A 68,836-nucleotide genomic window follows, 5' to 3' on the forward strand; every position below is an offset into this window, starting at 1 on the left:
AAATTTTGCAAGATGCAGATGTTACAAGATTTTTCAATATGCTGCAAGATGAGATGCCGATGTTGCAAGATGCTGCTGATGTTGAATGCGACAAAATGCAGATGTTGCAAAAAGTTACAAGCTGTGTATGTTGCAAGAAGCTGAAATTGCAGAATGTCGCAAGCTGATGTTGAATTTTGCAAGATTATGTTGCAAGATATTAAAGCTACAATACAAGATACCGATGTTGCAGAATGTTGCAAGATGCCGATGTTACAGAATGTTGCAATATGCCGATGTGGCAGAATGTTGCAAGACGCCGATGTTGCAGAATGTTGCAAGACGCCGATGTTGCAGAATGTTGCAAGATGTCGATGTTGCAGAATGTTGCAAGACGCCGATGTTGCAGAATGTTGCAAGACGCCGATGTTGCAGAATGTTGCAAGATGCCGATGTTAATGGTCATTGCAAGACGGCTGAGGTTGCACGATGCTGATATTGCTGAATGCTGCAAGAGTTGTCAAATGCTGAGAAAATGCTGATGTTGCAAAATGTTGGAAGATGCTGATGTTGCAGAATGTTGCAAGAGAATGTTGCAACATGTTGATGCAAGATGCCGATGTAAGATGTTGCAGAATGTTGCAATATGTTGATGTTGTAGAATATTGCAAGATGTGGATGGTGCAGAATGCTATGAATCGGATGTTACATCATGTTTCAAGATGCTGATGTTTCAGATTTGTTGCAAGACGCTGATGTTGCATGTTGGAGAATGTTGCAAGCCACTGATTTTGCAGAATGTTGCCAGCTGCTGTAGAATGTTCCAAGACAATGTTGCAGAATATTGCAAGATGATGTTACAGAATGTTCCAAGACACTGATGGTGCTGAATGTTACGAGATGCTGAATCTTACAAGCTGCAGTTTTTGCAGAATGTTGCAAGATGCTGCCATTGAAAGATGTTGCATGATGCTGATGTTGCAGAATGTGACAAGCTGCAGATGGTGCAAAATGTTGCAAGATGATGATGTTACAAGATGTTGCAAGATTCTGATGTTGCAAAATGGTGCAAGATGCTGATGTTGCAGAATATTACAAGCTGCAAATGGTGCAGAATGCTAAGAGGTGCGGATGCATTGGCATGTTGCCGAATTTTGCAAGATGCAGATGTTACAAGATTTTTCAAGATGCTGCAAAATGAGATGCCGATGTTGCAAGATGCTGCTGATGTTGAATGCTACAAGATGCGGATGTTGGAGAAAGTTAGAAGCTGTGGATGTTGCAAGAGGATGAAATTGCAGAATGTTGCTAGAAGCTGATGTTGAATTTTGCAGGATTATGTTGCAAGATATTAAAGAAGCTACAAGACAAGATACCAATGTTGCAGAATGTTGCAAGATTCAGGATGCGCCAATGTTGCAAGATACTGATGTTACAAGATTTTTGAAGAAGCTACAAGACAAGATATCAATGTTGCAAGACGCTTATGTTGCAGAATGTTGTAAGATGCCGATGTTGCAAAATGTTGGAAGGTGCTGAAGTTAATGGTCATTACAAGACGGCTGAGGTTGCAAGACGCTGATGTTGCAGAATGCTGCAAGAGTTGTCAAATGTAGCAAAATGATGATGTTGCAAAATGTTGGAAGATGCTGATGTTGCAGAATGTTGCAAGAGAATGTTGCAACATGTTGATGCAAGATGCCAATTTATGATGTTGCAGAATGTTGCAAGATGCTAATGGTGCAGAATAATGCAATATGCTGATGTTGTAGAATATTGCAAGATGTGGATGGTGCAGAATGTTAGGAATCGGATGTTACATCATGTTTCAAGATGCTGATGTTGCAGATTGTTGCAAGATGCTGATGTTGCATGTTGCATGTTGGAGAATGTTGTAAGCCACAGATGTTGCAAGATACTGATGTTGCATGTTGGAGAATGTTGCAAGCCACTGATGTTGCAGAATGTTTCAAGCTGCTGTAGAATGTTTCAAGACGATGGTGCTGAATGTGTCAGGATATGGAGGGTGCTGAATTTCACAAGCTGCAGTTGTTGCAGAATGTTGCAAGATGCTGCCATTGCAAGATGCTGCCATTGCAAGATGTTGCATGATGCTGATGTTGCAGAATGTGACCAGCTGCAGATGGTGCAAAATGTTGCAAGATGCTGATCTTACAAGATTTTTCAAGATTTTGCAAGACAAGATACCGATGTTGCAAGATGTTGATGTTGCAGAATGTTGCAAGATGCTGATGTTGCAGAATATTACAAGCTGCAAATGGTGCAGAATGTTAAGATCTGCGGATGTATTGACATGTTGCAGAATGTTGCAAGATGCAGATGTTACAAGATTTTTCGAGCTGCTGCAAGTTAAGATGCCAATGTTGCAAGATGCTGTTGACGTTGAATGTTACAAGATGTGGATGTTGCAGAAAGTCTGTGAATGTTGCAAGAGGCTGAAATTGCAGAATGTTACAAGAAGCTGTGGAATTTGGCAAGATTATGTTGCAAGATATTAAAGAAGCTACAAGACAAGATACCAATGTTGCAGAATGTTGCAAGATGCTGTAGAAGGATGCTCTTGCACAGAATGTTGCAAGATGCTAATGTTGCAAGATGCTGCCGTTGGAAGATGTTGCACGATATTGATGTTGCAAGATGCTGATGTTGCAGAATATTACAAGCTGCAAATGGTGCAGAATGTTAAGAGCTGTGGATGTATTGGCAAGTTGCTGAATGTTGCAAGATGCAGATGTTACAAGATTTTTCAAGATACTGCAAGATAAGATGCCAATGTTGCAAGATGCTGCTGATGTTGAATGTTACAAGATGCAGATGTTGCAGAAAGTTACAAGCTGTGGATGTTGCAAGAGGCTGAAATTGCAGAATGTTGCAAGAAGCTGATGTTAAATTTTGCAAGATTATGTTGCAAGATATTAAAGAAGCTACAAGACAAGATACCAATGTTGCAGAATGTTGCAAGCTGCTGCTTCAGGATGCTTTTGCAGTATGTTGCAAGATGCTGATGTTACAACATTTTCAAGCTACAAGAAAAGATACCAATGTTGGGGAATGTTACAAAATGCTGTTGCAGAATGTTGCAAGACTCAGATGTTGCAAAGTGCTGATAATGATCGTTGCAAGACGCCTGAGATTGCAAGACGCTGATGTTGCAGAATGCTGCAAGGGTTTTCAAATGTTGAATGATGCTGATGTTGCAGAATGTTGCAAGGTGCTGATGGTGCAGAATGTTACAAGCTGCAGCTGCGAATGTTGCAAAATGTTACAAGCTGCAGATTGTGCTGAATGTCACAAGCTGCAGATGTATCCACATGTTGCCAAATGTTGCAAGTTACTGATGTTGCATAAAGTTGCAAGACGATGTTGCAGAATGTTGCAAGAGTTGTCAAATGTTGCAAAATGCTGATGTTGCAGAATATTGGAAGATGCTGATGTTGCAGTATGTTGGAAAATGCTGATGTTGCAGAATGTTGGAAGATAATGTTGCAAAATGTTGCAACATGAGGCATGATGCTGCCGTTGCAAGATTATGATGTAAGATGATGTTTCAAGATGCTGATATGTCAGATTTTTTGCAAGATGCTGGTGTTGCATCTTGGAGAATGTTGGAAGCCACTGATATTGCAGAATGTTGGAAGCTGTTGCAGAATGTTTAAAGACGATGTTGCAGAATATTGCAAGATGATGTTGCAGAATGTTGCAAGACACTTATGGTGCTATATGTTGCAAGATGGTGCTGGATGTGTCAAGATGCGGAGGGTGCTGAATCTTACAAGCTGCAGTTGTTGCAGAATGTTGCAAGATGCTGCCATTGAAATATGTTGCATGATGCTGATGTTGCAGAATGTGACAAGCTGCAGATGGTGCAAAATGTTGCAAGGTGCTGATGTTAAAAGATATTGCAAGACAAGATACCGATGTTGCAGAATGTTGCAAGATGCCAATGTTGCAAGATGCTGATGTTACAAGATTTTTGAAGAAGCTACAAGACAAGACGCCGATGTTGCAGAATGTTGCAAGACGCCGATGTTGCAGAATTTTGCAAGACGCCAATGTTGCAGAATGTTGCAAGACGCCGATGGTGCAGAATGTTGCAAGACGCCGATGTTACAGAATGTTGCAAGACGCCGATGTTGCAGAATGTTGCAAGATGCCGATGTTGCAGAATTTTGCAAGACGCCAATGTTGCAGAATGTTGCAAGACGCCGATGTTGCAGAATGTTGCAAGACGCCGATGTTGCAGAATGTTGCAAGACGCCGATGTTACAGAATGTTGCAAGATGCCGATGTTGCAGAATGTTGCAAGACGCCGATGTTGCAGAATGTTGCAAGACGCCGATGTTAATGGTCATTGCAAGACGGCTGAGGTTGCATGACGCTGATGTTGCTGAATGCTGCAAGAGTTGTCAAATGCTGAGAAAATACTGATGTTGCAAAATGTTGGAAGATGCTGATGTTGCAGAATGTTTCAAGAGAATGTTGCAACATGTTGATGCAAGATGCCGATGTAAGATGTTGCAGAATGTTTTAGATGCTGATGGTGCAGAATGTTGCAATATGTTGATGTTGTAGAATATTGCAAGATGTGGATGGTGCAGAATGCTATGAATCGGATGTTACATCATGTTTCAAGATGCTGGTGTTGCAGATTTGTTGCAAGATGCTGATGTTGCATGTTGCATGTTGGAGAATGTTGCAAGCCACTGATTTTGCAAAATGTTGCCAGCTGCTGTAGAATGTTCCAAGACAATGTTGCAGAATATTGCAAGATGATGTTACAGAATGTTCCAAGACACTGATGGTGCTGAATGTTACGAGATGCTGAATCTTATAAGCTGCAGTTGTTGCAGAATGTTGCAAGATGCTGCCATTGAAAGATGTTGCATGATGCTGATGTTGCAGAATGTGACAAGCTGCAGATGGTGCAAAATGTTGAAAGATGTTGATGTTGCAGAATGTTGCAAGATGCTGATGTTGCAGAATATTACAAGCTGCAAATGGTGCAGAATGTTAAGAGCTGTGGATGTATTGGCAAGTTGCTGAATGTTGCAAGATGCATATGTTACAAGATTTTTCAAGATACTGCAAGATAAGATGCCAATGTTGCAAGATGCTGCTGATGTTGAATGTTACAAGATGCAGATGTTGCAGAAAGTTACAAGCTGTGGATGTTGCAAGAGGCTGAAATTGCAGAATGTTGCAAGAAGCTGATGTTAAATTTTGCAAGATTATGTTGCAAGATATTAAAGAAGCTACAAGACAAGATACCAATGTTGCAGAATGTTGCAAGCTTCTGCTTCAGGATGCTTTTGCAGTATGTTGCAAGATGCTGATGTTACAACATTTTCAAGCTACAAGAAAAGATACCAATGTTGGAGAATGTTACAAAATGCTGTTGCAGAATGTTGCAAGACTCAGATGTTGCAGAGTGCTGATAATGATCGTTGCAAGACGCCTGAGATTGCAAGACGCTGATGTTGCAGAATGCTGCAAAGGTTTTCAAATGTTGAATGATGCTGATGTTGCAGAATGTTGCAAGGTGCTGATGGTGCAGAATGTTACAAGCTGCAGCTGCGAATGTTGCAAAATGTTACAAGCTGCAGATTGTGCTGAATGTCACAAGCTGCAGATGTATCCACATGTTGCCAAATGTTGCAAGTTACTGATGTTGCATAAAGTTGCAAGACGATGTTGCAGAATGTTGCAAGAGTTGTCAAATGTTGCAAAATGCTGATGTTGCAGAATATTGGAAGATGCTGATGTTGCAGTATGTTGGAAAATGCTGATGTTGCAGAATGTTGGAAGATAATGTTGCAAAATGTTGCAACATGAGGCATGATGCTGCCGTTGCAAGATTATGAAGTAAGATGATGTTTCAAGATGCTGATGTGTCAGATTTTTTGCAAGATGCTGGTGTTGCATCTTGGAGAATGTTGGAAGCCACTGATATTGCAGAATGTTGGAAGCTGTTGCAGAATGTTTAAAGACGATGTTGCAGAATATTGCAAGATGATGTTGCAGAATGTTGCAAGACACTTATGGTGCTGAATGTTGCAAGATGGTGCTGGATGTGTCAAGATGTGGAGGGTGCTGAATCTTACAAGCTGCAGTTGTTGCAGAATGTTGCAAGATGCTGCCATTGAAATATGTTCCATGATGCTGATGTTGCAGAATGTGACAAGCGGCAGATGGTGCAAAATGTTGCAAGGTGCTGATGTTAAAAGATATTGCAAGACAAGATACTGATGTTGCAAAATGCTGATGTTGTAAGATGCTGATGTTGCAAGATGCTGATGTTGCAAAATGTTTAAAGATGCTTTTGTTGCAGAATATTACAAGCTGCAAATGGTGCAGAATGCTAAGAGCTGCGGATGTATTGGCATGTTGCAAAATTTTGCAAGATGCAGATGTTACAAGATTTTTCAATATGCTGCAAGATGAGATGCCGATGTTGCAAGATGCTGCTGATGTTGAATGCTACAAAATGCAGATGTTGCAGAAAGTTACAAGCTGTGTATGTTGCAAGAGGCTGAAATTGCAGAATGTCGCAAGCTGATGTTGAATTTTGCAAGATTATGTTGCAAGATATTAAAGCTACAATACAAGATACCGATGTTGCAGAATGTTGCAAGACGCCGATGTTACAGAATGTTGCAAGACACCGATGTGGCAGAATGTTGCAAGACGCCGATGTTGCAGAATGTTGCAAGACGCCGATGTTGCAGAATGTTGCAAGACGCCGATGTTGCAGAATGTTGCAAGACGCTGATGTTGCAGAATGTTGCAAGACGCCGATGTTGCAGAATGTTGCAAGACGCCGATGTTAATGGTCATTGCAAGACGGCTGAGGTTGCACGATGCTGATGTTGCTGAATGCTGCAAGAGTTGTCAAATGCTGAGAAAATGCTGATGTTGCAAAATATTGGAAGATGCTGATGTTGCAGAATGTTGCAAGAGAATGTTGCAACATGTTGATGCAAGATGCCGATGTAAGATGTTGCAGAATGTTGAAGATGCTGATGGTGCAGAATGTTGCAATATGTTGATGTTGTAGAATATTGCAAGATGTGGATGGTGCAGAATGCTATGAATCGGATGTACATCATGTTTCAAGATGCTGATGTTTCAGATTTGTTGCAAGACGCTGATGTTGCATGTTGGAGAATGTTGCAAGCCACTGATTTTGCAGAATGTTGCCAGCTGCTGTAGAATGTTCCAAGACGATGTTGCAGAATATTGCAAGATGATGTTACAGAATGTTCCAAGACACTGATGGTGCTGAATGTTACGAGATGCTGAATCTTACAAGCTGCAGTTGTTGCAGAATGTTGCAAGATGCTGCCATTGAAAGATGTTGCATGATGCTGATGTTGCAGAATGTGACAAGCTGCAGATGGTGCAAAATGTTGCAAGATGATGATGTTACAAGATGTTGCAAGATTCTGATGTTGCAAAATGTTGCAAGATGCTGATGTTGCAGAATATTACAAGCTGCAAATGGTGCAGCATGCTAAGAGGTGCGGATGCATTGGCATGTTGCCGAATTTTGCAAGATGCAGATGTTACAAGATTTTTCAAGATGCTGCAAAATGAGATGCCGATGTTGCAAGATGCTGCTGATGCTGAATGCTACAAGATGCGGATGTTGGAGAAAGTTACAAGCTGTGGATGTTGTAAGAGGATGAAATTGCAGAATGTTGCTAGAAGCTGATGTTGAATTTTGCAGGATTATGTTGCAAGATATTAAAGAAGCTACAAGACAAGATACCAATGTTGCAGAATGTTGCAAGATTCAGGATGCGCCAATGTTGCAAGATACTGATGTTACAAGATTTTTGAACAAGCTACAAGACAAGATATCAATGTTGCAAGACGCTTATGTTGCAGAATGTTGTAAGATGCCGATGTTGCAAAATGTTGGAAGGTGCTGAAGTTAATGGTCATTGCAAGACGGCTGAGGTTGCAAGACGCTGATGTTGCAGAATGCTGCAAGAGTTGTCAAATGTAGCAAAATGATGATGTTGCAAAATGTTGGAAGATGCTGATGTTGCAGAATGTTGCAAGAGAATGTTGCAACATGTTGATGCAAGATGCCAATTTATGATGTTGCAGAATGTTGCAAGATGCTAATGGTGCAGAATAATGCAATATGCTGATGTTGTAGAATATTGCAAGATGTGGATGGTGCAGAATGTTAGGAATCGGATGTTACATCATGTTTCAAGATGCTGATGTTGCAGATTGTTGCAAGATGCTGATGTTGCATGTTGCATGTTGGAGAATGTTGTAAGCCACAGATGTTGCAAGATACTGATGTTGCATGTTGGAGAATGTTGCAAGCCACTGATGTTGCAGAATGTTTCAAGCTGCTGTAGAATGTTTCAAGACGATGGTGCCGAATGTGTCAGGATATGGAGGGTGCTGAATTTCACAAGCTGCAGTTGTTGCAGAATGTTGCAAGATGCTGCCATTGCAAGATGCTGCCATTGCAAGATGTTGCATGATGCTGATGTTGCAGAATGTGACCAGCTGCAGATGGTGCAAAATGTTGCAAGATGCTGATCTTACAAGATTTTTCAAGATTTTGCAAGACAAGATACCGATGTTGCAAGATGTTGATGTTGCAGAATGTTGCAAGATGCTGATGTTGCAGAATATTACAAGCTGCAAATGGTGCAGAATGTTAAGATCTGCGGATGTATTGACATGTTGCAGAATGTTGCAAGATGCAGATGTTACAAGATTTTTCGAGCTGCTGCAAGTTAAGATGCCAATGTTGCAAGATGCTGTTGACGTTGAATGTTACAAGATGTGGATGTTGCAGAAAGTCTGTGAATGTTGCAAGAGGCTGAAATTGCAGAATGTTACAAGAAGCTGTGGAATTTGGCAAGATTATGTTGCAAGATATTAAAGAAGCTACAAGACAAGATACCAATGTTGCAGAATGTTGCAAGATACTGTAGAAGGATGCTCTTGCACAGAATGTTGCAAGATGCTAATGTTGCAAGATGCTGCCGTTGGAAGATGTTGCACGATATTGATGTTGCAAGATGCTGATGTTGCAGAATATTACAAGCTGCAAATGGTGCAGAATGTTAAGAGCTGTGGATGTATTGGCAAGTTGCTGAATGTTGCAAGATGCAGATGTTACAAGATTTTTCAAGATACTGCAAGATAAGATGCCAATGTTGCAAGATGCTGCTGATGTTGAATGTTACAAGATGCAGATGTTGCAGAAAGTTACAAGCTGTGGATGTTGCAAGAGGCTGAAATTGCAGAATGTTGCAAGAAGCTGATGTTAAATTTTGCAAGATTATGTTGCAAGATATTAAAGAAGCTACAAGACAAGATACCAATGTTGCAGAATGTTGCAAGCTGCTGCTTCAGGATGCTTTTGCAGTATGTTGCAAGATGCTGATGTTACAACATTTTCAAGCTACAAGAAAAGATACCAATGTTGGGGAATGTTACAAAATGCTGTTGCAGAATGTTGCAAGACTCAGATGTTGCAAAGTGCTGATAATGATCGTTGCAAGACGCCTGAGATTGCAAGACGCTGATGTTGCAGAATGCTGCAAGGGTTTTCAAATGTTGAATGATGCTGATGTTGCAGAATGTTGCAAGGTGCTGATGGTGCAGAATGTTACAAGCTGCAGCTGCGAATGTTGCAAAATGTTACAAGCTGCAGATTGTGCTGAATGTCACAAGCTGCAGATGTATCCACATGTTGCCAAATGTTGCAAGTTACTGATGTTGCATAAAGTTGCAAGACGATGTTGCAGAATGTTGCAAGAGTTGTCAAATGTTGCAAAATGCTGATGTTGCAGAATATTGGAAGATGCTGATGTTGCAGTATGTTGGAAAATGCTGATGTTGCAGAATGTTGGAAGATAATGTTGCAAAATGTTGCAACATGAGGCATGATGCTGCTGTTGCAAGATTATGATGTAAGATGATGTTTCAAGATGCTGATATGTCAGATTTTTTGCAAGATGCTGGTGTTGCATCTTGGAGAATGTTGGAAGCCACTGATATTGCAGAATGTTGGAAGCTGTTGCAGAATGTTTAAAGACGATGTTGCAGAATATTGCAAGATGATGTTGCAGAATGTTGCAAGACACTTATGGTGCTGAATGTTGCAAGATGGTGCTGGATGTGTCAAGATGCGGAGGGTGCTGAATCTTACAAGCTGCAGTTGTTGCAGAATGTTGTAAGATGCTGCCATTGAAATATGTTGCATGATGCTGATGTTGCAGAATGTGACAAGCTGCAGATGGTGCAAAATGTTGCAAGGTGCTGATGTTAAAAGATATTGCAAGACAAGATACCGATGTTGCAGAATGTTGCAAGATGCCAATGTTGCAAGATGCTGATGTTACAAGATTTTTGAAGAAGCTACAAGACAAGACGCCGATGTTGCAGAATGTTGCAAGACGCCGATGTTGCAGAATTTTGCAAGACGCCAATGTTGCAGAATGTTGCAAGACGCCGATGTTGCAGAATGTTGCAAGACGCCGATGTTACAGAATGTTGCAAGACGCCGATGTTGCAGAATGTTGTAAGACGCCGATGTTGCAGAATGTTGCAAGACGCCGATGTTAATGGTCATTGCAAGACGGCTGAGGTTGCACGACGCTGATGTTGCTGAATGCTGCAAGAGTTGTCAAATGCTGAGAAAATACTGATGTTGCAAAATGTTGGAAGATGCTGATGTTGCAGAATGTTGCAAGAGAATGTTGCAACATGTTGATGCAAGATGCCGATGTAAGATGTTGCAGAATGTTTTAGATGCTGATGGTGCAGAATGTTGCAATATGTTGATGTTGTAGAATATTGCAAGATGTGGATGGTGCAGAATGCTATGAATCGGATGTTACATCATGTTTCATGATGCTGATGTTGCAGATTTGTTGCAAGATGCTGATGTTGCATGTTGCATGTTGGAGAATGTTGCAAGCCACTGATTTTGCAAAATGTTGCCAGCTGCTGTAGAATGTTCCAAGACAATGTTGCAGAATATTGCAAGATGATGTTACAGAATGTTCCAAGACACTGATGGTGCTGAATGTTACGAGATGCTGAATCTTATAAGCTGCAGTTGTTGCAGAATGTTGCAAGATGCTGCCATTGAAAGATGTTGCATGATGCTGATGTTGCAGAATGTGACAAGCTGCAGATGGTGCAAAATGTTGCAAGATGATGATGTTACAAGATGTTGCAAGATTCTGATGTTGCAAAATGTTGCAAGATGCTGATGTTGCAGAATATTACAAGCTGCAAATGGTGCAGAATGCTAAGAGGTGCGGATGCATTGGCATGTTGCAGAATTTTGCAAGATGCAGATGTTACAAGATTTTTCAAGATGCTGCAAAATGAGATGCCGATGTTGCAAGATGCTGCTGATGTTGAATGCTACAAGATGCGGATGTTGGAGAAAGTTACAAGCTGTGGATGTTGCAAGAGGATGAAATTGCAGAATGTTGCAAGAAGCTGATGTTGAATTTTGCAGGATTATGTTGCAAGATATTAAAGAAGCTACAAGACAAGATACCAATGTTGCAGAATGTTGCAAGATTCAGGATGCTCCAATGTTGCAAGATACTGATGTTACAAGATTTTTGAAGAAGCTACAAGACAAGATATCAATGTTGCAGAATGTTGCAAGACGCTTATGTTGCAGAATGTTGTAAGATGCCGATGTTGCAAAATGTTGGAAGGTGCTGAAGTTAATTATCATTGCAAGACACTGATGTTGCAGAATGCTGCAAGAGTTGTCAAATGTAGCAAAATGATGATGTTGCAAAATGTTGGAAGATGCTGATGTTGCAGAATGTTGCAAGAGAATGTTGCAACATGATGCAAGATGCCAATTTAAGATGATGTTGCAGAATGTTGCAAGATGCTAATGGTGCAGAATAATGCAATATGCTGATGTTGTAGAATATTGCAAGATGTGGATGGTGCAGAATGTTATGAATCAGATGTTACATCATGTTTCAAGATGCTGATGTTGCAGATTGTTGCAAGATGCTGATGTTGCATGTTGCATGTTGGAGAATGTTGTAAGCCACAGATGTTGCAAGATACTGATGTTGCATGTTGGAGAATGTTGCAAGCCACTGATGTTGCAGAATGGTTCAAGCTGCTGTAGAATGTTTCAAGACGATGGTGCTGAATGTGTCAGGATATGGAGGGTGCTGAATTTCACAAGCTGCAGTTGTTGCAGAATGTTGCAAGATGCTGCCATTGCAAGATGTTGCATGATGCTGATGTTGCAGAATGTGACCAGCTGCAGATGGTGCAAAATGTTGCAAGATGCTGATCTTACAAGATTTTTCAAGATTTTGCAAGACAAGATACCGATGTTGCAAGATGTTGATGTTGCAGAATGTTGCAAGATGCTGATGTTGCAAAATATTACAAGCTGCATATGGTGCAGAATGTTAAGATCTGCGGATGTATTGGCATGTTGCAGAATGTTGCAAGATGCAGATGTTACAAGATTTTTCAAGATGCTGCAAGTTAAGATGCCAATGTTGCAAGATGCTGTTGACGTTGAATGTTACAAGATGCGGATGTTGCAGAAAGTCTGTGAATGTTGCAAGAGGCTGAAATTGCAGAATGTTACAAGCTGTGGAATTTGGCAAGATTATGTTGCAAGATATTAAAGAAGCTACAAGACAAGATACCAATGTTGCAGAATGTTGCAAGATGCTGTAGAAGGATGCTCTTGCACAGAATGTTGCAAGATGCTAATGTTGCAAGATGCTGCCGTTGGAAGATGTTGCACGATATTAATGTTGCAAGATGCTGATGTTGCAGAATATTACAAGCTGCAAATGGTGCAGAATGTTAAGAGCTGTGGATGTATTGGCAAGTTGCTGAATGTTGCAAGATGCAGATGTTACAAGATTTTTCAAGATACTGCAAGATAAGATGCCAATGTTGCAAGATGCTGCTGATGTTGAATGTTACAAGATGCAGATGTTGCAGAAAGTTACAAGCTGTGGATGTTGCAAGAGGCTGAAATTGCAGAATGTTGCAAGAAGCTGATGTTAAATTTTGCAAGATTATGTTGCAAGATATTAAAGAAGCTACAAGACAAGATACCAATGTTGCAGAATGTTGCAAGCTGCTGCTTCAGGATGCTTTTGCAGTATGTTGCAAGATGCTGATGTTACAACATTTTCAAGCTACAAGAAAAGATACCAATGTTGGAGAATGTTACAAAATGCTGTTGCAGAATGTTGCAAGACTCAGATGTTGCAAGGTGCTGATGTTAATGATCGTTGCAAGACGCCTGAGGTTGCAAGACGCTGATGTTGCAGAATGCTGCAAGGGTTTTCAAATGTTGAATGATGCTGATGTTGCAGAATGTTGCAAGGTGCTGATGGTGCAGAATGTTACAAGCTGCAGCTGCGAATGTTGCAAAATGTTACAAGCTGCAGATTGTGCTGAATGTCACAAGCTGCAGATGTATCCACATGTTGCCAAATGTTGCAAGTTACTGATGTTGCATAAGGTTGCAAGACGATGTTGCAGAATGTTGCAAGATGAAGTTGCAGAATTTTGGAATATGTTGATGGTGCTGATTGTGGCAAGCTGTAGTTGTTGCAGAATGTTGCAAGATGCTAATATTGCTAATGTTGGAAGGTGCTGGTGTTGCAGAATGTTGCAAGATGCTAATATTGCGAATGTTGGAAGGTGCTGGTGTTGCAGAATGGTGCAAGATGCTAATGTTGCAGAATGTTACAAGCTGCAGATGGTGCAGAATGTTGCCTGAAGCTACTGCTGTTGCAGAATGTTGCAAGATTTCGGATGTTGGTGAGTGTAATGATGCGGATGTTGCAAAATGTAATATTGGGTAATGTTAAAAGATGCAAATATTGCAAAATGTTTCAAGCTGAAGATGTTGCAGAATGTTGCAAGATGCTGAAGTTGCAGAATGTTGCAAAATGCTAAAGTTGCAGAATGTTGCAAGATGATGATGTTGCAAGATGCTGCCGTTGCAAGATGGTTCAAGATGCTGCCATTGCACGATAGTGTAGGATGCTATTGTTGCAGAATGTTGCATGATGCTGACGTTAGTGTTGCAAGAATTTGTTCAAGATTCTGCAAGATAAGATGCTAATGTTGCAGAATATTACAAGCTGGAAATGGTGCAGAATGATACGAGCTAAGGATGTACTGGCATGCTGCAGAATGTTGCAAGATGCTGATGTTACAAGATTTTTAAAGATGCTGCAAGATATGATGCCGATGTTGCAAGATGCTGATGTTTTAGTATGTTACAAGATGCGGATGTTGCAGAAAGTTAAAAGCTGTGGATGTTACAAACGGCTGAAGTTTCAGAATGTTGCAAGATGTTGATGTTGCAGAAGGTTGCAAGATGATGTTGCAGAATGTTGCAAGACTAATGTTACAGAATGTTGCATGTTGATGTTGCAGAATGTTAAAAGCTGCAGAAGGTTGCAAGTTGTTGATGCTGTAAGATAAGATGCCTATGTTGCAAGACGCTGCAAAATAAGATGCCGATGTTGCAAGATGCTGCAAAATAAGATGCTGATGTTGCAAAATGCTTATGTTGCATAATGTTACAAGATGCGAAATTTGCAGAAAGTTACAAGCTATTGGTATTGCAGAATGTTACAAGAAGCTGCTGATTTTGCAAGATGTGGATGTTGCAGAGTAATGATGCGGATGTTGCAAAATGTAATGATCCTGATGTTGTAGAATGTTAAAAGATGTGAATGTTGCAAAATGTTGCAAGCTGCAGACGTTGCAGAATGGTACAAGCTGCAGATGATGCAGAATATTACAAGGTGTGGTTGTTTCAGAATGTTGCAAGATTCTGATGTAGAATGATGTAAGATGATGTTGCAGAATGTTGCAAGATGATTGTTGTAACATGCTGATGTTGCAAGACGCTGTCATTGCAAGATGGTTCAAGATGCTGCCGTTTCAATATGGTTCAGGATGCTGCTGTTGCAAGATGCTGCCATTGCAAGATGGCTCAAGATGGTGTAGGATGCTAATGTTGCAAAATGTTGCAAAATGATGACGTTAGTGTTGCAAAAAATTTTCAAGATGCTGCAAGATAAGATGCCGATGTTGCAGAATGTTGCAAGATGCTGATGTTGCAGAATGTTGCATATTTCAAGCTGCAAATGTTGCAGAGTGTTAAAAGCTGCGAATGTATTGGCATGTTGCAGAATGTTGCAAGATGGTGATGTTATGGAATGTTACAAGCTGCTGATGTTGCTGAAAGTTACAAGCTGTGGATGTTGCAAGAGGCTGAAATTGCAGAATGTTGCAAGTTGGTGATGTTGAGAATGTTGCAAGATATTCAAGAAGCTATGAGACAAGATATCAATGTTTCAGAATGTTGCATATGCTGTTGCAAAATGTTGCAAGATGCTGATGTTGCAGAATGTTACTATGGAGGTTGCAAAAGGTTACATGATACGGATGTTGCAAGATTCTGATGTTGCAAGATGTGGATGTCGCATGTTATGATGTGGATGTTGCAAAAGGTTACAAGATGCATATATTACAGAAGGTTGAAAGATGAGGATGTTGCAGAATGTTAACTGCAGATGGTGCAGAATGTTACAAGCTGCAGAATGTTGCAAGATGCTGATGTTGCAGAATGTTGCAAGATGTTGATGTTGCAAGATTTTGATGTTGCAGAATGTTGCAAGATGCTGATGTTGCAGAATGTTAAAAGCTGCTGACGTTACAGAATGTTACGATGCGGATGTTGCAGAATGTTACGATGCAGATGTTGCAGAATGTTATGATGCAGATGCTGCAGAAGGTTACAAGAAGCGGATGTTGCAGATTGTTGCAAGAGGCTGGTGTTGCAGAATGCTACAAGATGCTGATGTTGATAGTTGTTCCAAGATGCCGATGTTGATAGTTGTTGCAAGATGCTGATGTTGCAGAATGTTGAAAGAGGCTGATGTTGCAGAATGTTACGATGCTGATGTTGCAAAATGTTACGATGCAGATGTCGCAGAAGGTTACGATGCAGATGTCGCAGAAGGTTACAAGAGGCTGATGTTGCAGAAGTTTACAAGAGGCTGATGTTGCAGAATGTTGAGAGGATGATGTTGCAGAATGTTGCAAGATGTTTATGTTGCATGATTTTTTAAGATGCTGCCAGATAAGATACTGATGTTGATGTTGCAAGATGCACATGTTTCAGAATGTTGCAAGATGCAGATGATGCAAGTTGCTGTACGATGCTGATGTAGCAAGATGTTACAAGCTGCTGATGTAGCAAGATGTTACAAGCTGCTGATGTTGCAGAATGTTGCAAGCTGCTAATGTTGCAGAATGATGCAGGAGGCTGATGTTGCACAATGTTGCTAGAGGCTGATGTTGCACAATGTTACAGGATGCGAATGTTGCAGAATGTTACGATGCAGATGTTGTAGACGGTTACAAGATGCTGATGTTGCAGAATTATAATGCGGATGTTGCAGAAGGTTACAAGATGCGGATGTTGCAGAATGTTTCGACATGCTGATGTTATAAGATTTTAAGGTGCTGCAAGATAAGATGTCGATGTTGCAAGATGGTGATGTTGCAGAATGTTACAAGATGCGGATGATGCAAAAGTTTACAATCAGCAGATGTTGCAGAATGTTTCAAGATGCGAATATAGCAGAATGTTGCAAGATGCTGACATTAGTGTTGCAAGATGCTGACATTACAAGATTTTTCAAGATGCTGCAAGGTAATAAGCTGATGTTCCAGAATGTTGCAAGATGCTGCTGTTTCAAAATGTTACAAGCCATAAATTATGCATAATGTTACAAGCTGTGGATGTATCAATGTTTCAAAATGTTGCAAGATGCTAATGTTGCAGAAGTGGCAAGATGCTAATGTTGCAGAAGTGGCAAGATGCAAGTCGCAAGATTTTTAAAGATGCTGCAAGATAAGATACCAATGTTGCAGAATGTTACAAGCTGTAGATGTTGCAATGTTACAAGCTGTGGATGTTGCAAAATGTCACAAGATCTTTCTTGCATAATGTTGCAAGATGCCAATGTTGCAGAATGTTAAGAGATGTGGATGTTGCAGAATGTTGCAAGATTCTGGTGTTGCATAATGTTGCAAGAGACTAACGTTAGTGTTGCAAGATGCTGTTACAAAAATTTTCAAGATACTGCAAGGTGCCGATGTTGCAAGATGGCTGATGTTGTAAGATGACTGATGTAATGTTGCAAGATTTTGCTCGACGGCTGAAGTTGCAAAATGTCGCACAATGGCTGATGTTGCAAAATATTGCAAGATGGCTGAAGTTTCAAGATGTTGCAATATGGTCGACATTACAGTTATGTCGCAATATGGCTGGCATTTCAAAAAAGGTTGCAAGATGGCTGACATTGAAGAAATGTTGCCAGATGGCCGACATTGAAAATTTTTTGCAACATGGCTGAATTGCAAAGTGGGTGACTGTGTTATGTTGCAAGATGGATAATTTATCAAGACTGCTTATATGTTTCAACATGGCTGATGTAGCAAGATGGTTGACATTGCAAAATGTAGCATGATAGCTGTTCTTGCAAGATAGCTTGATACATGGCTGATGTTGCAAGATGGGCGATGTTGAAAAATGTTTCAGGATGGCCGATGTTGAAAAATGTTTCAAGATGGCTAACATTTTAAATTATTGCAAGATGGCTGGCATTTCAAAATGGATGAAGTTTCAAAATCTTGCAATATGGTTGACGTTGCATGATACTTGACGTTGCAAATTGTTTCAAGATGACTGACATTGTAAAATGTTGCAAGATGGCAGACATTTCAAAATGGCTGATGTTTCAAAATTTTTGCAATACGGTTGACGTTGCAAGATGAAGTTGCAAATGTTGCCAGATGATTAAAGAGGCAAAGTGTTGCAAGATGGCCAACTTATTCTCACGCATTCATTAGCGAGGCAACGCCACTGCATGTCTTTCGTACTGCTGGCCCTCAATGCCCTGAGATGAAAAAATGTGTTTATGGCAACTAGTTATTTTTTTAAGATATAATTGATGACATAGCAAATCATTTTAACTCTGAGAAATATTAGTCAAAATATGTTGTTGTATGCCAAACATAATTCTTCCAGTTCAGTGGTATACCAAAGGAAAAGTTTTTAGTGATTCACTAAAGAAACAGCAGCATGTAAAAATATTCCAGGACTCTTCGTGGATATACACCATGCGAAAAAAAATCAACTACCTTTGTAAAGATTTCCACCTCATACCAATAAATTCGTTAAAATACCTTAAATTTTTTTTTCTATCAGTGCCACAAATCACATTTCAAAAGAGTAACGTTAATTATCTCATACTAATTACAGCACTAAGGGTATTTGATTCATTTGAAAATTATTAAACTTTAGTCATATAAGTAATTGAATATATCACCTAACTCCATTCACGTTGGTTATATATTTTTTTTTACAATTAGTGTAGCCAAGAATATGAGCTATATAAAATTATAGTTTTCATGGATTATTGATAAATGATTTAACATTAATTTTAAACGAGACACAATACTTCCGTAGTTCATGCAAAATTTGTATATAATGGATAATAGTATGATTTTATTGTTGAAGGAGATATAAAACAATACTTTTATATAAAAACACGAGCAACAAAGACTAATATATGGCAAAACATCTAACTTAAACATTTCTATTCTAAGTGCCAACAGGAAATGTAAATACAGTTTTTGAGGTGCATGTTTGATTACAATCAACTCTACAATAGAGAGATGGTTTATTACGAAATGGTATTACAAGAAGATAGGCAGAAAAGTTAGGAGCATATTAAGTTATATTCAAGAAAGTGCTAAAGCAATATTGCAGTAAAGCTGTGACAAGGAGAGAAAAAAAAGTGGAAAACTAACACAAGTGAAGTTTATACCAGACAAGAGAAAAATGTATGAAATCTGAAAGATTTTAACCATACAACTAGAATATATCATAAATATGTTACTAAAAAGATTCAACAACTCTTATTACAGAGGCTTAAGGCTTATTTTGAAATTCTATATAAATATAATGCAACGACAAAGGAAAAAAATTGAAAATCTCAATTCTGATAAGACACTGGTGGAAAGTTCGCAAGAGTTTGTAAGTAAAAATAACTAGTCTCTAAAGTAATTTCTATTTTTCATAGCTATACAAGAGTTTTTTCTTAAATGAGATTACCCCAGCTTTTGCGAAACAGTAACATTACTTTAAAAACTTTTCCTTTGTATTTTATGTATGGACAAACCACAATTAATGTTGCTAAAATTCATATAAAGTAAAACAGAACATTAATTAATTTAAATGAAAAATTTACTCAATGATGTATAACTATATCAAAGGCTTTATGTATGACAACAAAACAATATATTAACCCTATAAAGAATTAAGTGCCATCTCTTCTTCTCCGCCAAGCGGAAGATGGACAACATAACTTGGTTGATTTGGGGTGATCTCGAACCTTGACGATTCAAACATCTCACTATCACCTCGCCGTCCACAATCAGTCTTTTGTGGACTGAATGGCGAGGAGACAATTTCTTCAGCATGAGAAAGACTGCCATGGCTTCCAAAATGTTGATGTGGAAGGTCTTGAACAGAGAAGACCAAGTCCCTTGGACTTTCCGTTGGTGAAAGTGACCTCCCCATCTTTCCTTTGATGCGTCTGTGTGGATGATGACTGAAGGTAGAGGTGGTTGTAAAGGCACAGATGTCTTCAGGTTCTTGGCCTTCGACCATGGCTTGAGAAGTGATCGTAGTCGAGTTGGTATCTGTCTTCTTAGATGTCTTTGAGCGTTTGATGCGTATCTTCTCCAGACTCCTGACGCATCTTTTACTTGTGCTCTTAGCACCGGGTCTGTCACTGATGCAAACTGAAGGGAGCCCAGCACTCTCTCCTGTTGGCGTCTTGATATCCTGTCGGATTTCAGTAGTATTTTGACAGATCCCGCTATCTCTCCTCTTCTTTTTTGGAATGGAGAGACTGTGACTTTAAGTTCCAATGTATTCCTAGCCACTGAAAAACCTGTGCTGGAGATAGTCGAGACTTTATAACGTTGATCTTGAATCCCAGATGTTCCAGGAACTGGATCACTTTCTTGGATGCTTGCATGCATTCCGTCTCGGATGCTGCCCACACCAGCCAATCGTCCAAGTAGGCTACCACCTGGACACCTTCTAGGCATAGTTGTTGAACGACTACATCTGCAAGCTTTGTAAAGATCCTTGGGGCTATGTTTAGTTTGAAGGGCATGGCTCTGAAGACTTATTTCTTCTTTTGTAGCCTGAGTCCTAGGTAGGAGGAGAGTGGGCGATTGATTGGAATATGCCAATAGGCATCTGACATGTCTATGGAGACTGTGTACGCCCGTTTTGGCAGCAGGGTCCTTGTGTGTTGAAGGGTTAACATTCTGAACTTGTAGTTTTCTATGAACTTGTTGAGTGGTGACAAGTCCAGAATGACTGAGTTTGTCCGAGTCCTTCTTGGAAACACAAAACAGCCTTCTTTGGAATTTGATGGACTTTGCCCTCATTATCACCCGTTTGCTCAAGAGATCTTGGGTATATTCTTCCAGGACAGGGGTGGAGTGTTGGAAGAATTGAGGGAATGATGGTGGAGCTGTCCTCCAGCTCCAACCTAGTCCGTTTTTGATTAGGCTGTGGGCCCAGGGATCGAAGGTCCAGTGATCCCGAAAGCTTCGGAATCTTCCTCCCACCGGAAGCATCTCATAGTTTCGGTTGTCTGGAGGACTTGCCTCCTTAACTGCATCCTCCCCTAGCCCCTCTTCCTCTTGAGGGGCGTCTAGAGGAGCCTCTATTTGACCCTCTACTTTAGGGCGAAAGGTAGTGGTCTGCCTCTCATAGGCAAGAGTAAAGGCTGGTGACTGGGTCGTCATCTGCTGGGGTACCATCTGGTAGGTGGGTTGGGGTTGTGCCACCATCTGGGGCACTGCGGTCATTGGAACTGCAGGAAGTTGTTGTTGTTGTCCGACAGGGCGAGAGGTCGACCTAGGTCTCTTAGTCTTCCTCTTCGGTTGGGGACCCTCATCCGGGGAAGACTTCCTCTTAGCTGACATGCCCCACTTTTGGAGAAGATTCCTGTTCTCCGTGGCAGCCTTGTCGACTACTTCCTTGACCACTTCACTCGGGAAGAGGTCTTTTCCCCAGATATTGGAAGATTTCAGCTTCCTGGGTTCGTGCTTCACCACAGCCGCAGCAAACACAAACTCCTTAAATGCTCTTCTGTCCCCTAACAGAGCCATATAGATCCTTGACCAGCGTTGCCAAATTTGATTTGGTCACGACCATAAACATGTCTGGGGATCTGTTATCACTTGCCATGGCCTCCGAGGTAATCTGGAGGGACAGGGATGCAGCAAGCCTTTCCTTTGTCTCTTGCTCCCTACGCAAGAGAAAGTCAGACAACTTGGAGAGTTTCACTGAACTGGCGTCCAGCAATATCAGCCTCCAACTTCCCAACTCAAAAGGTAAGATTTATTTCCTTCCAGTCTTTTTCGTCCGTAGGCAGAGCTAGGGATAAAAGGTCTACACTCCTCAAGTGTAGAGCAAGGTTTCCCAGATTCTACTGCCTTCATAACTGCTGTAAGCCCTTTTTCCGCAAAGGGAAAGGCCCGTTTAGCTGAAGCAAGAATAGAAGGGTGTTTCTTACTCAAGACTGGCACTTTAGAATTAGTGAAGCCCCTGTCTTTCAAACTGCTTGCCATCAAAGCTTGAGCTTTCCCATGGTCAAGAATTATGACCTCTTTCGGCTCACAGGTTCCGCCTTCAGACTGTCAAAGCAGTCTGGGTAATACTCAAAGCTGGGCCAAAAGTCGACATCATCAATGACCACGGCTCCCAGCTTCTCTGAAATGAAGATCTTCCTGTTTGTAATTGGCATGTACTCTATATGCCTCCAAGGGTTTACTTTGGAACCCGAAGGAAGATCCTTCACATCGAGTCTCTTGTGAGACCCACGAGACGCTGCGAGATGGTGCATCTCTTTCCTCAATGCATCGTCCCTTTCTTCTTTTTGCTTACGAAGACTCTCCATCATCGTCATGAGACTAGCCAGGGCTTTTTCCATTTCGTCAGATGGAGGAACAGAAGACGTAGAGGGCACTGGTTCTGGGGCTGGAACAGACGAAACGGACTCCGATTCGACGTCATCTTCTTCAGTCTCAGGAGCCAAGCTAGACTCCTCTTCTTGACCTTCCACAAGAAGGTCCTTCTCGGTCTCTTCCGACACCCCTGACATCCTATCATCTTGATGGATGTCCTTCATCGCTATTCGGGGTGAAGATTGCTAGGTGTCGTATCAAGATATACGTCCCCTGGTATTATGCGATATCCTTGAGAGATATTTTAAGGATATTCATGCCAGGAGTTAGAATTCTGGAAACCTAAAGGCAAATTCTCTGGGAATATTACTGTAGTCAAATATAACCTAGGAAGCTACTTAAAGGAACCTTCCATCAGGACGACATGGCCTGAGCCCAAAAACCTAATACAAAATAAGCATGCACATCACTCTATCTACAGTAATGTTGAGTACTGTGCTATTTTGTATACACACTGTACGATATCATCGAAAATAAATATTAAAGAAAAAGCAAAAGCAACAAAACTAACCATATTCGTAGGAAGTTGTACCCCGAGTAACATCTCGCCATGACTGATGCAATTCTAAGGCAGTTATTAACTTGTAAGCTGTATGCACTTGTAACACAGGTACAGTGCTGTACATGTACAATGCGTACTTATAACTATTATTGATATACACAACGAAATACAGTAGTATAAAAGTTATGATATAACTTACTGTATAATATTTTACAAAGAGGCACAGTTGACGAGATGGAAGAAAAGGAAAAGCTGTGCGGTTACAAATAAATGGATGATGAAGGAATGTATCTGCACATCCTGGGATGTCTACGTAGACAGCGTATCACTGCTGTAAATAAAAAAAAAAAGAGCAAGATATAACAGTACTATCACTGGAACTGTCAAATACATTTACTTCCTGACACTACTGTGCGTATCCCAAAGTTAGATTAACAACTTAATATAAACTTCTTAAAATTTTCATTTATGTACTGTAATTATATAGCATCAGCTCTACAATGCAAGATACAGTAATAGGAAAAGGGTTTGCAAGAAAATGTGGTAGAACATAGAAAAATTACGAACAATGTCTAATGGAGAGAAAATTATTGTTTTACAAATATAAGAACAAAAGGGGATTACGGTGCTACTAGCTGGATATTGAAAACCTGTAGAAAAAAAGACCTTTGAAAATCTATTACAAAGAAAAAAGGTAATCATAGTCACACAAGATAAAATTATGTAAAGTATAAAATAATCATACCATACACAAATCTTTTAAACCATGCAACTGAAATATGTTAAGTATGTTGGTAAATAGAATTAACAATGCTTATAATACAGGCTTGATGCTGGTTTTGAAAAAATAAAAAATTAAATATGGAAAATAACGCAACCAGGGAAATCTCAATGCTGACAAGGTTCTGGTAGAATATTGACAAGATGTGGTTGGTAAAAATAAGAGTTTTCTGAAGTAATTTGTATCTCCCTTATTTGTGTAAAAAGATTAGAGAATGAATTATCCTAACTTTTGCAAAACAGTAAACTTACTTTAAAATGACTTTTGTATTTCTTGTAAGAACAATCCACAATAAATTGCAAAAATAATATAAAAAGAAACCAAAGTATTAACTAAAAGTAAATGATTGAGGTTGACTGCATTAAAGCTTAATGTATGCCAATACAACAATATATTAATCCTGAAAAGAATGAACTCGAATAGTTATACATTATAAAATTCAAAGAATTCTTAGCAGCAATACTAATAGATTATTTCATTTAATTATTTACAAACCTGATTAAGCCAGCTTCAATATATTCAAGATAGCTCATATTCATCCATTTGAGAAACCCGATTACACCTATTAATTTCGTATAGCAGATGTGCAACATAGTTCAATTAAAGCTGTGTAACTGCTATTTTAATAAGTGTCGAGGTTCAAAGGGTAATGTTATTTTAGTAAAATCTACGCTAATGTACGAATAAACTAGACTATTTTAATAGCATAGATCATGAAGTTCAATAGCACATCATCTACAAGAAACTACATAAAAAAACGGTTCATCCAATTGTGCTCTGGAATTCTTTTTGGGGTCCGGTGAAAACCTACCAGGCAAATTTGGTCAGAACTCAGAAAAGTTTAATCGCAACACACCCTCTTGAAGTCAGTGATTATGGTAATTCTTGTAGTTTATTTTACCCTTGCCTTTTCTATTTTCCTAAATAATTTGCCCTATATTACATAGTATTAACGTTTAGTGGATACAGGTGCTCATCGAGCTCTCTCTCTAACAAGCCTGCGACAAGATAAAACAAAAATCATAATATACGATTACTAATTAATAAATTCATTTTACAGTTCATAGACTGCACTTGTTGCACACTAGAGATGGGGTACATTGCCCAAGTAACAGTGGATATATCGTCGGTGTTTAACATTGCCAGGTGGATCCATCACCTTTATTGCACATTTCAGTTTGAGTATATCACTCACTGATCAAAATGCACTATTATTATTATTATTATTATCATTATTATTATTATTATTATTACAAGCCAAGCTACAATCCTAGTTGGAAAAGCAAGATGCTATAAGCCCAGGGGCTCCAATAGGGAAAAATAGCCCACCGAGGAAAGGAAATAAGGAAATAAATAATTGACGAGAATAAATTAACAATAAATCCTTCTAAAAACAGTAACAACATCAAAACAGACATGTCCCATACAAACTATTAACAACGTCAAAAACATATGTCATGTATAAACTATAAAAAGACTCGTGTCAGCCTGGTCAACATAAAAACATTTGCTCCAACTTTGAACTTTTGAAGTTCTACTGATTCAACTACCCGATTAGGAAGATCATTCCACAACTTGGTCACAGCTGGAATAAAACTTCTAGAATACTGTGTAGTATTGAGCCTCATAATGGAGAAGGTCTGGCTATTAGAATTAACTGCCTGCCTTTTATTACGAACAGGATAGAATTGTCCAGGGAGATCTGAATGTAAAGGATGGTCAGAGTTATGAAAAATCTTATGCAACATGAATAATGAACTAATTGAACGACTGTGCCAAAGATTAATATCTAGATCAGGAATAAGAAATTTAATAGACCGTAAGTTTCTGTCCAACAAATCAAGATAAGAATCAGCAGCTGAAGACTAGACAGGAAAACAATACTCAAAACAAGGTAGAATGAAAGAGTTAAAGCACTTCTTCAGAGCGGTTTGATCACCGAAAATCTTTTATGATTTCTCAATAAGCCAATTGTTTGTACAATTGAAGAAGACACAGACCTAATGTGTTTCTCAAAATTAAATCTGCTGTCGAGAATCACACCTAAAAATTTAAAAGAATCATATAAAGTTAAAGAAATATTATCAATACTGAGATCCGGATGTTAAGGAGCCACCGTCCTTGACCTACTTACAATCATACTTTGAGTTTTATTAGGATTCAACTTCATACCCCATAATTTGCACCATGCACTAATTTTAGCTAAATCTCTATTAAGGGATTCACCAACCCCAGATCTACATTCAGGGGATGGAATTGATGCAAAGAGAGTAGCATCATCTGCATATGCAACAAGCTTGTTTTCTATGCGAAACCACATGTCATGTGTATATAGTATGAAAAGTAATGAGCAAAGAACACTACCCTGTGGAACACCGGATGTCACATTCCTATATTCACTATGGTGCCCATCAACAACTCCTCTTTGAGATTTGTTACTTAAAAAATCAATAATATTGCTAAGAAACGACCCGCCCACTCCCAACTGTTTCAGTTTGAAAACAAGGGCCTCATGAGTAACACTGTCAAAGGCAGCACTAAAGTCAAGGCCAATCATACGAACTTCCCGACCACAATCAAGGGATTTCTGTACAGCATTGGAGATTGTAAGAAGGGCATCACATGTACCAAGGCCTCTACGAAAACCCAATTGCAAACTAGGGAATAGAAGATTACCTTCAGCAAACCTATCAAGACTTTTTGCCAGAAGACGTTCAAAAAATTTTGATGATATGGAAGTTATGGAAACTGGGCGGTAATCAGTGGGACTTGAGCTACCACAAACACATTTACATAGAGGAGTAACATTACCCATTCTCCAGCAAGTGCTAAATGCTCCTCTTCTTGCTAACTTGCGCAAAATAACAGATAACTTCGGAGCTAAGAAATCTGCTGTCTTTATAAAAAACAATGGAAAAATACCATTTGGGTCTACACCTCCATAAGCATCAAGGTCCATCAACAGTGCTTTAATCTCACGAGATCGAAAAGCTAAACTAGTTAGTTTAGCCTCAGGAAAACAGGAAAGAGGAAGTTCAACTTTTTCATTACTCTGTTTACTGTCAAAAACATCAGCCAAAAGGGTTGCCTTTTCCTTTGGACAGTGAGTGACTGAGCCATCTGGTTTAAGTAAAGGAGGAACTGTTGCATCTACACCAATGAGTGCAGATTTAAGGGTAGATCACCATTTATGTTCCTGAGTTGTACCAGAAAGTGTTTTTTTTTATGGTTAAATAGTACTCCTTTTCAGTTGAGGCATAAACACTCTGAGCAAAAGCTCTAAGCTGAGTATAGTTGTTCCATGATCTGTTACCCTTCCAAAGATAATAGGCCTCCTGCGTAATTGTAGTAATTTCACATTGCACTTAAATACACCACTGTCGTTGCACATTGCCAAGTGGTTACACCACCATCATTGTAGACTTGCTACTTCATTCATTTTATGTTGCAGTGTGTTTACACCACAGTTCTTGAACATTGTAGAGTGGCTGTATCGCTGTTGTTACACAATGCAGTGCGGATACATCACTATCATTATGTTTTGCAGTATGCACAGTACATCATCGTCGTAGTAAATTGCAGAGGGCACAATGCTGCTATTCCAAGGTGCAGAGTGAATATATCAGCAGCATTACATTTTGTACATTGGTATATTACAGTCATTGCATGTTGCAGTATAGCTATATTGCTATTATTGCCGAGACGATTAGAACAGTCATTGCAGTGTGCACAGTCGGTCCCCCTTATTTGCGGGGGTTAGATAACACTCATCCATGAAGATTGAGAATCTGCGAATATCAAGAATCTGTGAAGATCAAGTATCCGTGAATACTTAGTGCTCTAAGGTGGGCCAACTCTTAACCAACCTACTCCCTGGCCATTGCTGAGCGTGGTCGACTAACCCAAAGTTCAGTTTCTAATGTATTAGCATTGTCATCGCATACGAACACAATTCAAGCCACTGTAAACTGGTGTACTGTACGTGGAGTACTCTTTTTATTTTGAGTCTTGCTACACTTATAATAACAACTAAACACTCGTTTATGTCTAAGAAATATATGTACAGTACTGCCACTTAAGTACAGCTTTATTATCAAAAGGGAGATGACATATCACTCTTAAAGTGTTGGCAAGGTTAACATACAATACTACCAACTCGTCACAATAGGAACATACGTGCTATTGTATTTACAATAATGTTGAGTACGGTCATAATTTTGTATACATACTGTACAGTATATCATTGAATATAAATATCAAAGAAAAATTAACAGCGACAAAACTAACCATTTTCATACAGAATTGTTCACTATAACATCTCGTGATGAATGATGCAATTCTTAAGAGTCTACTAGATGGTGGTTGCGTTCATTTTTAACATGTATACGTACATACTTTTAACATGGTAACAGCGTTGTACATGTACAATTTAAACTTTAACAACACTTAATAGACACAGCATAATACAGTAGTATTAAAAAAAAGGTTTTGACATTATGGTATAACTTACCGGAAAATATTCTACAAAGAGGCATAGTTGGCGAGACGGAGAAGGACGAGCCGTGCAGTTACAACTGGACGAACTACGTAGGAACGTAACTACACATACTGGCACTGCTATGTAGAGAAGTTATCACTTCTGTTAAAAAAAAAAAAAAAAAAAAGTCAATATAGGACAGTACTAATAATGGAACTGTAAAGTAAGTCATGTACTTCCTGACACGGCAGTACACATGCCAAAGTTACGTGAACTTATATACATTTGTAAAAAGTTTATAATAACTTTTACTCTATAATTATAGCATTAGCTCTAGAATGTAAGATAGACTATTAGCGAAAGGGTTTGCAAGAAAATGCAAGAATGTAGACATCTACGAATAACGTCTCATGGGGAGAACACGATTGACTACAGTTATACTAGAACACAATGGAAAAAAAAGGAAACAAAAAAGTGGTACTAACTGGATACTGTAAACCAGTGACAATAAAATTAAAACTCTTACTAAAAAGAAAAAAAATAAGTTAATCATAACCAGACAAGAGACAATTATGTAAAGTCTAAAATATACCATACACACTCAAATCGTTATACCATACAAAACTTAAATATGTCACAATTATGTTAGTAAAAAGTTCTAAAATAGATGCTGATTAAAAAAAAATAAAAAAAAAGATGGAAAATAGCACAACGAGGAGCGGAGACGGAAGAGATAAGATCAAAAAAAGGAAAATCTCTATGCTGACAAGGCTCTGGAAGAAAACCGACAAAATTTTGCCGGTAAAAAAATCACTTTCTAAAGTAATTGGAGTCTTCCTCGGCTATGTAATAGAGATATTAAAAATGGGGTTAACCCAGCTTTTGCAGAACAATAAGCTTACTTTGAAATGACTTTTACTTTTTGTGTAAAAGCACAGTCAAAATTGCCAGATATAAAAAAAAAATCAAGCATTAACTAAATCATCATCATCATCTCCTCCGACGCCTATTGACGCAAAGGGCCTCTGTTAGATTTCACCAGTCATCTCTGTGACCTTTCAATTCTATACTTCTCCATTCATATCTCCCACTTCATAGGCCTCAGCTATGTAGGCTTGGGTCTTCCAATTCTTCTAGTGCCTTGTGATGCCCAGTTGACATTTTGGTGTAATAATCTTTCTAGGGGAGTGCTAATGCATCCCTAAACCATTTATTAACTAAAAAGACGTAAATGATTAAAAAGTTTACTGCATTAGAGCTTAATATATAACAACAAAACTATATATTAATCCTAAATAAAAAATAACTCAATTGTTATGAATTAAGAGTCCCAATTATGTTAACTTTAACTTATTCATGGTATATAGTATTCTACCATGTAAGAAACCTGATTACGCCTATTAATAATTTCGTAGAGCGGATGTGCAACATAGTTCAAGGAAAGCTGTGTAACTGCCATTGAAATAGGTGTTGATATTCAATGAGAATTTTAGTAAAATCTAGGCCAATGTACAAAGAAACCACAAGGCTACATTGATAACAAAGATCATAGAGTTCAAAAGCACACCATCAACAATAAGCTACATTGGAAAAAAATTGTGATCTAGAATTCCTTTTGGAATTCGGTGAAAAACTACCAGGCAAATTTAGTCAGAACTTGTCTTAATCATAACATAACCTCTTGAAGTCTTTGGTTATGGTATTTCATGTAGTTTATTTTACCATTGCCTTTTCTATTTTATTATAACTTGCCATATTTTGCATAGTAATTACATCTACAGGATACTGGTGCTCAAAGACCTCTCTCTAATAAGCCTGCAACAAGATAGAAAAAAGTCCTAATATAAGAGAACCGACTAATAAATTCATTGCAATATTCATACATTGCACTTGTGCAATGCCGGTGGGGTACATTGCATAAGTTGCCGAGGGTCCATTGCCGATGTTTAACGCTGAAGAGTGGATGCCTTACCTTCATTGCACATCTTAGTGCGAGTATATCGCTCAACGATCAAAGTGCATAAATTGCGGTAGTTTTACATTGCAGTCAAGATATGACCTTCGGTACACATTGCCATGGAGATACACCACCATCATACACTTCAGTCACTGTAAACTAAGTGTATTTTATGTACAGTTCTCTATAAAATTATTCATAACACGAGTCATCACCACATTTATAATAACAAAACGCATTTGTTTCTATCTAACAACATTTGCTGATACGGTATTGTATATTACTGCAATATATGTACCGTACCATCACTAAAGTAGATCTTTATTATTTATGGTGAGACGACATACCACGGTTAAGTGTTGGCGAGGTCGACTCTCAACCCTACAACTCTTTACAAAAGAAGCAACCACAGTAATGTATCTACAGTGTCAGTACTGCCAAGTACGATGCTAATTTTGTATATGTACCATATACTATATTTATCATTGAACAAACATTAAAAGTAACAGCAGCACAACTAGCCACTTTCTTAATTATTTATACATAGTATTCTCTCGTGATGAATTATGCAATTCTTAAGGTGTCGACTGGTTGGTGGTTCCGTCCATTAACTTGTATACCGTACGTATTTTTAATACAGGTACAGTGCTGTATATGTACAATACGTACTTATATCAATACAGGTAAAAGCTTTGTAATACAGCAGAATCTTTTAATATGATATAACTTACCGGAAAATAATATACAGAGAGGCACAGTTGGCGATATTGAGGTGGACAAGCTGTGCAGTTACAAATGGACGAACGATGAAATGAACAAAGAAGGAATGTAACTGCACATCTTGGCACCTACACGTGGACAAGTTATCACAGCTGTAAATAGAAAAAATAGTAGAGTATTAATAATAGAACGGTAAAATAATGATGTACTTACTGTCACTACAGTACGTATGCAAAAGTTACGTTAACATAGATTTTTTTTTTTAATTTTATAATAAGTCACATACTGTAGTTATAACATAAGCTCTACAATGCAAGAGAATAATAGCGAAAAGATTTGTCAGAAAGTTTCATAGAACGTAGAAAAGTTACGAACAATGTCTAATGGGGAGAAAATGATTAACTAAAGTTATATAAGTGAAAATGAATAAAGGGCCAAAGAAATGTGCTACTGACTGGATGTTAAAAAAAAAATAAAGACTTTAAAAGCTATTGCAAAAAAATCTAATCATAATCAGCCAAGAGAAAAATATGTAAAGTCTATAAAAGAAATATACGTGTACACACAAAGCATTATACCCTGCAACTAAAACATGTCACAATTATGTTGATAAGAAAATCTAACAACACATAATACGGAGGCTTGATGCTTGTTTTGAAACAATACATAAGGAAAATACCGCAACGGTGAGCGAAAAAGAAAGCAATAAGACAAAAAAAAAAAAATCTTAATGCTTACAAGGCTCTGGAGGAAAATTGACAAGATTGTGTTGGCAAAAATAAAATTTTCTAGAGTAATTTTTATTTTCCTAAGCTATGCAAAAGAGATTTTTCAAAAGGGATTATCGCAACTTTACTTTAAGATTACTTATTTATTTTAGGTAAGAACAAACCATAATAAAGATTACCAAAATGATATAAACAAAAACCAAAGCATTAACTAGATAAGAAAGTAAACTATCAAAATGTTGACTACATTAAAGCCTAATGTATGCCAATAAAACTAAATATCAATCCTGGAATGAATGACCTCAAATTGAATTATAAAGATTAACGAATCCTTCACAGAAATGTTAATATATTTCATTAAATAACTTCATTTAGATACCCGATTATGCAAGCTTCATCTTTATGGTAGATCATATTCAACCATTTGAGAAACCTGCTTATGCCTATCAATAATTCCGCACAGTGAATGAGCAACATATTTCAAGAAAGCTGTATAATAGGTGTTGAAGTTTAAGGTCAAGAATTTTAATAATATCTAAGCCAATGTACAAGAAACTATGAGGCTGCGATCAGGAATTTCAATTACACACCATCAACAATTAACTACATGATTAATAATAGTCAAGTCAGTAGTGCTCTGGAATTCTTTTTGGGGTCTGGTGAAAACCTACCGGGAAAATTTGGTCAGAACTCTTAATCACAACACACCCTTTTGAACTCTGTTTATGGAAAGTTTATGGAATTTCGTGTAGTTTATTTTAACATCGATTTTTCAATTTTCATATATAATATCATACTTTCAATAGCATTTATATCTACAGGATACTGGTGCTCAGACCTCCCGGGAACAAGACTGTGCCAAGACAGTCAACATTCCTAATGTAAGAATGCAGACTAATATATTCATTGCACTATTCAAACATTGTACTTCATACACATTGCAGACTGGATACACTCCCAAAGTTGCAGCGAGTAAATCACCGTTGTTTTGAAGTTTCCAATTAGATACATCACCATCTTTGCACATTTCACTGCGATTTTATTGCTCTATGAACCATGTGCATAAAATGCAGTCATTCCACATTGCAGTTAATGCATCACGGTCGTTGCATATTGCCAAGTGGTTACACCACCTTCATTGCAGACTTTGTACATCCAATCATTTAGCATTGCATTGTGTATACACTGTATTCCTGTTGTTCCACAAGGCAGTGTGGGTACATCACTATCATTGTGCTTTGCCATATGTATATCGTCATTATAATAAACAGCAGGGGTTACATTGCTCCCATTCCAAAGTGTAGAGTTGGTACATCAGCACCATAGCTCTCTGTAGATTGGTATATCACAGCCATTGCATGTTACAGGATAGCTATATCACTGTTATTGCTGAAGGGATTGTATCTTTATTGCAGGGTGTAGTAGGCCCTCATTATTCACGGAAATTAAGTAATAGACACCCGTGAGATTGAGAGATGAGAATATGGGAAGATCAAGTATTTGCAAAAACTTGGTTCTCTAGTGTGGGTCAACTCATAACCTACTAACTTCCTAACAATTGCTGTGTGCGATCAACTGACACACTTGGTAACTTTCTATACTATGCTATATAGTTTTCACGTTTCTATAGTAGTATGGTAGTTCATATTATTTTTCAAGGTTAATTTTATAATGTGTTAGTGTTGTAATAGCATATAATATAAACACTTCACTCGCTGAAAAACTGATGCATTGCACGTAGGTAGTAGGTTGGCCTGGGCACCAGCCACCCGTTGAGATACTAACCCTAGAGAGTTATGTGGTCTTTAGACTGGCCAGACAGTAGTACATTGGATCCTTCTCTTTAGATATGGTTCATTTTCCTTTTGCCTATACACATACAAACACACAGAATAGTCTGGCCTATTCTTTAGATATTCTCCTCTGCCTAATATACCTGACAACACTGAGATTACCAAACAATTCTTCTTACTGCACTGTAATTGTTCAGTGGCTACTTAACTCTTTCTAAGGGTAGAAGAGACTCTTTTGCTAAGGTAAGCAGCTCTCCTAGGAGGACACTCCAAAATCAAACATCGTTCTCTAATCTTGGGTAGTGCCATAACCTCTGTACCATGGTCTTCCACTGTCTTGGGTTCGAGTTCTCTTGCTTGAGGGTACATTCGGGCACACTATTCTGTCTTATTTCTCTTTCTCACGTTTTGTTAAAGTTTATTTTAGTTTATATTGGAGATATTAATTTTAATGTTGTTGCTCTTCTTAAAATATTTTATTTTTCTTCGTTTCCTTTCCTCACCGAGCTATTTTCCCTGTTGGAGCCCCTGGGCTTATAGCATCCTGCTTTTCCAACTAGGTTTGTAACTTAGCAAATAATAATAATAATAATAATAATATTATCATTATCATTATCATTATTATTATTATTATTATTATTATTATTATTATTATTATTATTATTATTATTATTATTATTATTATTAACAGTTCTCTAAGACAACGCAACACTTGTAATAATGAAAAATGGATGTTTTTGTCTAATAAGACTTCCTGATAATGTAGTGTATATTACTGTAATGTATGTACAGTACTATCACTAAAGTCGACTCGACCCTACAACTCCATACAAAAGAAACCTACTCAGTACTGTACCTACTGTACTGTTAAGCACAGAGCTAATTTTGTATACGTACTGTACACAATAATCATATGCAATGATAAATATAAAAGAAAAGGTAACAGGGACACAACCAATTTTGCAAGAAGTTATACACAGTAACATCTCTTGAGGAATGGTACTGTTCCTAAGGCACAGACTGGTTGGTGGTTGCGTTCATTACTTGTATACGGTACACTTTTAATACAGGTATAGTCCTGTACATGCACAATAGGTACTTACATGAATTGAGCTGTACTGTACTGTATATGTATGAATATTTGTAAAAAAAAAAAAAACTACAGCAATTACTTATACACGTATTTTACGAATACATTTACAGTACTGTATATGTACAATACGTACTTATATCAATACTGTTAATATACACACTGTAATACGAAAAAAAAGACAGTTCAGATATTATGATAAAACTTACCGGAAAATATTCCACAAATGGGCACAGTTGGCCAAGATGGAGGGGAACAAGTCGTGCAGTTACAAATGAACGAACGATGGAATGGACGATGAAGGGACGTAATTGGACAGCCCGACATCTGCGTAGACAAGGTATCAATGCTGTAAACTGCAGTTGATAAGAAAGTTAATACAGTACAGTACTAATAATGAAATAGTAATATATATTAAATCCTTACTGACACTACAGTACATAATTATGCAAAAGTTATATCTTAAATGCAAATTTTAAAATGTCTTTATATTACGTACTGTCATTCTAGTTTAATTGAAATTTACACATCTATTTTTATTGAATTTACACGACAGTAATTAATCTCTACAGTACGCTATCTTTTACAAATTTTTTAGATATGTAATCTTAAGATTCTGGTACAAGGGGAGGATGATCGTCTACGTCATCTCATCACCAACCTCCACTGAGGTTGCTGGGGGAAGGATTGCTGGGTTTCGCATTTAGGAGATTCGGGGGCTTGGTGGTTGGAGGAGTAGGCGACGGCGGTTCAGTGGTTAGAGGAGGCGGAAAGGCGGCGACGGCGACTCGGTGGTTGGAGGAGGCGGCGATGGTGGTTCAGTGGTTGGAGGAGGCGGCAAGGCGGCGACGGCGACGGCAGTGAAGGCGACTCGGTGGTTGGAGGAGGCGGCTATGGCGGTTCAGTGGTTGGAGGAGGTGGCAAGGCGGCGACGGCAGTGAATGCGACTCGGTGGTTGGAGGAGTAGGCGACGGCGGTTCAGTGGTTGGAGGAGGCGGCAAGGCGGCGACGGCAGCGAAGGCAACTCGGTGGTTGGAGGAGGCGGCTATGGCGGTTCAGTGGTTGGAGGAGGTGGCAAGGCGGCGACGGCAGTGAATGCGACTCGGTGGTTGGAGGAGTAGGTGACGGCGGTTCAGTGTTTGGAGGAGGCGGCAAGGCGGCGACGGCAGCGAAGGCGACTCGGTGGTTGGAGGAGGTGGCAACGGCGGCGGCTACGGCGACTCGGTGGTTGGAGGCGGCGGCGGTGACGGCGACAACGTGGTTGGAGGAGGCGGCAACGGCGGCGGCTACGGCGACTCGTTGGTTGGAGGAGGCGGTGACGGTGGCTATGGCAACTCGGTGGTTGGAGGCGGCGGCAGTGACGGCAGCTCGGTGCTTGAAGGAGGCGGTGATGACGGCAGCTCGGTGCTTGGAGGAGGCAGCGGTGACGGCGACTCGGTGCTTGGAGGAGGCGGCGACGGCGGCGGCTACGACGACTCGGTGGTTGGAGGCGGCGGCGACGGCAGCGGCTACGGCGACTCGGTGGTTGGAGGCGGCGGCGACGGCAGCGGCTACGGCGACTCGGTGGTTGGAGGCGGCGGCGGCAGCTCGGTGCTTGGTGGAGGCGGCAGTGATGGCAGCTCGGTGCTTGGAGGAGGCGGCTGTTACGGCGACGACGTGCTTGAAGGAGGCAATGCAGACGGCGACTCGATGCTTGGAGGCGGCGGCAACGGCAACTCGGTGGTTGGAGGCGGCGGCGACGGCGACGATGTGGTTGGAGGAGGTGGCGATGGTGGCTCGGTGGTTGGAGGAGGTGGGGATGGTGGCTCGGTGGTTGGAGGAGGTGGGGATGGTGGCTCGGTGGTTGGAGGAGGTGGGGATGGTGGCTCGGTGGTTGGAGGAGGTGGGGATGGTGGCTCGGTGGTTGGAGGAGGTGGGGATGGTGGCTCGGTGGTTGGAGGAGGTGGGGATGGTGGCTCGGTGGTTGGAGGAGGTGGGGATGGTGGCTCGGTGGTTGGAGGAGGTGGGGATGGTGGCTCGGTGGTTGGAGGAGGTGGGGATGGTGGCTCGGTGGTTGGAGGAGGAGATGATGGTGGCTCGGTGGTTGGAGGAGGAGATGATTGTGGAAGTTTTACACGAGGTATAAAAACATTGTGAAGGGAGCTTCTTAACTGCCTTCTTCATCTCATGTTGTGGGCTACAAAACCCTCATCCATAAACTTGTGAACCTCATGGCATGCACCCTAGGTGAATGCTGTAGGCCTACTGCTTTAAATCTTCTAACCGCTGTAACATCTCATGGCAAATAAGATGTCCTGCGTTGTTTCAACCAAAATCAAAGTGCACCATCCTGGGGAACACAGCAAAAGCCCAATTATTAGAATGTGGTTTTGTAATATTTCGTAAAGTGCTGTCATGATAGATAATGTAACACATATTTTTTCTTCAATAAGCAACCAATAATTCTAAAGAATTACAGGCATTAGAATTAGATAATTCCCAAAAATTTACATCATTAGCCTACCTGACCTTAGCTGCCTTGAAACCGGGAGCACGGTGTTCCTCCTGGGCTATGGAAAGTCTTTGGAAGCATCTTCTTTCAAAAAACCTGTGAAGCAACAAAAATCTTATGAATACTATGTATATAGTACTAATAATACTGTAATGAGTATAATTACACAAGTGAAATAAATATTATTTATATAACTTAATGAAATTTCTATGTGTACAGTTCATACGCTTATTAACATTTTTGTTAAGCTTACTTACAGTAAGCCACAGCAATTTAAATCAAGAAAACAGTTATTTACTGATAAATGTTCATAAACTTATTCAAAATTACAACTTTAATTTCTATACTAATTACACCGAAGTTTAATGTCAAGCGTACGTACCACTTCTACAATTTAAGTCAAGGAAGCAAATATTTAAGAATTTTATATGAAGTTCATAAACTTAACAGTTTTCTCCCTATTCTAGACTTGTTTCGGCTTGAACCTTTCCTCCGAAATGGTCTTCTCAAGCAGAGGCCGACTCCCTTGTAATTTTAAAGTTTAAACTTGTCAAACCCGACATTGCTGGCTTAGAAAGACATGTGGAGGGAGGGGGAATCTTGATTGGTGAAATGCCAAGGTTATCTTGTGCGAAATGATAGAGCAGAGACTTTGCTACCTCTTAGCATGGTGAAATAAAGAGTTGAGGGCTATTTGCTAGCAATGCTGATCCTCGATCCACAGAAACAGTATATTATGCATTCGGATGGTGCAATTTTTTTTTTTATTTTTTTTATTTTTTTTTTATCTTCGATACAACCTTCGCATTGCATGGGTCACTGGCAGCCACGACAGCGGCAATTTTCCTTGCATTCTTCATGATGCATCTCACGGTACTTTAGTTAAACGCCAAAAAGTTGTCCTACACCAGCATACAACATCCCTTCACTACACTTATCAAGGAATATAACCTTGTTCTTAAGAGTCATTATCCTTCTGTGCTGCGTAGAAGAACCTTCAGACGGCGAAGCAGCTCTCTTGGGGCCATGATTTTGAGAGACGGAAAACCACACAATGCTTTCACAAAGAATAGCAAGAGATGTGTACGCTGTGAGAGACTACGCAAGTGAAAGATCGAGGCAATGCAAGATGGTCTGTTGTGATGTGTGAAGGAAACTACAATAAAAACACTTGGTGTAAAGGAGCATGACTTATTCGAAAACGTTGGGCCACGAGCAGCACCGCCAATACGTTGATTTTTACTGAATTGGCTATATGGATGTCTGAGGAACAAATGAACGAATCTGTAAAGATAGAAGGTGTAAATTGACAGAATGCTTGAAGACAGAATCAGTTAACAACAAGGGTTAATTGTATATCACAGACAAAACAGTGGTTAGACCATTGTCATTACAAACTGGTTAGATCACCATCATTGCAGAGTGGATAGATTGCTGTCATTGCCGTTTGGGTACATTGCAGTTTTTGTTGTGTGGGTACATTGCCATCATGGCTGAGTAGGTACGGTATGTTGCCATTATCACAGATTGGTTACACTGCTGCTTTTGCAGTGGGTATTTCATCATTGCACTATACAGTGGGTACACATGGCTTGGTGCAGAGATGGTACATTTTCCTTGTTGCAATAGTTACACTACCCTCTTTACAATTGGTACATTGCCATTGGTACAGTGCCTTCATTGCCATTGGTACATCGCTCTCATTGCATATTTTTGAGTGGATGCAACATAGTAATTTAACATTACATTGGGTACATTACCATCATTGCACATTATAGTGGGTACACTGGTGTCATGGCATGTTGCAATGTGTACACCATCGACATTACAGTGGTTTTATCACAATCTTCACATTTTCCAGATTGGATATATTGCTATATTTGCAGATTGCAGTGGGTACATCATTAATGGATGTTTTTGAATGAGTACATGTCCATTACAGAGGGGGTATACTGCAGAGTGGGTACATTACCATCGCAGGTTGCAGAGTGGGTACATTACCTACATTAAAATAGGCACGTTGCTATCACTGTAAGCTGCCGATGCTACATCACCATCGTTGTAAGTTGAGGATTTGGTACACCACCATCATTGCAAGTTGCCGACTGGGTAGATTACTTTTTTCATGTCTTAACACATTTCAGTGGGTACACCTGCCCACATTTCAGTGTCGTTAAATCATAAGGGTTGCAAGTTTTCTCCATCAGCAACAAGATCTGCATAAAAGTTGGCTCATTGCAGAGGTTATCTCCATATACCAGATCATATACTAGGTTATCCATATTGGTTAAGTCTTCTGCAGAGGTAATCTAGTCATTGACCAAGTTCTTGCAGAAGGCATCTCCATTAATGACACCTTTATTGGCAATGGCCCACGAATTCTGGTTTACAAGAGGCCATGACGCTGTGAAGCAAGGGTATCTCCAGCTACAATTGCAGAGGTTATCTCAATGGACTATATCTTCTGCTGGAGTCTAAGTCCATCAATGAAGTATTCTGTAGAGGCCACTACAACGTCTTTTGTAGAGGTTCTCTCCATTCAATATATCTTAAGTGAAGATTATATCAATGGCTTCCATCCTCTGCAGTTATCTCTATTGACTACATCTTTTATAGAGGATATCTCTGTAGACCATATCTTCTTCAGCGATTTTTTCCATAAAAAAAATCCCCTTTCCTCGTTTGGCCCCATGCTCTGAAGAGGTCATCTCCAACGCAACCTCTTCTACAGAGGTTATCTTAATGACAGCATTAGTAGACTCATATTCGACGACATCTTCTGCAGAGGTTACTTTAATCTATAACGTATTTCAAAGAGGTTACCATAATCGACATCTTTTGCAAAGGTTATCTTAATTGACAAAATCTTCTGCAAATGCTACCTTAATCTACAACATATTCAGCAGAAGCTACCTTAATCAACAACATCTTCTGCAGAGGCAACCTTAAGGGTTGTCTCCGGGTTGAGAGGATGCTAATTGTAAAAATATTTGCCAAAAATACACTAATCAAGGCAGGCTAATGAAATTTTGAGGCATTATTAGCACTATAATAAGGCATATCCTCTGTAAGTTTTATCATCCTACAGGGAAAATAAAGGATTTTATGAATAAAAATGTGAAAATCGGAGCTAGCGACTTAAAAGTTGTTTGGTGACCAGTGAGAAACTAATGTCTTGAATTGAAATTCGCTCTGTCATTATGTTTGTTTATCCATATGGAACAAGCAGACAAAGTTTTATCAAAATCGAACAGTAAATAAGCACACAGAAAGAAAAAAACGAGCATTAACTTTAGTGAAACCCCGGCTGGTGATGGAGGGATACCTATAAATAAATATTCACCAAAAATTAAAATTTCGATTTAGGGAAAAAACCTTCTGTGTTTTTCTAGGTATTATGTCACTTAATGGCCTAAAACATCTAAATATTATATTACTTAAGGCATAAGAGCAGGACAAGCAAAGAAATACACCCCTCTCCCGAAAAAGAAAAAACGAGAAATTACGATTTTTGTCTGATGACGAAAATATTGGATATAAAATCATAGTCTCCCCTGAGCCCATTTTCTTTGATATCACTGATATGAGAAAACGTTTTTGAACAGTTTTAAAGGGGTAACCTATAAAAATTAGAAAATTACTAATGATATTTCGTATTTTTTCTATTAACATAAGGGGGGCGTTGATGGCCAGGGGGGGGGGCATTATAGAGGCTGGAGATGAATTCTACACATATCACGGCCTTCTGATAGGTAAAAGGAAGACTTTTAGCAAAGAAAAAAACAATTGGGAAAATTCATCCTCTCAACCCGGAGACAACCTTTTCAACATCTTTGTCAGAGAATACCTTAATTAACAAAATATTTTGCAGAGGATACCTTAATCAACAACATCTTTTGCAGAGGATACCTTAACCAACAACATCTTTTGCAGAGAAAACCTTAATTAACAAAATCTTTTGCAGAGGATACCTTAATCAACAACATCTTTTCCAGAGTATACCTTAATCAACAACATCTTTTCCAGAGGATACCTTAATCAACATCTGCAGAGGTTATCTTCAGCGACACACTCTTGTATAGGTTTTGACTCCTCTTCCCAGATGATTTTTTATCTCGATCGATTTATGCAGAGGATATCTCCATTGACGATGATATTCCCAGAGCTTCATAATATTGATAAGAATATCTCATACCTTACTGAGGTTTTATATGTACAAGAAATTGTTTAAGAATTTGTCGAGTGTGTAAGAATTTGAGGAAGTACTTCGAAAAGATCATTTAATACAACTTATCAAAATTCATAAACATACTTGACTAGATTTATGGGTGTTGGCTAAATAGCCAGGGGGCTGTGGGGACATCCAATGAAAAAGTAACTCTAAGTTATACAACTAAACTGTTACCAAGGAAAAAATTAGAAAATTTTGGATAGCTAGATAGAAAAAAGAAGCAAGTGGGAGCTAGAATAAGAAGCTATAAAGCAGATACGGATAGGGCAGAAGGAACGTTGCAAATTTTGCGTATAGTAAACCATGCGAGGTGCATCGACTATCTCGTATAAGGTGTAATATATAACTGCTACCAGTCTGTATAGATCTTTTATCAAATCTTATAATTTATAATAATTGATATGAGCATTTTCTTGAAAGAAACAGGAATAAAATCTTCAACATCATTGTGGCCTTTAACACTAAATATTTAATGGCTTTCATTTTATGTTAATGGAATATTAGTGGGAGTCTTCCGATTACAATAAATATAGTTTTTATGTTGCCGAATCTCATCGAAGGTGGAAAATAGTTCTTCTGTCCGCAAAGTAGAAGTCATGTAAAGTAACAAAGTAGCAGCCGTGTAAATTAATATATTTTGTATAAACATATTTTGTTCCGAAATTCGGTATTTCTCTTTACTTATCAAGGCTATTATCATTACCTTGTCCATTTTTTACTTAATTTTTCCAACTTTTAATAAATGCTCATACTTTGATATATGTTTTGATACCACTACTTCCATTTGAATTCCCAGTTGCTCAATATACTTCCGATTCCACAGTTTTCTCAATCTATCTTTTAATTCAACAACAGCCTTGTAACTCATTTCATCTTCTTTACACTGCTAAAAAATACATATTTATCTCTGGCACATCCACTACTACTGATAATCTTTGCTTCGGCATTCAATTTGTCTATCATATCCGTACCTTGTCACTCATCTGCACCTTGGCCCTAATCGGCACCTTGCCCTGGGCCTTCATGCTGATCCGCACCTTGGCCCTGATTTGCACCTTTGCCTGGGCCTTCATGCCGATCCGCACCTTGTCGCTGATCCGCACCTTACCCCTGATCTGCACCTTGGTTTGGCCCTTCATGCTGATCCGCACCTTGTCTATGATCCGCACCTTGGCTCTAAACCGCACCTTGGCCTTGATCCGTACCATGGCTTTGGTTTTCATGCTGATCTGCACCTTGGCCCTGATCTGCAAATGGCCCCTGAGCTGCACCTTGGCCCTGATCTGAACCTTGGCCTGGGCCTTCATGCTGATCCGCACCTTGGCCCTGATTCCCACCTTGTCCCTGATCTGCACCTTGACCCTGATCCACACCTTTTCCTGGTCCTTCATGCTGCTCCGCACCTTTGCTTGGGCCTTCATGCCGATCCGCACCTTGGCCCTGATTCGCACCTTGCCTTCTATCTGCATCTTGCCCCAGATCCGCACCTTTGCCTGGACCTTCATGCTGATACCCACCTTTGCCTGGGCCTTCATGCTGATCCGCATCTTGGGCCTGATTTGCACCTTGCCCCTGATCTGCACTATGGTTTGGCCCTTCATGCTGATCCGCACCTTGTCCCTGATCCACACCTTGGCTCTGAACCGCAACTTGGCCTTAATCCGTACCATGGCTTGGGTTTTCATGCTGATCTGCACCTTGGCCCTGATCTGCACATGGGCCCTGATCTGCACCTTGGCCCTGATCTGCACATGGGCCCTGATCTGCACCTTGGCCCTGATCTGCACATGGGCCCTGATCTGCACCTTGGCCCTAATCTGCACATGGGCCCTGATCTGCACCTTGGGCTGGTCCTTCATGCTGATCCGCACCTTGGCCCTGATCCGCACCTTGTCCCTGATCTGCACCTTTCCCCTGATCCACACCTTTGCCTGGGCCTTCATGCTGATCCATAGCTTGGCCCTGGTTTGCACCTTGCCTCCAATCTGCACCTTGCCCCTGATTCGCACCTTTGCCTGGACCTTCATGCTGATACCCACCTTTGCCTGGGCCTTCATGCTGATCCGCACCTTGACCCCGATTCGCACCTCGGCCCTGATCTGCACCTTGCCCCTGATCCGCACCTTTGCCTGGGCCTTCATGCTGATCCGCACCTTGTCGCTGATCTGCACCTTGCCGCTGATCCGCACCTTGCCACTGATCCGCACCTTGCCCCTAATCCGCACCTTGTTTTGGGCTTTCATGCTAATGTGCACCTCGGCCTCGATCCACACCATGGCTTGGGTTTTCATGCTGATCTGCATCTTGGCCCTGATCTGCACCTTGGCCCTGATCTGCACCTTGTCCTGGGCCTTCATGATGATCTTTACCTTGGCCCTGATCTGCACCTATACCTGGGCTTTCATGCTGAGCCATACTTTTTCCCTGATCTGCACCTTGTCCCTGATCTGCACCTTCACCTGGGCCTTCATGCCCATCCACACCTTGTCCCTAATCTGCACTTCGTACCTGCTCTGGCCCTTTACCTTGGCCTTTATGCTGATCTACACCTTTGTCCTTGATATGCACCTTGGCCCTGATCTACACCTTTACCTGGGCCTTCATGCTGATCTGCACCTTGTCCCTGATCTGCACCTTGTCCCTGATCTGCACCTTTACCTGGGCCTTCATGCAGATCCACACCTTGTCCTTGATCGGCACCTTGACCAATAGGCTTCATCAACACTTTGCTTTTAATCCTTTCCATTATTTGTTGACGTTTCTCCATCAGCTGTTTTTCTCTATCCATAATTTCACCACCTTTCTCCACCAACCGTTGATCTCTCTCCGATATACGTTGATCCCTCTCCTTCAGCCGTTGATCCCTCTCCTTCAGCCGTTGCTCCCTCTCCGATATACGTCGATCCCTCTCCATCAGCCGCTTCTCCCTCTCCGATATACGTAGATCCCTCTCCACCAGCTGTTGATCCCTCTCTATCAGTTGTTGATACCCCTCCACCAGCCGTTCATTCCCCTCCGCCAGCCGCTCATCCCCCTCCGCCAGCCGCTCACCCACCTCCGCCAGCCGCTCAGCCATCTCCTCCCTCCTCCAGCCGCTCAGCCATCTCCTCCCTCCTCCAGCCGCTCAGCCATCTCCTCCCTCCTCCAGCCGCTCACTCACCTCAATTAGATAACAGGTTATTAGTATATAAAATAATGAGCCTGTGGCCTTTGTTCACTGATTAAAGGTAGTGATGAATCCTAGATATCATTAAAGATCATAATGTTGGAGTTGTTATCAGTATACTAAATGCTTTATTTTTGGGTTTCCTTTAGTTATTTGAAACTTACAACTGGAATAAATACAAAAACTGAGGTAGAGTAATGTAATAAATTGCCATTTTTATTCGATTGTTATATATTTTAAACTATTGCATATGAATTTTATAAACTTATTTTCAGCTCAAAAAAATTAAGTGCTATTTTCTTATGATTATTTCTTTCATTTAATTTTCATGATATACGTGCAAGATTTATTTGTCACATTTAAAAAGTATTAGAAATGATACATGAAAGTGTATGATTAGTAAAAGTTATAGATAAGTGTATGGTTATATAATTAGAAAACTTGTGATATTTATAATACGTTAACTTTTTAATGTAGATCAGTTAGCTTACCATAGTGTACTTAGAGTGGCTGTGCCGGGGCCCCCACTCTGCGCAACATAATCTCCTGGCTCTAATGTATGCACTTTTCAACAGTTTACCTTCGATGCACGTACTGCCAAAGTACAAGTTACCAGCGAGGAAAAAAATGCAAAGTACCAATGATACTTGACTGTCCTATATCTTTACATTCATTAGTTAGGCAACGTGGTCGGGGAGTAAAATGACTTTCCTGTCGACTGGTGCTCAATGCAGTTTCCTGCGAAAAAAAAAAAATCTTTTATGGTAAGTAACGATGACTCTTGTCGGCGTACAAGTTTTATTAGTGATAAAAATGTTAGCATGCCGATATTCATTAGTCAGGCAACACTGATGATGAGAAATTATAAATAGTTTCTTTCCAGGAAAAAAAAAAGAAAAAAAAAAGGGCCCAATCATATACTTCCACTACACAATTTTATCCATTTTGCCATTGTACGAAAAAATATTCCTAAGACTTTGTGGACGTATGGAGCATACGTCTTTAGTCTTCCATCTCATAAGTTAATTCGCTAGGATTCCTTAAAGGTCCTTATGAATGCCGCAAATCACAAGTAAAAAGACAAACCTAAATCTTAATATTAATTATAACACTAAAGGTATTGTACAATTTGTGATAACCATTAGGACGTTTTTAAACTTCAGTCTGTTAAGTAATTAAAATTGTAAACCGTACCTCATCCTCATAATTTCTCAAAATTATCATAACCCAGAGCGTTAGCTATATAAAGTTTCCATCATTTGTTAATAAAGAGAAAACTACGATTAGTCTTGGACGTTAACTATATGAAGTCTTCATGGATCATTGAAAAAAAGGATAAACATAAGTACGATTAGTTTTATGACGCAGAAAATTTCCAATACACAAAATTTACTCGTTATAAATTACATTAAAAAGTCATTGCATTGCATTACAAAATGCCAATAATTCTAGTTTATGCAAAGTTTTGCATGGCAAAATTGATAGATAGGATTAATTCATTGTAGAATGGGTTCATAATGGAATTCGTAACTATAGCGTTAAAAATCTACTTTAATTTACACCAAAGTAATTAAAAAGGTGTATAACGAACCTTAAGAAACTAAGTTATGTCTATTTATAGTAAAACTAAATTTTGGGCATTTCTTTTCCCAGTGTCAATAGAAAAATCCACTAGAGTTTTTGAACTGTAAGTTTAAAAAAGGCTCAAACTCTGGAATACAAAATTGCAAGAAAAGAGTGCTAAAGTGCAGAAAACTTACGCAGTGTGAAAAACTACAGAGGACAATTGTAGTAGAACAAAATATGAAAAGAACATGCTACTGGCAGGACACCCGGAGCTTTAACTGAAAAAATTTGAAAATTTCCAACAAAATATGAAATTTATCAAAACCAAGCAAGAGAAAAATATGTAAAGTCTGAAAGAATTATATCACACAATTGAAATAGGTCATTAATATGTTGGTAAAAGGAAATTGTCAGTGCTGGTTTTGAAACATTACATATGGTAAACAGGAAAGCTAGGAACTGACAAGAGGAAAATATTAAGTCACAATGCTGAAATTTGTCTGGAGAAAGGTAGACTAGCTTTTGTAGGTAGATATAACAATTTTTTCAAAGTAATTTGTATTTGTTCTTTTAAAAATAGGATGATCACAGCAATTCAGAAAGCACCCCAGTTTTAAAAAACGCTTTTGTATTCGTGAAACAAGAGACCACAATCAATATTCCTAAAATGATATACACTAAAGCCAAATCATTAACTACATAAAAGAATAAACGATAACTTTTTTTTGCATTCAAGTTTTATGAATTACTACAAAACTACACTAATCTGGAAAAGGATGTCTCAGATTCGTATAAGTTACAAAATCTAAAGAATATTTTACAGAAAAATTAATAGATTATTTCATTAAATAAATTTAAAGACCAGATTATGCTAGCTTCATCTTCATGGTAGGTTACATTCAACCATTTGAGGAACTTATTTACGCCCAAGAAAAATTTCGTATAGAGGATATACAACATAGCTTAAGGAAAGGAAAGTTATGTAACTGCCATTGGAGTAAGTTTCGAGGTTCAAGGATGCCAAAAGGTTACACTCATAGGCAGAATATAAGTTTAATAGCACACCCGCTACAGGAAACTAACACCCCCCCCAAACACACACATACAAAAAAAAGGATAAGTTGTTAAACAAAATGTGACATTCTTTCCTTCGGGTCTGGTGAAAACCTACCAGCTAACAAAACTTTCTAGGCAATGTTGGTCACGAAATCAAAAGTTTCATCGTAATAAATATTCTTGACGTCAATTGTTATGGCATATCATGTAATTTATTTCACTATTGACTTCTGTATGTTCATATATAAAAAAATTTCATTATGAGTATGTCTAAAAATTACCGGTGGTTATGGAGCTCTATAACAAGCCTACAACAAGAGACAAAACTTCTGATTTGTGAGTACAGACTAATAAATTCCCAACTTTTATACTGAATACCCATTTAACAAATTTTACCTCAATATCCGAGCTTAAGCAGGACGGCAAAAAAAAAAAAGAAAAAAAAAAGCCTTTGTAAACATTGATGATTTTGTTTCTTACAAGTGTTCGGCATCGTTATTGTAAATTATGTTAATAAACCCTTGTACCAACCGTGTGTCACACAATTGTACATAATTCCTTTTGTATATATTATGCTTGTATTTGCGCTCTTCCCTCGCACTAAAACGAACATGAAAATTCATGTCTGCTTTTCTCCTCTGTAACATTGTCATTTCCTCGAACATGTATTTTCCTGTTGCCTTGAGGTTTTGTATATAAAGGAGAGTGTTCATTAATATACTACTCAGTTGATTGCTTCCTGCCTTTGAGACACAACCTTCTCCCTTCTTCGCCACATTGGTGACCCCGGAGTGACTCGTTCCTCCCGCCCCACCCCCCCCTCTACCTCTCACCGTTACTATGACGCCGTCAACGCATACCTTCTGCAGCAGTACTCGCCGTCGCCAGCCCCCGTATAGCAACGCCTTTTCAGCTCTCTCAACAACCGTTGGGGGACCAAAGGGCTTCGCTCACCCTCGGGAAAATGACCAGTATCACTCGCCTGCAACCTGCCGCAGACAGCTCTCCACGTGAGGTGAACCTACTTCGTGCCCATATGGACAGCCACTTCATGACCTTCAAAACCTCCATCAACGCCTCCACTCGTGACGAAGAGGACACCTATTCAACTTCAACCGAAGCTGACGTGAATGCCGTAGGATATACACGCCTATGAATGCCGTAGGACATACACGCCTATGAACGCCGTAGGCCTATGAATGCCGTAGGACACGCCTATGAATGCCGTAGGACACACGCTTATGAATGCCGTAGGCTTATGAATGCCGTAGGACACACACGCCTATGAATGCCGTAGGACACACTCGCCTATGAATGCCGTAGGACACGCCTATGAATGCCGTAGGACACACTCACCTACCCCGTGACGAGCCGGAGCGGCAACACAGCCACCCATCATCCACCACTCGCTCGCACCCCAACCAACGACTTCTACAGCCACTCACTGCTGCTAATCGCCGCAGTTTTTACTACTACCTCTCCAGATTCAGGGCACCTATTTAACTTGTACAGTATGTCATTTTTAGGGGGGGGGGGAGCCATGTACCAACCGTGTGTCACACAATTGTACATAATTCCTTTTGTATATATTATGCTTGTATCTGCGCTCCTCCCTCGCACTAAAACGAACATGAAAATTCATGTCTGCTTTTCTCCTCTGTTACATTGTCATTTCCAGGAACATGTATTTTCCTGTTGCCTTGAGGTTTTGTATATAAAGGAGGGTGTTCTTTAATATACTACTCAGTTGATTGCTTCCTGCCTTTGAGTCACAACCTTCTCCCTGCTTCGTCACACCCTGATTCTCTCGATCTACTGTTACCAATATTTCCAAGTACCGAAGTGCTCTTAATTCCAGACCAAAGAGCTCGCTTAAATTATTGGAACTGTCAAGACACAAATGTGTCTTGCTAGTTTGTTTTGCCATATTTTGGCAATGATAAAAGTGATTAATTGAATAGCCCATCATTCTAACATTAAGGATTTGGCGATATTCTTGTTATTTTCAATTTCATAGAATCTAATAAACAGTTTATAATGTTTAGACATAATTAACATCATCTCCTCTTACGCTTATTGACGCAAAGGGCCTCTGTTAAATTTTGCCAGTTGTCTCTATCTTGAGCTTTTAAATAAATATTTCTCCATTCATCATCTACGCCACGTGTCATAGTCCTCAGTCATGTAAACCTGGGTCTTACAACTTTTCTAGTGCCTTGTGGAGCCCAGATGAAAGTTTGGCAAACTAATCTCTCTTGGGAAGTGCTAAGAATATGTCCAAATCATCTCCATCTACCATTCACCATCATCTCGTCTACATATGACACTCGAGTAATCTCTCTTACAGTTTTATTTCTAATCCCCTCCTGCCATTTAACTCCCAATACTCCTCTGAGGCCTTTGTTCTCAAATCTACAAAATCTGTTGTATATTTTAATAAACTAAAATATATTGTGGTGATTAGTACAATTCGAGATCAACGTACTACTTGACCCTCTCCCCCCACCACACAAAGAAAGCCTTATTTTATGAAAATTCCTTGGTAGTTTTTGTGCATATTTCATCAAAATGAATAGCTTCGCAAACAATGCAAAAACTCTCTACCATCCCGACTCCTTACTCGAGCTTCCAATCTGGGGCTGTTCGAGACGGCCTTGGCTGTAGGCGTTAATGGACGAGAATAAGATTTTCAATAAGATGAAAAGCTGGTGCCCTGGAAGAGAGGCTGGTATTCCTTCACCCAAATTCTTCTTGTGAACTACCTTCAATAAAGGAAGTTTCCACATTTTCTCTGTTATAATAAAATACTAACCAAGGACAAAACATTCGACAAATAAAAGTTTTCGATTGATATATCACACAATCTACACAATCAATTTTTAGTATATACATGGTGATTAACAAGTTTTACACCTGTTGCGGTGACCAAGTTTACGTGAACTTTTGTTGCAGTTTCAAAACTAAAATGAACATTAGAAACGTTAAAAGGATATATTTGGTTCGAATCTGTAAGTGGGAGGGGCCGGAGGAGGGGTAAGCTATGCTAAATTACAGCAAAGTTTTCTTGACCATGCTTTACAAGACCACTGTGGACGTTACTGATATCTTACGGTGCCAGTTTTATGTTATGGTAATCATATCAGCGTCAGAAGTCTCTATTGAAGTCTGTTTTATTTCATGAAATTTAGCGTTTTTATTTTCAACAGATATTTTGAATATGGCTTACTTCATCTATTACTGGCTAAAACATGTGGCATATATTTCTCCCGACGATGTAGATGAGAGTGTGAGGGCCCTATTATTTTTTTATAGAATACAGAGGATTAATTGCTAAGAAATGATAATTTTCAACATATCACCTACTCTATGACCGATGATAGTAAAATTATTATTGGTATCTAATTAAACTCAGACTGACACTTGGGACTGAAATCCAATTTTACTCATGTGTAACTAGAGTGAAACCTTGCATCTTCATCAGAAAAATTAATAGCCTAATTAAAGAGGTTGCACAGCAGAAAGTTAAAGGGGAACGAAGGCACGTGGAGGGCTGGAAAATAACGCAGTTGTGGATCGAATGAGCACTACAATCCCTTAAAGAAACTCTTACAGTGTACCGTGAGAGGTGCACCAACAGCAGGCTACTAATTCATATCTTATCACACTAGCTTGAACATTGCGGAGTGAAGAAGTGTTTGCGCGGAGCTCTGTAGACCACTCGCCCTTGGCCGTGTTTTCAGCTTATGTTTCTCGTTTATGAAATCATTGAAGAGGATGCTGTTTTGGTATGCGATCTCAAAGTCATGCTTTTGCTTTGGTATGCTATCTCACCTGATAGTAGCGATCTCGCTTCACTTCACGGCGAAACAAGAACCATTAAATTTTCTAAAAAAATAAAATATGTACTGGGAATAATTATCTAAGAAATAATAATCAATCATTGATGTTAGCGTGCGCAACTCAACATTACCGCTTGCCAGTGCATACGTAGCTTATGTTTTTATTTTTCGCGAGGGAAGCAAGCGTACGGCGAAGCAAGAACCATTAAAATTTCTTTTCTTGTTATTTTTTACCTGTTAACAATATGGAAATCGCATACCAAAGCAAAAGAATAATTTCCGAGATCAAGCCATAAATGAGATCGCATACCAAAACAGCACCTTGAAAAGATATTAGTTAATGTCAAGGAGAGACTAAAGTGACAACTAAAAGTATACCTTGTCTGACTGACGCTCTGTGATGTTTCCAATGTGGAAACCCAGGGGGGGGGGATAGGATGTGATTACAAAGGTACTATCATAAGAAGTGTGTTTATAGTGACAAACATCAGTGATAAAAACGAATTGAACTTGAAATGGATATGGCCACACTGCGTAGTTAAAGCCAGAACAACAAGTTACATATATCCAAATTGGAGGAGGCACTGGGAAAGAGAAAGACTTTCTTATTCCTCGAGTGCTTCGATTGTGACTATTTAACAGTAAATGAGCAATACGCCATGCGAAATTTTGAACGCTCTCGAACTAACATGATAAAACGACTGTGGAGGTCCTGTAGAGAGTAGGGTTCTCCTGCTGTACAGAACCGGAAAAGCAGCCCTTAAAGTAAAGTAAGTAACCGCACTAACTCTCACGGACCTCCTCTCAATCAGTGATTTGAAATGGACTTCTGATGATTAACTTGCATGCTTCGAACTGGATTTACGAATCTGTGCTATACTACCGGGCACTGGGTCCTAAAGAAAAAAAAAAGCAATTCAAAGACTAGTGCACAGGCGAAAATCCTTTGGTAGTTTCATTATAAGATGAAAGTTCAGAAATATTGGTTAGCAACATCGAAAAAGACAAGAAAAATCAAAAGGTAATAAGAAAGCTAACAAGGAAGTACAGTTAAGAGAATAAGGTACGATGCCAAGATCCTCGATGTAATGATAAATGAAACACTACGAGAGGTACACTTGTTGCAATATCTCCTTAGGGACTTTTGCACTTGGAGAGATAGTGGCAATGAAACATATCTTTCACCTTTAGGGATCATCAATATAGTTAGTTAAAGAACTCAGTTCTCCTGTAGAGTGTAGACACATCATGCCTTGAAAAGATCAAGTTTGAATGATTTTGATTTAGAAAAAGGAATAAATACTTTTTTTTCATATAAAAAAGGAACGCATTTATATGGGAATACACTAATTCCAGAGTGTTGCGAGACATTGAAAAAAAAAAATGATTAACCAGATCCAATAGCTTTTAAGAAGTTAAAGCGTTGCTCCTATCTAAGCAGTCATATTTTAAATCAAAATCCTAAAATATGTAAAATATTTAACCAGCAACTTTCAATATTTTGTCATCCACTCTACTTTAAATACCGACACAAGTTTTACAAAATAAGAATATATTTCACTTAGATGGAATCTATTTAAAACAATCAAAGCATGACCTAAAGAGGAGCCCTTTGGTGGACAGTGAAATAGCATTTCCTAAGTTATGCATACAAATTGGAAGTTTGTTTCAATTATATTTGCAGATCGTGTTTTGCATAAATATGAAAAGTTTTTTAAGAATCAAAAGACTTAAAGAAACCAGAACAAAAATATTTATACATTACCCTGCGACCAGTGATAAGAAAAAAAGGTAATTTTCTATTTTTTTTAAACTATAAATTTGCTTCTTTCTAACTTATTTTTTGTTTTTTTAACGGTATTTTTTTTTTTGCTTTTAAAGATGGAAATACGAAACAAACTGAAAAATTGTGTAAACTTTCAAGCTAAATTTTCTACTATCTTCTGTGTCCACTGAAGTGAGCTACATCCTAAATTTTCCTTTTAAGGAAATTAATGGTGTTCAGTCTTGAACTGAACAGTCTTACGTTATCTATAAGTAGGGCACTAAGTTTTAACTGGAATTGTAACATTACTAGACCTAGGATTATCTCAATGAACAAATATTTCATCATACAAAATTAGGCTTTTTACACTATCTTAAGCCAAAATATTTCAAAGTTATATGTTGTAGCAATTATGTTGCAGTTTAATCCAAAATACTGCATCTTTAAAGACTCCGCAAAGCATAAATACTTTCTATGCCATACTTAAAATCAACAGCTGACTTGCATTTACTTCAATCAATATCATATGGAATACACTTTTAAGAAAAATTTATTGGGATAAAAATCCAAGACAGAAATACTCTTATAGCCGTTTTAAAATAATAACCGTAACTGAAGATTTTGGGACCTTAGCAAAGCCAAGCAGCAAATCAAGAACATGGCCTAAATCTTGTCATGTAACCTGAAATCTTAGTACAAAATGTTACTCACAACCATAAAGATTGACAACCACCCCACCCCCCTCTTTGTTTTTTTACTTACTATCAAAAACTAGTGAAAAAGAATAAGTAAAAAGACCGGCTACAATGGGGCCTAGCAACAATGCATACCAAAATCCTCAGAAGCTTGACAAAAAATCATACCAGAAACCTTAGAAGCAATCAAAATGCATCATCCATCACAAAAACTACTCCAGCGATCTTAAGCACCTAGCAACAACCCACAGCAAAAACCCTAAAGGCCTATCAAGAAAGAACCAGCAACCATAATAAAACTAGTTATAATCCATCATCCATGAAGTGCCGTGTCCTGTAGTGTACATTGGCGGCCAGTCGCCTCCATGCCTCCCGCTCGATCTCCTCCTCTTTATCCTTCCAGTGAGGCATAGGTGCCCTGTTTTCTCTCTTCTTATGATGTGACCAAAAAACTCTGTAGTCTCTTATTTCATTTACCATTGCTTTCAGCATTCTAAATATTGCCATTACCTTCTCATTTGTTACTCTGTCCCTTCAAGATATTCTTTGAGCACCATTATGTGAAACCACATTTCTGCTGTATTTAAGTTCTTTCCCAGCTCTTGTTTTTGTCCAGCTCTCTGATCAATATATAAGAGTAGATCATACAGATGTTCTTAAAACTAATTCTTCTTTGTGGACCATTTCTATTATTTGAAAAGTAGATTTTCATGGTTTTATGGCATTTTTGGCTATCAGGATTCTCCTCTCTATCTCCCGTTTTGTTATACCCTCTCGAGACACCATACAACCTTGGTAAACAACATTGTTCTATTGCTTTATTCTTTCATTGTTTTTCTTGCATATTGGACGTTCTGGAGTCTTTGATATCACTACCACTTCAATTTCCCTCTTCTTTTTACATTTATTCTTAGTCCCATTAAATCGCTCTCCCTATTCACTGCATCCATTAGTCTCAACACCGATTACAGTGCCCTCTGCATAACGAATGTTACTTCTTATTGACTCCTTCAGTCCTAATACCTTCCATACCTATTATGTCTCTCAAGATAATTTCCCCATATATTGTGAATAGATCTAGGGACAAAACACATCCCTGGCGCACTCCTCTCTCTATTTCTATACATAGAATCAGATTGTTATCTATGTTGACTGCAGCCAGTTAGCTCAGTATAATTTGGTAAGGAGTCTTGATGTCCTTGTCATCTAGGTTTTATCTTAGCAGTATTTCTATTCGGTCTGTGGGCCTCACTTCATCAAATACTTTCTCATCATCAATTAAGCACAAACATCTTTTCACAATTCAAATAGATCTTTCAGTTATTTTTTTAGATAAAAATAACACTTCTAGTAGCTTGATCCTTAAAAGAATCGTGCTGTTCTTCAGTAATTTCTAGATTTAAATTTTTTTTATTCTGTTTGAAATTAATTTCAGTATAAATTTAACGATTTGACTCATTAAGCTGATGGTTCTAAATAAATTACACTCGACTGCACCAGGTTTCCTAGATATTGTAAACCACACCCTTAAAAATATACGAAGTAAACGAAGTCCTGAAAAGAGTGGGTTCATGGACAAGAACATCTCTAGGAACCTTAAAAGGATAGCCAAGATTCTTATATGCAACATTTTGACCCCTAGCACCAATAGCTTAAGTTATTGTATATCATGGGCGTACGCAGTTCCATAGCAACCTAAGGAAACTCACTTAAGACACTAACCGTTCACTAATTCTAGCCAAAGCAACATTAAACCATACAAGCAACTTACAGATCCTGGCCATAACCGTAACCAGTAGCTAAAATAATAATCCAAAGCTTAAGTTTGAGGAGCTACTCTGGCATCCCTGGAAGCTTACTCAAACCACATTTACCGTTACTTTATTTTAATTTACCAGCTGTTTTTCTGGTCCTATAGTGCAAGAAAATTCCACTCTATACAGAACCTTTAGTAAGTAGTTTTATCGTATATATTCTAAGGTATTCAGCATTTTTCCCGTTACATATTGCTCGTTTATTGTCAAATCTACATTATCAAAGCACTTAGAAAACACGAAAATCTTCAGTTTCCTCTTTAAAAGCCTAATTTCTTTCAGTCTTTCGGGAAAAAAAAGCCTCGCCAGAAACTTTAACCATCAAAAATAAAAAATAAAACAGACTTTAAGAGCCTAGCTCAAATTCCACCAGCAACTTCAACAGTCTAGAGAAAAAAAATAAAGCAACTGGAAGAATCTAGTGCAAAACTAAACAACACCTCAAACAATGACCATAAACAAAAATAATGTTAAGCTAAAAATAACGAAGGAAACAAAGTCAAAGGCTCAAATACTCAAACTAAAACTTTCTCCTGGCAAAGATTTCCCTTTTCATGCAAATTTCATTTGCCGTCAAATCAAAATGCATTAGGTCTCAACGCTAGACGAGCTTGGTTGAATTACTTATTTCTACAAAACTTAGTACAAATGAAATATTAAATCGTAAAAGCACAGTCACTAAGAAATACCAGGAAATCTTCTATCAGACTCCAAATGAATCAGGAACTGTGACGTAACATGCATTGTTGTAAATGCAAATGAAACTTGTGTCCTTATTGATATATCCGATATATTCATCGATAGCTAAAATTACGCTGAACAAATTATCTTCACCAACTCAAGTCATTAACCGTAACTTGATCAGGTTTTCCCTCTAGATAGAAAAAAATAATGGAACAATGTATTACGGGTGTGTAAACAGTACCCATAGTGTACTGGTAGACAAAGTATTTTAGTAAATTCCAAGTGAAAAGGCACAGTAATTAAACTCAAATCAAAATTGGTATGACTGTAATATGATGTGCAAACTTCCAAAGCCCAATCCTGTCTAGGTTTCCTTACACATACCTTAAAATGTACAAAGTTCTGTAGCAGTAATAGTCGGTTTCCAACACTGGGCATTTAAAAGCAAGGTGGATAATCTAACCGCGATAACGATATCCAAATAATAATGGAGACGAGCCAGATATCACAAACTATAAGTAAAAATAATTGAACCAGAAAGAGAACCTCACCTCATTTAGTTCTTCCACCCACAGTAGTATGCAAAACTATACCTTAGACCCTAAAGAAATTAAAACGAAAGTTGACTGGCTGAAACAAACAAGGATCGCGAAATACAGTCTTAGTAGTAAACAACATCTGCTAGAAGTGAAAACTTAGAAAAACATTCAGTTAGAGTTTATGAAACCTTATGAAAGAGATACAATTTTATCAAATCCGGAAGACTTACAAAATATTAGCATTTCAAATTTTGGAACAACTTGTAAAAATCGGGTTTGAAAAAAGCAATCATATTAGAAATCAAAATTCCTTAAAAATCTCTCTCTCTCTCTCTCTCTCTCTCTCTCTCTCTCTCTCTCTCTCTCTCTCTCTCTCTCTCTCTCTCTCTCTCTCCAGATGGCTACATGTTAATTAATACAAGAAAATTTCCTTTTTGAAAATACCTACAGACCATCAATTTTGCTCTAATTATTTTTGACATTAGGTTTCAAAACCCATTTACCACATACTGTTATAGAAATGTTTTCTTCATTTTGCAATTAAAATAAATTGAACATATTTTTTACAATTTATGTCGAAGAGACCGTACTGTTTGATGAACATTTTTCAGGTCTCTGCATTTCAAAACGAAATTTGAATAGCAGCCTTATCAAGTGTTTATAAATTATTCAAATCAAAATCATTGCTACTATAATACGTTAGAAAATACAGATCATTGTCTATGACAAAATCTGTTTTGAAGACATAAAAGACGTTCATTATAGTCATTTGATTACACATACCTGCCAAACTTAAAATGATGCTTATAACAAAATTATAAGCCCTAAGTGCCACCATGCTCAGATTTTTTTTTCTTACAGTCCTTGATATAATTAATGCTTTTAGATTATCTGGTAGCAAAGCTGCAATAGTAATTGATACCAGCCATTCTTTAAAGTGGGAATTTCTGTGGATTATTCATTTCAAGTAATTTACTGTACTAAGTAGTAACTTACTTTCGTTTGCCTATTATCCTCAAAACAAGCAATTCTGTTGCGTATCCTCTGTTACTAAAGCAATACTTTGCTCATTAGATGGTATTTTGAAATTCTTTAAGGTAAGACGCTGTTGGAAATGCTTCAGTTTCGAAAAAACACTCTGGAGAAAACATGATTCCTGGATTGTTTATACAACCGTGGTGTATTCGTAGTTTCATTATCGTAGAGTACGCACGTATATGCATCTCCCACTCCATAAACAATGAATTGTGAACAATGTAAAACGAGAGCGAGAGAGATATTTAAATAATCAATGCATATAAGAACTAAGACAGAGAGAGAGAGAGAGAGAGAGAGAGAGAGAGAGAGAGAGAGAGAGAGAGAGAGAGAGAGAGAGAGAGAGAGAATTTTGTTGAATCCTATCCAGTTCATCCTGCTATCATAAAACGATTCACCATCTAAACCTCTTAATCACATTTATTAAATATTACTCGTGACCATTCCACTATAAATCAGATATTGACTTGTAATATCAATATATAAAAGAAATATTTGCTGAAATCTTCCTGGTAGGCAACACTTGAACAGCTGCGAAACAATTGTTTGTCCATTCAATTGTTTCTCGTCAAATAGATCCCTGTTTCAGCAGGGATTTCAACAAGATCTACCTCTGTATCCAAATCTGTAAGCAAATCATCTTAAGCTGTTTGTTTGAAGAGATTTGATGAGATTTCAATTCCCATCTCTTCGAGCCTCGTCCAACGGAACAGCTATAAGTGTTTGTAGAACATGATTAAGAGGTAAAAGGTGGTTATTTCCAAACAATGGTAAAACAGTACCCCTTCAACTGGCTCCTAACAATCATCATCATCATCTACTCTTACGCCTGTTGACGCAAAGGGCCTCGATTAGATTTAACCAGTCGTCTCTATCTTGAGCTTTTAATTCAATGCTTCAACATTCATCATCATCTACTTCACTCTTCATAGTCATCAGCCATATAGGCCTGGGTCTTCCAACTCTTCCAACGTTTGGTGACCTAATCGCTCTTGGGGAGTGCAGAGAGCATGCACAAACCCTCTCCATCTACTGCCCATCATGATCTCATCCACTTATGTCACTCGAGTAATCTCTTATAGTTTCCTTTCTAATCCTGTTATGCCATTTAACTCTCAATATCATTCTGAGGGCTTTGTCCCAACAATATGAACACATAATGATATCTGTACCAACATGTTATTTTCATTGTTGATTTTAATAAGAAATTAGTAAATTACTTAGAATAGCTGACACCATTATTTTTTTCAGGCGCATGCTTGAGGGTATGCACTTGAATAAAGAATCAAGATATGATAAAAAAATTCTGGTTTCAAAAGGCCATCATTTAGTTGGGAAAATGTCTGACGTGATAAAAAGTCACTCCCAATACCTGACATTTGGATATTGAAACAATATACCAAATTATGTTTTATTTAAATACAACAATCTATTCTATGATATTCCGTTTTTTTATAAGGAGTATTTGATAAAAAATCACCAAATCTGTACTGAAAAATGTCACTCACAAACAGTGTGAAAACACGCCTTAAGAATGAAGAATTCCAAATTCTGCGTTTTACCACAAAACCAGATAGAAATGGCGTAAATATAAACTGAGAAATGTGTTTTTCATATGTGTTTAGAGCAGGTGTGTGTGTGTATGTATGCATGCACATGTATACATATTAAAATGGTATTACTTCTTTTTACTATGTCAATTATCCTTACTTACATTCGGAGGGCACCATTTACCTTAGGACTATTAACTAACTCAAGACTAGCCTATACATAACAACTCAATCCTTAGAATAGGTTAATACAAGTAAACTCATAGGCCTTGGTTATTATTTTAGGCAAATTGACATTTGACATCGGAGACTGGCCAATCTTTATTTTGTTGTTTAGGTCGTGGGAAAAGTCGATTCCCACATTTTTTTTTCTTATTTAATTCTCAAACAATAGGTGGGTACATTGTGAGACCAACTCTGTCCTAATGGATTCCTTCTATAATGGTACATAAACTTCACAACCTGGAATGTACTCATCTAAAATAACTGGTACTATACTCCTAGACTAGTAAGTATCGTCTTAAACTGGTATGCATACTCCCAGACTGGTAAACTGTAATGCACAAATTTAATTCCAGACAGAGATCTTGAGCAAAACAACATGAAATCTTAACCTAGTCTGTAGGTAACCTATCGGTTACACTGCTCAGGTAGTTTAGCTTCACATGCATAACATTTCTGGTCTTTAACTCGCGAATAAAATTTTTTGTAAAATTATGGCAGCACATTGCACGACTTAGTCAACAGTTGGTGGCCCAATTGCAACCACATGCAAGCTCATCATGGTGGAATTTATGTAACGTTACTATAACAGTAAATGGTAAATCTCTGTTACATGAAGATATAAATAGAAATGAACACTAGTAACTGTTACCACAACGGGCAACGTAAAAGAAGTCATGAAAACATGAGCAATGTAAACTAAGTCACGACAACATACACAATGTAAAAGAAGTCATGAAAACATGAGCAATGTAAACTAAGTCACGCCAACATGAACAATGTATACAAAGTCATGAAAACATGAGCAATGTAAACTAAGCCAAGTGCATTCCTTTTACACGGGAGAAATTAGCCTTTCAAATAACATGGGTAGCGGAATTCTATTCCCCTCTCGAGAGATCCAACACTTCTCGAACAGTGAAAATTGAGCTTACAAAACAATGTACTTTGTTTACATTTATGTAAGTACGTACTAAATCTTGATTTTAGACACGACTACACCCTTGTTTCCATCCATTTTACGCGCTTACATACGCATACTCGATTAAAAACAATCTTATCTTCGAGTGGATTAACTTAACATCGTGATAACGTAAAATCTAATTCGTTTTACCAGTCCACTTACCATCAAGGACATTGCCATTTAGTTTAATAAAGGATTTCCTCCATTACACCACTTTACCCCTGCGGAAATTGGTTTTCGTTTATCAAGGACAACTGATTCCTTAACCACATTATTTAGGGTAGGCTATAAATTTACCAAAAACAATATAGGTTTTCATTTATCAAGGACAAATGATTCCTTAACCACAATATTTAGGCTAGGCTATAAATTTACCAAAAACAATTTAAGTTACAAAGAGTGTATGCAAACTACATTTCAACAACACACACACACATACATACACCCCCCCCCACACACACACACACACATATATATATATATATATATATATATATATATATATATATATATATATATATATATATATATATAATTTATTCAGCAAGATCTGAATCTTATCACACTAAACACTAATATATGTTATCTAAAATTAGGTGAGATCTAGTCACTGTTCATTAGGGGTATAATCACTTTCGATTACTTTTCTTACAAACAATCTCTTTTTTTCATCATACACTCAGTATCTACAATATACCACTTAAATGTCGAACATGTCAGTAATTTAGCTTGAATAACTCAACAGTATTTACACCAGATAGAACCTCAGTCTAATCTATTGGGTCGCTATAAAAGCCGAGTTACACCAGGCAAGTCTTGGGATTGTTGTAAAGAACTAAATTTACTAAATTTATGTTTTTAACACACGACACATTCACTTGCATATTTAGTAACATCAGATCGCAATGAAGGCCCATAGAATAGGTTTTCAATAACATCAATTGTTTTACGTATAACTATGTGACCTGAAACTTGTTCGTGACCAAAGCTCCACGCTACATTTATTTTGTTAAATGCTTAGAATGTACTAATCTCAACTGAACTGGGTTATCAATTATATCTTCACCGAGATACGACAATCCTGCATACATCAGTAATTGATAAATCAAAGCTATAGGAGACCTCTTACATGGTAACTTATCACCCTCTCGAAATATTAATATTTTAGCCAACCTTGATTCTTCTAACGGCTTCATTTTGAACTCATCCTTACTCAGAGTAAGATAATCATCCCTAAACTGATTAAAGACTGCCCTGACTGGTCTACATTTTTGATCTGCCACATGATTATTTTTACCTGGCCTGTATTTTACCTTGAAACTGTAATTCTCTATCTCAGTTACCCACAGCCTTATTCTAGGTGACTTGGTCTTTCTCTTGAACACAGATACCAAAGCTGATGATATGTGAATAGTAAATGGAAAACCCCCATAGAAAATGAAGGAACCTACGCCATGCTAAGTAAGTAGCAAGTGTTTCTCTGTCAGTGGTACTCATCAAGCTTCAGTTTCTTAGACAAATATTCAATAGGTTTTAATTGAACGTCTTGTCTCTGCATCAAAATATCACTTACATAATCTAAACTAACATCAATAATAAATTTAAAGGGTTTCGTCATCTAAATCATTAATAGTACTGGAACAGTGATTAATGCTTCTTTCGTCTGTTTAAAGCTGGACTGACAATCTTTAGCCAACAAAGTGTGCTCTCTTTACAGAGATTAGTCAAGGGAAAATCAATTTTAGCATCATTTGTGTTTTCTGTAAAACATACATATTCCTAGATATCTCCTAGTTTGCTTGACATTAATAGGTGGTGACATTCCTTTGATTGAACTGATATTTTATACCCATGGTTTACAACCATCCTTGGAAATTATATGACCTAAAAACTTTATTTCCCTTTGAACTATCAAGCATTATTTAGATTTAACTTCACTACTCTTTCACGGAAAAGTTTGAACAGTTGCTTTAATCTTTTCAACAAGATTGGAAAACTGGGAGCAGAAATATCATCATCTAAGTATTTTTTAACCCATGCCTTCTTAATAAGAGCAGCCAAGATATTTGACACGATACGTAGAAATATAACTGGACTGCAACGTAATCCAAAAGGAAGGTGCTTAAATCTATACAGGAAAACTCCATCACTAAAAGGGGTTAAATCTCTACTCTCTCTACCCAGTTCCACTCAATAATGTGCATCTTTCATATCTAATGAAGCATATTAATTATTGGTTTCCTGCTGCTGTTACAACCATTTCCTCTAAAATAGGTAAAGGGTGAATATCACCCTAGTGGTGGGTGTTGATTTTACATTAATCAAGGGACATTCTTTGAGTGTAATCAGGTTTAATAACAAGAACTATAGGGCTTGGCGATGCAGCAATTGGGGGATCTACAATTCCTCTTTCTTCCATATCATTTAACATAGTGGAAATAAGGGTATTGTTATATGGGAGACCTAGCTGGCTGTTGGCAATATTAGCTTGTACATCTTTAACCATCCCCAATTCTCGTTCTTCATGAATGAACATTGAGTGATTTGCAACCAACATCTCGCTAAATTCTTCGTGGCGATTAGCAGTAAAGTAGGAATCATCCTTCTGAGATAACAAATAACAAATATTTAGGCCTTTCTTCTCTGGTATTGCTAAACTTGATTTCAACATTACCTGGAGGAAATAAATCATCCTGAATCCTAGTTTTCTTGCACTTTGGAACTGGATGATCAATACCACATAACACCGTCATAAGTCCACACTTTCATTGTCATCCTGGTTTTAGCATTATTGACCCTTAACACGAAACACTTCCTACGCATCATTAACATTAAGGCACATTGGAAACTGAGTTTGACACTCCTTGATTTCCGGTACTATTCCAACGATGTATTAGAAGGTTCATCAATAGGTAACAGGTTATTAACTGTGTTACTGTCCTGAAATGGATTATTAGGCATTACCGTCTATGTATTATTTGATAAATTATGTGTCAGTAGTGAGCCTGAGGTATTATGTGGTGTTATTGTTATGTCTGCTCTGTCTACTGTAATTGATGGGTTAATGTCAGACACGTTAGCTCGGTTAAAATTAAATTGGTATGGAAGTGACGTTCAGAATTTGACAAACTAGAGATATCCCTTTTCATGTCAATATAAAGATCACCCAATTGTTATATTTGACATTTCTGTCTATTCATAGCAACCAACAGATTATAATAGGAGTTTCCAGTCTGTACGTAACCCTCCATTTTGCAGTCCATGTTCTACAAGAACACAGGTAAAAACAAATCAACAAAAGCTAAAATACAATACGTTAATAGTACAGTACGTTTGACTACGGTGACATAGGTTAGGCTATCATAGCTGAAAATAAAACAGACCTAATGGCTTTGTGGCTACTTTAGAAAGTAGGGGTGGATATATCAATCTTTAACAGATAAATACATTCTACACTGCTCTCACATTTTTTTTTTTTTTTTTTTACTGATGTCACTTGTCCAGATTTTCATTTGGAGGCTACCATTCACTTTAGGACAATTACCTAACTCAAGACTAGCCTATACATAAATTAAACCTTGGCATGGGATAATACATGTGAGCCCCACAGGCCTAGGTTAATATTCTAGGCCTAGTTTTGGCTGAAAACTGATACTTTAAATCGGAAACAGATGAATCTCGATTCAGCAATTCATGTTGATGGAAAAGCCACTTCCCACAGTTTCTCTTATTTCCTTAGTTCGTAAACAATACGTACAAACACTTCGAGGGTAACTTGGTCGTGGTGGATTCTTCTATATTTCATATGTATACTTCACGACCTGGTATGCTTACATTGCTAAACTGGTACTATACTCCTAGACTGGTAAGTGTACGCCAAGACTGGTAAGTGTACGCCAAGACTGGTACCCTGAAATACAAAAATTTCATTTAGGACTGCAATCTTATGACAAACAACAGGCAGTTCTAAGCCTAGACCAGGGATGAGGAACCTTTTTTTTCGGATGAAGGATATTTACAATTCTTCATTGCTCATTAAGGCCGCAAATATTTTTTGGGGGGTTATTTTATCCTGAAAGTAATTTATTAGTAATCTAATGAAAGAGTGAGAGGTTTATAAAATTTGAAAACATTAGATTTTAAAAAATTCTAATCAAGTACTTTTGATACAAGTATCAGTAGATGAATCATATTGAAAACCAGATTTTCAAATATTTCATTTAAGTTTGTAAATAGTTTTCAAGCTAAGTAAATTAATAATATGGAAAACATGCAATTTTCAGATGACTTTAGTTAAGTAAGTAGATTATTTGTATTAAAGTGATAAATAAATTAATATTAATCCTATAGTAAAGATAGCTTATAAACATCAAGAATAAAAAATTTTAAAATATTTGAAGTAGGCAAATAAGTACTTTTTATACACTCACATTTCATAAGAAAATTAAACATCTCTGTAAAAAAACTTGCATCTGTTCAAAACACAATGTTAGTAGCCTTCAATAAAAGAATCAATTATTTGCTTCCTTAAGATCATAGCTGGAGCCACAGCAGTGTATACACTTATCATATTGGGAAGTGAAATTTAGGCCTTCTTTGTGACATTACTCTTTGAAGTTGTTAAAATGTCTGTTCCCTCTGTCCATCCATTAAGGTTGCTTAAGGCAAGCTATTTTTCATACAATTAAAAATCATCAATTAAGGTGCGAATAAAATAATAATTTTACGCCAAATCTCTGGATTTGTGGATTCATCCAAGATTGACTCAGATCACAGTGAGGAGATAGACAAAACAGGAACGCTTCATATATCATACGTTGAATCACTCACTCACTCACTTATTGCAATTAGTAGTTTGTTGCAGCTGACGAGGAAATGCTACTAGTTGCTATAAGTTAGGATTCACTGAATTCAAACAAAAATTGCTTCCATCCTCTGAGGGGGCCAACACTGAAAACATAACTTTCCTTTTGTCTGTGTGCATATATTGATTTTAAACACATGATATTCAATGTCAAAGCAGAAATGAGACTGCACATGCGTATATCAAAGGTCGTAAAAGGTCGCACTTGATGGTCCAGAAGGCGGCATGTTCCCTATCCCTGGCCTAGGCTATTCTGTACTCATACCAGTAATTCTATACAATAGCTCCGCCACTAATAATTTTGATAATACTTTTTTTCTGATGATTTACTTAGTGCTTTATCCAAAGCTGACCTTTTTTTTTTTGGGTGGGGGGGGGGGGGGAGGCGGAACAGTATTTCTACCCTATTTGTTAACCTTTCCAATCTTGGGGGACCACCAGTGGGAAACCGGGGTTTTGGGGTGGGGAATGAGTTAAAGAATCCGTTTTAACATACGGATAATGGCACATGTAGAATTAGCAATAATCAAAGCCTCCAGCTAACCTAAACAAGCCACCTAACGCAATCTAACCTAACCTAACCTAGTAGCCGTATCCTTCTTACCTAGCAAGCCCTCTGCAACCCTTCCTTTACACAGCCATATTAAATATGTCAGCCTAAAACCCTTTGTGTACCTAATTAGGTTGGAGGGTAAAGGTGAGTTGCACCTTTCTGATTCAATGCCCAGTGCACAATAACCTCGCGAGTTTGAGCACCAATCATGGTTTTGAGAGAAATTCTTAATTTTATTTTCAACAAATATATAACTAGATTTAACACCAATATAATTATATAAAAGTAACAAATTAGATTCTATATCTAAATGAGATTCTCAAACTAAGTTCCCTGTGAAAAATGAATACGTAAAAACACCTTTTTTCACTTATTGTTTTTCCAATACAACATGCCGTCTGTCACACCGAAATGCTTTTTTTCTTAATATCAAGTTAGCACTTAAAACCACAGATGGGGCAAATAGTGTCACTTTCACTTTTAATAACACCGTGATCTTGGCAGTACTTTATTATTCTTACGAGGTTACCACAATAACTCAAAACAAAATCTTTATAATTTAGATAACAATCGAGACATGAACTTGGGAGGTGCGTGAACCTTCAAGTGTTGAAGGTTCACGCGCCTCCATGGCTCTCAAAACACTGAAACTTTAGAGGTGGAAATTGTGTGAACAGTTTTGAAAAGTGTTCCGTTTCCTAGTAAAACTGTCATCTGATTGAATATTCAAGTCACGTGATTCTAGTTTTGTTGAAATGCTAGTCCCTAGTAAAATGGGAATAATCATCACTGGTTAGAATTTATGACGTTTGAGTGACGTCTTGCTATATAAAATACAATCGATTATGTAATAATGACATAATCTATGTTTTTAACTTACAAACGAACAAATGAGAGCTCAGTCTGAAGAAGAATTTGAGAGAGTTGTGGAGTCGAAAGGCTTTATTTTTTGCAGGGGCCATATTTAATTTTGATTTTTAAACCACTTCTAGACCTAGCGGTACTTAGGTTTATATGTCAAACGAAACCTTGGACTTCCCCGTTATTAGTAAAAGTACTTAAATTTGATAACTTAGTGGAGGAGCTATTGTATAGAATTACCCTCATACCTAACCTAACGGTTACACTGTAAAGTTAGCCTAGTTTCACATACATAACGTCTTTGATCTTTAACTCAAGAAACATTTTCTTAAAATTATGTCTATCACACATACCTCATTATGAATATCGCAAATGCTAGCCAAAGGTTGGTGGTACAATTGCAACCATATGGAGGCTCTACATGGTGCAACCTCTGTAGCATTACTGTAACAGTTCTTGGTAATTCTCTGTTACGTCACGATGTAAACGCAAATGAACACTAGTAAGTGTTATGGCAATATGTACAATATAAGACGAGTGCATACCTTTGATCGAGAAGAAATCAGCCTTGCAAATGATGAGAATGAGAGCAACACTTTTCTAGCACAAATCATTGTACAAAACTACGCCTTTGTTTATATTTACAAACTTACGTAAGAACTGATGATCATAGACAATGTTAACTTGTAATGTCTACTTTGAACATCTTGATAAACTGAAAACCGATTCGTTATGACCAGTCTACTTGTCATCAAGGGTATTGTCATTTAGTTAAATGAAGGGTTTCCGTCATTACATCATAACGAATTTCTAACTCTCAGCCTACTATTACTAGCTTTTATTTCAGTGCCAACTTAGCTTTAGCGAGGAAGAGCTTCCAAATGAGAATGATATCAAAGGCATCCCTATCGGGCTGTTATCTGTCTACTCAAATCTGAAAAAAAAGACTGATCGATGTTTTTTTTTTCTGCCATTTTCTATGGAGTAAAGTGGACTTGTTCTATTGGCTATCAAAAGAAGATTGAGACACTTACTTTATAATCCTTGTCCGAAAGAAATTATGACTCGGATGATAATTAAAATCTATAAATGAGATTTATTAATTTTAAGTATGGCAACCTTTTTAATTTTCTATTAGCCCGCAGGAAATATATATATATATATATATATATATATATATATATATATATATATATATATATATATATATATATATATATATAAATATATATATATATATATATATATATATATATATATATATATATATATATATATATATATATATATATATATATATATATGTATATATATGGCCGCGGGGGCATAAAACAATTAGAATAGCGCCAAAGTTATCCCTGCGTGTCGTAAGAGGCGACTAAAAGGGACGGGACGAGGGGGCTGGGAACCCCCTCTCCTGTAAAAGTATCCTGTGAGACAGCAACAAAGAGATGGAGCTGGGGGGAGAGTGACTGCTCCCCGCACTCTAGTTTTGGGGTGTTTGAATGTGCGTGGATGTAGTACGATAGAGAGTAAAAGATGTGAGATTGGAAGTATGTTTAGAAGTAGAAGGATGGATGTATTGGCCTTGTGTGAGACAAAGATGAAAGGAAAGGGTGAAGTGATGTTTGGTGAAATGTCTGGTAGAGTGTCTGGGATTGAAAGGGGAAGAGCGAGAGAGGGTGTGGCTTTATTGTTGAGTGAATGGATGACAGGTAAAGTAGTGGAATGGAAGGAGATATCATCTAGGTTAATGTGGGTAAGGGTTAGGTTGGGTAGGGAATGTTGGGCGTTTGTCAGTGCGTATGGGCCAGGTAGTGAGAAAAGTGAAGAAGAGGGGAATGAGTTCTGGAATGAATTAACTAGGTGTGTAGAAGGACTGGGTAGAAAGAATTATGTAGTTGTTATGGGTGACTTAAATGCTAGAGTGGGTGCTGGAGAGGTAGAAGGTGTCATTGGGAAATATGGCGTACCAGGTGAAAATGAGAGTGGTGAGAGACTGGTAGATATGTGTGTTGAACAAGAGATGGTAATAAGTGCTAGCTTTTTTAAAAAGAAAGATAAAAATAAGTATACATGGGTAAGAGTGGCAAATGGAAGAGTAGTAGAAAGGGCATTAATGGATTACGTGTTGATAACTAAAAGAATGTTTGGAAGATTGAAAGACGTGCACGTGTTTAGGGGTATGGCTAACGGTATGTCTGATCATTTTTTGGTGGAAGGAAAATTAGTTGTAGCAAAAGAGTGGGGGAATAGAGTAGGTGGATGTAAAAGGGAGCTAGTGAGGGTTGAAGAGCTAATAAAACCGGGGGTAAAAAGTAAATATCAGGAAAGGTTGAAAATGGCATATGACGAGGTGAGAGTAAGAGAAACTGGTAATTTAGAGGAGGAGTGGAAGTTAGCAAAAGAAAATTTTGTTGGGATTGCAAGTGATGTATGTGGCAAGAAGGTTGTTGGAGTCAGCATGAGGAAGGGCAGTGAATGGTGGAATGAAGGAGTGAAGGTAAAAGTGGAAGAGAAAAAGAGGGCTTTTGAAGAATGGCTGCAGAGTAATAGTATAGAGAAGTATGAAAAATATAGAGAGCAAAAGGTGGAAGTAAAGCGCAAGGTACGTGAGGCAAAGAGGGCAGCTGACCTGAGGTGGGGTCAGGGACTGGGACAGTCATATGAAGAGAATAAGAAGAAGTTTTGGAAAGAAGTGAAGAGAGTAAGGAAGGCCGGCGCAAGAATTGAAGAGACAGTGA

The 68,836-nt window shown here is 38.3% G+C and overlaps 3 protein-coding genes and 1 long non-coding RNA gene across 6 annotated transcripts; 1 reads left to right on the top strand and 3 right to left on the bottom strand.

Annotated features, from left to right (window-relative positions):
* Window positions 1-27,501: 27,501 nt before the first annotated feature.
* Window positions 27,502-35,702, bottom strand: LOC137649670 (uncharacterized). Its single transcript, XR_011045817.1, has 4 exons — window positions 34,859-35,702; window positions 34,407-34,553; window positions 30,598-30,738; window positions 27,502-28,071 (listed from the first exon to the last, which is right to left on the bottom strand). It is a non-coding gene; the product is annotated as an uncharacterized lncRNA (long non-coding RNA).
* Window positions 35,703-35,886: 184 nt separating this feature from the next.
* LOC137649245 (uncharacterized) lies at window positions 35,887-36,333 on the top strand. Its single transcript, XM_068382232.1, has one exon. The coding sequence runs from the start codon at window positions 35,887-35,889 to the stop codon at window positions 36,331-36,333; it is 447 nt and encodes a 148-aa protein (XP_068238333.1).
* On the bottom strand, window positions 35,970-56,082 carry LOC137649671 (seminal vesicle major clotting proteins-like). 3 transcript variants are annotated; one of them, XM_068382643.1, is made up of 5 exons: window positions 55,889-56,035; window positions 44,577-44,823; window positions 41,891-44,079; window positions 36,701-36,784; window positions 35,970-36,526 (listed from the first exon to the last, which is right to left on the bottom strand). In XM_068382643.1, exons 3-4 carry the CDS (start codon window positions 43,274-43,276, stop codon window positions 36,776-36,778), a joined length of 1,395 nt encoding a protein of 464 aa, XP_068238744.1. In that variant the 5' UTR covers window positions 43,277-44,079; window positions 44,577-44,823; window positions 55,889-56,035; the 3' UTR covers window positions 35,970-36,526; window positions 36,701-36,775. The 3 variants fall into 3 exon arrangements, with proteins under 3 accessions (XP_068238744.1, XP_068238743.1, XP_068238742.1); XM_068382642.1 differs by lacking the exons at window positions 35,970-36,526; window positions 36,701-36,784; window positions 55,889-56,035 and adding an exon at window positions 56,056-56,082 and having other exon boundaries at window positions 40,527-44,079; XM_068382641.1 differs by lacking the exons at window positions 35,970-36,526; window positions 36,701-36,784 and having other exon boundaries at window positions 40,527-44,079.
* LOC137649246 (putative golgin subfamily A member 6-like protein 3) lies at window positions 43,453-43,995 on the bottom strand. The gene has a single exon (XM_068382233.1). It carries the CDS (start codon window positions 43,993-43,995, stop codon window positions 43,453-43,455), a length of 543 nt encoding a protein of 180 aa, XP_068238334.1.
* Window positions 56,083-68,836: the final 12,754 nt, after the last annotated feature.

Source organism: Palaemon carinicauda, chromosome 11 (genome assembly GCF_036898095.1).
Source record: "Palaemon carinicauda isolate YSFRI2023 chromosome 11, ASM3689809v2, whole genome shotgun sequence".
In the NCBI taxonomy this organism is placed as follows: domain Eukaryota; kingdom Metazoa; phylum Arthropoda; class Malacostraca; order Decapoda; family Palaemonidae; genus Palaemon; species Palaemon carinicauda.

What these genes read in the sequence shown, in the direction of transcription:
- LOC137649246 (XM_068382233.1), bottom strand. Translation starts at nt 43,995, where the DNA reads ATGGCTGAGCGGCTGGCGGAGGTGGGTGAGCGGCTGGCGGAGGGGGAT.
- LOC137649671 (XM_068382642.1), bottom strand. Translation starts at nt 43,276, where the DNA reads ATGAAGGCCCAGGACAAGGTGCAGATCAGGGCCAAGGTGCAGATCAGG.
- LOC137649245 (XM_068382232.1), top strand. Translation starts at nt 35,887, where the DNA reads ATGCTTGGAGGCGGCGGCAACGGCAACTCGGTGGTTGGAGGCGGCGGC.